The 72,089-nt window shown below is 35.9% G+C and overlaps 4 protein-coding genes across 5 annotated transcripts in view; all 4 read right to left on the bottom strand.

Annotated features, from left to right (window-relative positions):
• Positions 1-9,424, bottom strand: part of LOC130954183 (DExH-box ATP-dependent RNA helicase DExH14) — a 22,011-nt gene extending 12,587 nt beyond the window's left edge. The window contains exons 1-26 of the mRNA XM_057880915.1: positions 9,144-9,424; positions 8,909-8,970; positions 8,642-8,813; positions 7,989-8,430; positions 7,828-7,893; positions 7,392-7,496; positions 6,988-7,290; positions 6,512-6,628; positions 6,336-6,395; positions 5,631-5,702; positions 5,403-5,519; positions 5,162-5,323; positions 4,391-4,456; positions 4,123-4,275; positions 3,952-4,035; positions 3,181-3,255; positions 2,966-3,097; positions 2,767-2,832; positions 2,214-2,279; positions 1,988-2,110; positions 1,734-1,883; positions 1,245-1,457; positions 704-859; positions 373-597; positions 157-258; positions 1-51 (exon numbers count right to left, since the gene is read on the bottom strand). The exon at positions 1-51 is cut by the window's left edge and continues 30 nt beyond it. Of these exons, the coding sequence (XP_057736898.1) occupies positions 1-51; positions 157-258; positions 373-597; positions 704-859; positions 1,245-1,457; positions 1,734-1,883; positions 1,988-2,110; positions 2,214-2,279; positions 2,767-2,832; positions 2,966-3,097; positions 3,181-3,255; positions 3,952-4,035; positions 4,123-4,275; positions 4,391-4,456; positions 5,162-5,323; positions 5,403-5,519; positions 5,631-5,702; positions 6,336-6,395; positions 6,512-6,628; positions 6,988-7,290; positions 7,392-7,496; positions 7,828-7,893; positions 7,989-8,430; positions 8,642-8,813; positions 8,909-8,970; positions 9,144-9,250 (3,447 nt within the window). The 5' untranslated portion in view covers positions 9,251-9,424. The remainder of the gene's footprint in view (positions 52-156; positions 259-372; positions 598-703; positions 860-1,244; positions 1,458-1,733; positions 1,884-1,987; positions 2,111-2,213; positions 2,280-2,766; positions 2,833-2,965; positions 3,098-3,180; positions 3,256-3,951; positions 4,036-4,122; positions 4,276-4,390; positions 4,457-5,161; positions 5,324-5,402; positions 5,520-5,630; positions 5,703-6,335; positions 6,396-6,511; positions 6,629-6,987; positions 7,291-7,391; positions 7,497-7,827; positions 7,894-7,988; positions 8,431-8,641; positions 8,814-8,908; positions 8,971-9,143) is intronic.
• Positions 9,425-24,155: 14,731 nt separating this feature from the next.
• Positions 24,156-30,459, bottom strand: LOC130957134 (bystin-like). Of its 2 annotated transcripts, none has more exons than XM_057884019.1 (12): positions 30,169-30,459; positions 29,125-29,502; positions 28,779-28,905; positions 28,618-28,669; positions 28,151-28,478; positions 27,689-27,768; positions 26,985-27,032; positions 26,026-26,172; positions 25,717-25,789; positions 25,563-25,638; positions 25,170-25,258; positions 24,156-24,674 (listed from the first exon to the last, which is right to left on the bottom strand). In XM_057884019.1, exons 2-11 carry the CDS (start codon positions 29,449-29,451, stop codon positions 25,179-25,181), a joined length of 1,338 nt encoding a protein of 445 aa, XP_057740002.1. In that variant the 5' UTR covers positions 29,452-29,502; positions 30,169-30,459; the 3' UTR covers positions 24,156-24,674; positions 25,170-25,178. The 2 variants fall into 2 exon arrangements, with proteins under 2 accessions (XP_057740002.1, XP_057740001.1); XM_057884018.1 differs by having other exon boundaries at positions 25,159-25,258; positions 30,169-30,458.
• Positions 30,460-35,479: 5,020 nt separating this feature from the next.
• On the bottom strand, positions 35,480-35,947 carry LOC130957605 (uncharacterized). The gene has a single exon (XM_057884454.1). The coding sequence runs from the start codon at positions 35,945-35,947 to the stop codon at positions 35,480-35,482; it is 468 nt and encodes a 155-aa protein (XP_057740437.1).
• Positions 35,948-36,250: 303 nt separating this feature from the next.
• Positions 36,251-49,453, bottom strand: LOC130957604 (uncharacterized). Its single transcript, XM_057884453.1, has 7 exons — positions 49,450-49,453; positions 49,168-49,376; positions 48,850-49,096; positions 37,244-37,278; positions 36,923-37,168; positions 36,595-36,775; positions 36,251-36,522 (listed from the first exon to the last, which is right to left on the bottom strand). Exons 1-7 carry the CDS (start codon positions 49,451-49,453, stop codon positions 36,251-36,253), a joined length of 1,194 nt encoding a protein of 397 aa, XP_057740436.1.
• Between the last annotated feature and the right edge of the window lie 22,636 nt (positions 49,454-72,089).

The following is a 72,089-nucleotide window of genomic DNA, read 5'->3' as shown; positions in this document are numbered from 1 at the left end:
TGTCGCTGATAACTGAATTGATGGAAAATACCCCAGGTATTGCTTGACCAACTAAAATGGACAGGGTTACGAAAAAAATAATCGACATTTATTGAACATCTTAACCCACATCTGAAAGAAATACTCAGAACACAATCCATATTGAAAGTTACATACTTTTCCTCCAGGTGCATAACGAATTAACGCCCCAATGTCTTTTTCCTCCATCTCCAACAGGCGATCTAGGTCAGCCCCACGTTCTTCGAGCTTCCGCAATATCTAGAGAAAAAAAGAAAGAAAGAAAGAAAAGAATACCCTGCATCACACACCAGTATGAAATACAGCTAACAGATATGGTGAAGATAATAATTAATAATAATCAAGGGAAAAAACCTCTCCAGAAATGTCCTTATCAAACCGTCTAAGAGGATGTTGGTGTGGCCAAACTTGGCGATCCACAGCTTTGCAATATTCCAACATAAACAAAGACATTTCACACCAGCCCCTTCGCAGACAAATCTCAAATAAAGCCCGCATTATACGAGCTAAGCTTGCACTTATGTATGCAGCATCAGATACCAAAGAAAAAGAATCTATAGACCCTCGAGATATATACAACTGCAAAAAAAAAAAAAAAAATGGGGGTGAAAAAAAAACATATAATATTCATGCAATCACTAGGTTTATCCCAACAGGATTACGAAGGCAAAAGCTTAAGACCAACCTGAATCAAAATGGATATCTTTCCATGTTTATTGGAAGGACCACCCCTAACTTCTAATGGGCATGATGAGCGAACCAACATCTCTAGCTCATTCTGTTCTTCTTCTCGAACAACAATATTCTCAAATTCAGATGAATGTGCAACCATGTTAATCACCTAGAGTGACAATAGGTCAAAAGAACATGAGAAGACAAAATCACATAATTATTTGAAGAGAATAAAAAGAGAAAAGAAGGGGGGAATGCTATTTGGACCCGAAATGTCTAGACAGGCTTGCAAGAAAGCATCGAAAATTAAACCAAAAAAATATTTGAACTTTATCAAAACTAAGAATGCAGCAAGGCTGCCAAATTTCTCCACATATGGAAGCTGTTGGAACAGCCATGGGCAGAACACAGAAAAAACTAAAATCATAGCCCTTTCAAAAGCAAAATTAAGGGCAAAGAAAACCCTTCAAAATAGGATATAAAAAAAATGAGCAGAAATCTTTAACAGAGACTAAGACTTTGTGTGAAACTGGATCAAAATCAATAAAACTAACCTCACTGTCACTCATGTGGCGTCTCAACATTTCGTTATATGTTTCAACACTGGAATATTGTATGTAAAAATGGCTTGCAATGCGACCAAGCTCAGTACAGTAAAAATTGCCACTTTTCTCATCAAACCGCATCATTTTAGCTTTATCGAGTGCACGTGCAGCATCAATTACAAAAGATCTTTGCTTAGACGTTAAGCCAGGATCTGCCATCACCTAAAGCATAGAAGACCAAGAAACCAAATGAGTTATAGACAACATATACAGATTATCACAAAAAATAAAGAAAGAAACCCTCTGAATGTATGGAGACAATCAACAAAATATTTTCTCAGAATGGTAAGCGAGAGAGCACAAATGAAATACTTGGGAAAATGTAGAACACAATTTAACCCTCATCTACCTCTTAATGTTATATCTACCCTATCTGATCTATAATCAAACATACTGTAGAAAAGTGGTTCAATAAAAGGTAAGTTTGTGGTTAGGTACCTCATCCCATCCTATACCATATGCCAAAGGATTCATCCTCATCCGTATGAAGAGATAGGTATAGCCAAGCCATGCACAGGCTTCTTTGACATTAGTTACAGTACCCAATGCCACCTCTGCATTCAAATTATCTTTCAAGGAGCTAATGAACTGCAAATGATCAAACAAGTCACTCAACAGTCAACACGATCCCAAATATATTAATATTGTGCTGATCCTGAATATAACTTCCCCATCGTTTTCCTTATTATTACCTGGCTTTCTATAGGGAGTTGACTTGTCAGCAGTCGCAGATAATAAGCTAGTTTATCATGAGATGTAATTATGATACCTTCACCACTTTTGTCAAACTGAGGTCTGCCAGCTCGGCCAAATATCTAAAAGCAACATGTCATGAAAATATAACTTTATCTAATTATAAAGCAGAAGTCGTGAAAAAAGCACCTATATGTCCTTAAAACTGACAGGTCCATGTCCTACCTGCATAACATCAAGCATACCCAGATCTCGCCACCCACCAGCTTTTGGATCATACAATTGGGTACCCTGGAGAACATTATTCAAATCATTTACAAGACCATAATAACATCAGACCACCGATACCCTTGTAGAACATGCTAATTTGATACTGAAGCCCTTGAATATAAAGAAGGTAAAAAAAGGGGGAAAAACTAAGCTTTGGGTGCACAGTACAGTGGGTACGGTCCATATCTAACCACAAACTTGTTAGCAAAATAAAATTATTTAATATGATATATCAGCACTAAGATTTTGTCCCAAAACCTCATCCTAGGGCAAAGGCATACTAAAAATAGAAATAATGCTACCGGATATATTTATTAAAAAAAAAAAAAGACTATAGATTGAAACTGAAAACACTTTCTTGGAAATTAGTATAGTTGGAAAACAAAGATAGTATCAAGGTATTGGATCCATAGTTGGAGGGATAAAAGCGATAGGAAAGAATTTAATTATCCTTGTAATATTTATATAAACAAAACAAATAAGAGACATGGTAATCAGCACGGCAAACCTTAATGACAACTGTGTGAGCAGGAAGATTGACACCCCATGCCAATGTTGCTGTACAGACAAGTACCTAAAGCAGCATATTGCATACTTAACATTAAAATACATGCAACTTATAAAAGACTAATCAGGAGAGAGAGAGAGAGAGAGAGAGAGAGAGAGAGAGAGAGAGAGAGAGAGAGAGAGAGAGGAATAATCTATACCTTCAGGAGACCCTCAGAGAAAAGCCGCTCAGTAAGCCCTCTATCTGCACGTAACATCCCAGCATGATGAACACCCATGCCATATTCAAAAAGTTCAACAAGATTTCTGTTTCTGGATTTAATTACTTCCTTCTGAAATGCATAAGATGAAAAAACTATCAGCTTAGAAGAAACATAGAATTCACTGAAAATAGAGATATATTCATTCTTATCACCTTCATTAAGTTAAACTGTGGATGAGTATCATTTCCAAAGAGTTCCAAATCCTCACTCCTCCGAGCAAGCTCAACCTGCCAAAGATATGATGAAACCAGAAGCAAAGCATGGGACAGATAAAAATACAATAATAAGTACAAAAGTAAATAGCCATAAGCATTCACAAAGTCCAAATGGAAGTAATGAAGAGAACCACAAAAGATATGCTCATACTCAAATAATAAGAAATAACTAGTCCACTTTCTCAAGTAATATGTTTTCATAGTAGAGACAAACTATAATCCGATAGTTATCTCTATTCTCTATCATATTTAGTTGTACATTCTGAAAAACTAAAAGAAAGGTTTGTAAAAGAAGACACCATCAGAATCAGAATCTAAATCTTCTAACAAAATTGGTTGGAAAAGAAGTCTTGAAGATAACCGATAAAAGTAAAAGATAAAACACCAAACTGAGGACTACCAAAGGAACATAAAAGTAAAAGATAAAACACCAAACTGAGGACTACCAAAGGATCTCTATCTCTTTATAAGAGCCAAAACCTAGTAATGTGGTGAGAAATAAAAGATGGTTACACAAGGGTAACCTTTAACCATTTCTCAGCTCATCTCAACAACTTATATCAAACCCCAATTTATGAGTGACCAGTTCCTGACAAATAATAAATCAGCGAATTTCGTCGAATAACAACGTTCTCAACAAACACTACAATACTAGGACAGGACATCAAATATAGAAGCATAAATATATAAACTTCCAAAATGACAAACCAGCTTCTCAGCAGTCTTTGTAGTGTCTTTCCGTGAATGGACAAATACCATTGCCTGATGACCTTGCCTGATAGAATCAACAACCTTTAGCAAAGAACAGAGCCAGAACTAGGAAATTAGTATCAATGAAAGATTTATTACATTATGAAAATAACAGAAATGGAAAGATACCTTCTTATAACATATATCATTCAACAATTCATTTCGAGCTGCGAAATTTGGCTCACTAATTCCAATATACTGTTGTGCAAGAGGCACTGGACGATAACTAGAATCAAAGAAGAAAAGACCTGTATCTGCATTTACTCTAAGAAATTGAGCAACCTGCCAAGAATGAGTAGTCAAGACATGCAGGTAAGGTTGCAAATACTTTAATATGCAGAATGTAAAGGTCAATGGAGGTAATAAAAACAACTATATAACTATATATTGTTTGGACCTCCAGGTAATTGGGAAGAGTGGCAGAAAGGCCCACAATGCGTATCATTGTTTGAGTTGACTCCACCTGATATCACAAGGATAGAAGAAAGTATACAGTTAGAACATAAATTATCATCAGGACAAAACAAAAAAATAGATTTATCTTAAAAACATAGCTTCCAAATCTCTCAACATATCTGAGAAGGGAAGTTCCCTATAAAGATAATGAGCTTTACACTAAACAGATGCTAGCCTTCGAATCCTATCACATAAAACATGCTTGTCAGAAAATCTATCATTGAAAGTGTGTGCACTACGATCCAACCAAATAGTGGTAACAACTGCATAGTGCCACAAAAACTTTGCCTCTTTTCTACTACCAAACCCAACAAACCTAGTCATAAAATTTGGTCTAGAGTTGCAAGGCACATCCAACAATCATCAAAGACACCAAAATATATATATATATATATATATATATATATATATATATATATAACAGTTACAGTGGCAGCACCAAGTAATGCAAATAGCACCACACACAGATTGGCATATCATATAAATACACAGCTTCCCTCATTTTTCTGCCCTTCAGCTTGCATACATAATTACATTTTTCCCTTAACCAGCACAACAAAGGGAGGGGGAAAATCTTTGATCAAAACTCGATAAAAAAATTTAAATTAGGGCCATAAAAATCCAAGTGGATGCAGTGAGAGACGTCAACCTATTTGTTCAATGTCAGCTTAACCAAAACCAATACTTACATGTCTAATCATAAAAGATTTACCTGCCGTAGGGTCCTAGCAACTAGGGCCTCTATTACAGGACCTCTATCATCATTGAGTAGGTGCACTTCATCGATGATCAAGAGCTTTACCAGCATAGAGAGTGACATGTCACTACTCTTGCGAGTAATGACATCCCATTTCTCAGGGGTTGTCACTATCATCTGAATCAAACAACGCAGAAAACTTTAGTTTGCAAGCTAGAAAGGAAATGCTAATTTTGTAATTTTCATATAAAGAAACCTGAGTTTCTTCAAGTTCATTCTTAGAAAGCTGCATATCTCCAGTTAGCTCCCTGACAACCATATTCAAAGGAGATAGACGTTGGCTAAATGCTGATGTGACTTCCGCAGCCAAAGCCTAGAAGGACAATAATATGAACTTAGAAACCTTACAAAAGGCAGGGAATAAAAGAAAAAAAAATATTTATAAGAAAAACAGAAAAGCAGAGGAACACAAACATCAAAATACCTTCATTGGAGCCACATAAACTATCTTAAATTCATCTTTGTGCAAGTAACCATCCCTAAAATGCTGTCCGATCTGCATACAAGTCATTCATAATGGAAAATGGTTCTTAGTAAATAAGTTCTTATTTTAGATAGAAAATGAAGACTATTTTTAGTCCTAACATTCTAAAGTTGTCATTAATTTTTTGTCTTTCTATTTTTTACATTAATAAAGGTCCTAATACCTTGAATTTTGACATCTATTCCATCCTTAAACAAAATTATTAGTAGTAACTTCTATTACAATTAATCTTAATTAGCATGTTAGTTCACTGTTATATTGCTTATCTGAATGTGACCTATTTTCAAAGCCAAATTGATGTCAACTTCAAAATGTTAAAATATAAATCTTCTCAAAAAGAAAAAGCACAATCAATCATAGATGAGCACTCAATTTAAATGAAAAAAAAAAAAAAAAAGACTTTTGTATCTAACATCTACCCCAGAAAAAATTACTAGAAAGGTGTATCATAATAGAAAAATAAACCACATCTATACAAGTTTAGGACAAAGAAAGTTGGAATCTACAAATTAACAGCTAGTACATCCACATCATTCTTTGTCTCATGAAGCAATAGAGGGGGAGAAATAAATATAAAACATCAATTTCATATGAAACGAATAAATCATATTCAGGAAAAGAGCAAATAAAAATCTGCTTATTCACCTCATGTAGAATGGAAATCATGGCTATGTTAGTTTTCCCAGCTCCCGTGGGAGCACACACCTGCAAGTACATGAAAATCACTTCATTATATAAGTGACAGTTTTTCTTTAGTATTAATGAAACCCCTCTCCAATCAATATCAATTATGTCTGAAAACCAGAATAGAAATAACCCACCAGTATATTCTCATTAGTGCCATAAACAGTTTGAAATATTCTGCTCTGGATACGGTTTAGCGTTTTGTAACCACGGAACGCAGCTTGAGCAAAGTCATCTAACTCCCTTATCTCAATCTGGAAAATGCATAATTATAAAAGATAGATTTAAACATAACCCCTATTCAAAAAACCATTACTTACTATCTTAGGGGATGGCAGAGACAATAGCCATGCATTTTGCCAATATTTCAGTTAGAGACTTATAGAAGATAGATGATGTGCAAAGGATATAAAATATGCAAACTATATGTTTTAATGTTCAAAATGTGGCATGGTATCAATTTCCAGTATCCAAACCTAAAAAAGTGGCAACACGTCAATCATGTCACCCATTTCAAATATCAATTAAGCACCAATGCTCTCATCCTCTAATGCCCATATCATCATCTCACATTAAATGATGGTATCCACAGGTAATAATTTAAGAGAATTACCAACTTTTCTCCAGGTTTCATTGGCGCTGTTGGTTTAGGAGGAATGGTAACCTCTTCATACCCTTTAAAATGCTTTCTCGCAGTTCCTTCAGGAAGAGCAGTTACGGCTATTGACTGGGACTTATCCCCAGAACCAATCAAATCATCAAATAAATTCTTCCTCTCACTTGCTTGTAGTAAAGACGAGAAGTCAGATGCAGACAAGTCACCATCACCGCCATATTCTATTCCCCTTCTGTTTCGCTTTCCCTCCTTGCGCCGAAGCTTGTCAATTTGCTTTTCTGACTCTGTTTGAACGATAACCTAGAAAACAGGCAGTAGCTTATATATTGACAGCATATATGTGCGCATTTCGTAATATTAAAGTGAAAAGTATAGATCAATCATAGAGAATACAGAAATACCTGCGTCCCATAACTAGGCATACGAGACTGAGAATTTGGAGCATTTTTATCAGACTTCAATACTGACAAGCCATGATTAATTGAATCAACAATCTCCTTTCGATGCTGCAAATTGTTGGATGAATGACACATGATTAAAATAAAAATCCATTAAAATAGATATATAAATCTCAAAGTGAAATAAATATAAAATAAAAAAGTAGCTAGACTGTCATGAGGTAGTCAATCGTGAAATAAATCATAAAGTGAAGCTCAACAACCAACACAAAAGTGTAACTCAAAACAACAACAAAAAAAGGGATGTAGAATATTCAAAGCTAAACTTGGCGCATAATATAAATCAATAATTCTTTGACAATAAGCAGAGTAGGCAAAGTTCACAAAAAGTTACTATTAACTTTTTATGGAATAAGAGGGGTGGATAGGAAATCCTCACCAATAGAAGATTTTGCACAGTTTCAAATGCACTATCACCAACCAGATCTAACAGATCTCCTGCTATCTGCAAAGCACGGAAAAAGAGTAAATTTCAAAGTTGCAGCGAACTTTTTTGTTGGAATTATATACCTATTAAAGAACATTGAAAACAAGAAATACCTCTTCACCAGGCTTTTCTGAATTAAGAACCCTACAGATGGCCATTGCTAATTCATCTCGGGATATCTGAGAATTAGAATTCCTAGCTATTTTATCACATGCTTCTCTTATCCAAGTCAAGTTGAACTTTTCTGCATCAACAGACTGATCTGTTGGAATAGTAAGAGCATATTGTTCTTCATGAAATGATACAGGAAGTGTGCTCCTGAAATCCATCATATCTACATTATCAAATGATACATCAACCAAAAAACGCGTTGGTGCTTGGAAAACAAAATCAGCCCCGAATTCCAAATCCTCATTATCATCCAGATTTCTTTCCGAAGACAAGGCAGGGCGTTTATTGCTAGGCTGCAAGTTCAGAAGATTCTGTGCTAGAGACGCAACATGCCTTAACTTTGTATCGGCAATAGCATGACCAACAAGCTTTTGCAATTCTAACCTGCCAAAAAGGCAAAAACAAATGCCACGCACCAACAATTTAAAGTTCTTGCACAAATGCTCCATGTTCTCCACATTCAAAACTTAACTAATAATCAATCAAATACATAGAAGTCAGACTATTATGTGGCCTCTGCATTCTATAATATCATTCAAACCTTCAAAAGGCAATCGATACTCACTTCTTATAGGTCACTAAAACAAATACTCACTTCTTATCCGCAATAATTCTATCAAGATAATCCTCATCCTCCATCGGCCTGCCGAAATGGCGGTACACGGTCAGCGCCACTTCCTGGAACTCCTCAGAGCGCATTTCGCCATCAGTCAGCTCCACCACTGCTCCTATAAACTGCTTGTACGCCTGCCTCACTTCCCACGAAGCTGCTTCACCAATTCACCAAAACGAGAAACATGTTAACACTAACTACACAATTTTATTTTATTTTTCCTACAATTGGATTACAACCATTCATTACCTTCTTCCCATCCAACCACGATCTTCCGTGCAAGTACCGATTCATCAAGCGAGTTCGCAGAACTACATGAGAACAAAATAAACGGAAAAAAATAAAAGTAATCAAAATCACAAAAATGCACTACAGTTTTTAATTTTCTCTTTATTGTGCTTACTTTCTCGGCAACCAAACACAAAGTAGGAAAAAAATTGAAAATAAAAATAAAAAAATTATGGATGATGATGATGATGATTACTTGCGAGGATTTTGATTGTGGAGTAGGGTTTTGCGATGGAGGTAGGCTTGGTCGACATCGAAGGGGTTTCTGAGGGAGTTTGTGAAGCGAGGAATCTGAATCAACATCTTAATTGTTATTGTTATTTGCAGCGATAGCGGTTGACGAGAGCGAAGATTAAAATACTTTTATATAGTGTGAATAAAAAGATTCCTCTTGCTTGCTATGAGGAAGAACGAAGGAGGAGGAAGAAACCAGTTTGTAAGAGCTACTGTCTTGCAGCTTCGCTTTTTCCCACTCCCGCTGCTGCTTCTCGGTTTATTTTATTTTACTTTTTATGCAAGTAATACCCAAAATCATTCTCGAATATAATTTTCATAAATGAAAAGTATAGGTAAACAATAAGAATACTAAACAATATGAACAATAAATATGTTAGATATTTAATTTAATAGATATGTAAATGATTATGTTCATTATTTTTAATTAGATGGTTATTTCTTTTAATTCGATTTACTCACTAATGTATAGTTAACAATGGCTGGATGTTCAATTCACTGGATGTGTACAGATAGTTATGTTTAAAAGGTAATTTAGGACTAAATCCTCATTTTAGTCTCTGAAATTCACGTAATTACTCATTTTGGTTCCTAAAATTCAAAATTACCTATATTGGTCTTCCAGATTCTGGTCCAGGCACCAATATAGTCCCTCAATTCTTTCCGACGATGACTAGGCAAACGAAGTGCTGAGATTGCACCTTCCCTGCCACGCTGGATGATGAGTAAATGACATCGTTTATCTTTGGCGTCCAAACAAGTTAGAAATGAAGCATAGTAGAGGTAGAGAAGAAGACGAATACTTTATTTTGAGTCTCAATCGTTTCTTCCCTCTTTATATACAAAACGACGACATTTCTGACTTGTTTGGGTGATAAGGATAAACAACGTCGTTTACTCGATCATCCAACGTGGCCATTCTGAGCACTTTGTTTGCCTAGTCATCACCGAAAAGAGTCGAGAGACCACATTGGTGCCTAAACTTGAATCTGAAAGACCAGTATAGGTCATTTTAAATTTTAGGAACCAAAATGGGGATTTAGTCGTAATTTAGAGGTGGAGTATTTTTTTACTTTATTAGATCAATTATAGAGTCCATTGTTTACATTGTTTAAAAAAGTCGTCTACCTAACAAAACCGTTTCAGAAAATAGGAGTAGTGAGAAATTGTTTTAATTTTATATACAACTAGCATATTTTTTAACTAATTGATTATATTCCAAATTAGTTCTCTAGAAAAATTCTTTTTCATAAATATCAGTATAATTACAGTTTTATATGTACACTTAATTAAGTAAGACTAAGTTAGTAACAATAATTGTCAATGAGTTATAATTCAAATAGTATAATCTCTCATTTCTCAAATAAAAATCTCATATTCGAGTCTCACTTTTAACTTTAAAAAAATAGTAAAAATAATTAGGGTTAAGTACGAAAATCATCCCTAAGGATTGAGGCGAAAATCAAATTCGTCCCCGACCTTTTTTGTTATTAAAAGGGATAAGTACGATTTTGGTTCCTAACATAAGGACTGAAAAATTTTTTTGTCCCTCACCTTTTTTTCGCTCTAAAATGATTCTCAAGGTTTCAGTTTATTTTAAAATGGTCCTTTTTACCAATTTTATTTTTTTATTACCAAATTATCCTTTATTAAAAAATAATAAATATAAAATAAATAAAAAATAAAAAAAAAGAAAAGAAAGGGAGAGACAGAATCGGGGGAGGAAAGAAAGGGGGTGGGGGCGAGAGGGGGGAGGAGGGGAAGGGAAGAAGGGGGAAGGGAGAGAGCACCACCGCACCGCCGCCGCACTACCGATCCCGCCACTGCCCGCTTCTTCTTCTTCTTCCACACCGCCGTAGCCGCTCCATGCCGCTCCTTTCTTCCTCAACAAATACACAGCGCCACCAAGACAGGGGAGGGGGGAGAAAGAGAAGCGAGAGGAGGTGTTGTTTCGCGCCGCAGCAGCTCCACACCGCTGCAGCCGCTCCATGCCACTGCTCCTCCACGCCGCTCCTTTCTTCCTCAACAAAAACACAGCGCCGCCGAGACGGGGGGAGGCAGGAGAAAGAGAAGCGGGAGGGGGTGTTGTTTCGGGAAGAGGGGGAAGGGGAAAGGGGGAAGGGGGAAGGTCGCCGCCGCAGTCGCCATTCACCGCCGCAGACCCTCCTCTCTACCACCACCGCAACCCTTTTCTTCTGTTTTAAATTTTTATTCCTTTTTCTTTAATTTTTCAGATTCAAAGGATTCCATTGTTGTTGTTGTTGCTGATGTTTCTGGTTGTTTCTGTTTATTTCTTTTATTTCATTATTGTTGTTGATGCTTTGGTTACTTCTACCTCTGCCTGTTTTTGCTTCTGTCTGTGTTTGCACTTTTGCTTCTGTTTCTGATTGAGGAAGAAGAGGGGAGGGAGGTTTGTGCTCCTGCTTCTGGTTGAGGAACTGGTTTGCTTCTGTTTCTGGTTGAGGAAGAAGAGGGGAGGGAGGTTTGCGCTTCTGCTTCTGGTTGAAGAACTGGTTGAGGAACTTCTGGTTGAGGAACTGGTTGAGGAAGAAGAAGGGAGGGAGGGGTATTTTTGTTCGAAGGACCATTTTAAAACAAACTGAAACCTTGGGGACCATTTTGGAGCAAAAAAAAGGCGAGGGACGAAAAACATTTTCAGCCCCTACGTTAGGGACCAAAATCATACTTATCCCTTATTAAAATTATCCCGAACGCTCAGAAACACTTTAAAATCATCCTCCCCTCCTTAAAATAAAATTTTTGGATACTTTTGTCCTTTTAGATGTTACTATCTGTTGGAGCTTTTAATGAATAAAATTAATTTATTTGTTTATTTATTTATTTTTATAAATTATTGGTTTGGGGAGGGTTGGGATTAAATCAGAGCACTCATCCCTAACTAACGAAGCAGAGCAGGAGCTAGGGCTTGTGAAGGTGAGTGGAGTCATGGCTGCTGAGAGCTCACGGTCGTGTCGGAGTCGGTCGTCTGCGCAGCAGAGGGAGCTTATGTGTGGACATGGGGAGAGACCCGTACTTAGAATTTCAGGAACGAGAAACAACCCTGGGCGACGATTTTGGGGGTGTGTCTACTATAAGGTTAGTGTTTCAAGTTTTTGTAGGTGGGTGATGGCAATGTATTGTTTGTTCTGGGCACTGACTCTGGTGGGTTGCTGCAGATCAAAGAGGAGTGTGATTTCTTCCGATGGGCAGACCCAAAAGCAAAGAGTGAGGATCCTCATGTTGCAAGGATGAAGAGAAAAGTTGCAGCCCTAAAAGAAAAAATGATGGACATTGAGTGGAAGTTCAAGGTTGCTGCAGTGTTAGGAACGGTTGGATGGGTTGTTTTATTTTGCTTCTGGTTGCAGATTTGGTTCAATCAGAGGCAGGGGGTAGCATGTGTGATGCCGTTGAAGTATGGTTGATGAAATTAGGGGAGAATTTAGGGTTCAGTTTGGATTTGTTTGAGTGTGTTTGAGTTTTGTAAATTGAGTTGTACTGGGTCTTGAATGAACATGTGGGTTTGGTTTAGGGTTTTGATGATTAATTATGTGAGTGAAATGCTGTCCTTGTAATTTGACAATTAATTGGAAAGAAAAATTTATCTGTTAGCCTGGAAATTGTGAATGAAGAGTTGTGTTAATCAACTTTACAGCATATCAACTAAAAGGTGGAAATTCATTAAACAGAACCAGAATAACATTAGGCAGAACACAACTATGTGTAATTCATTAATAAGTATAGAAAAATAACACCAAAAGGTGAAAACTTCAGTCACCATCAATTCCATTACATGGACACAGAACAAAAATATAGTTTTTAGGCTTAGGGAAACAATAGCAAAAGCTGGATACCTAGGATATCCAGAAACTTAGAGCAACTCTGTTGCTCACCAAGAAAGATGAATCATAAATCATGTTGTGTAAGTTTCAAACAAACCAAAAATAGTGTCACAAACATTGTGTCTACTCAAGTCAACAGTACATTAATAACAACACAAAACTCAAATTTTCACAATAGTCTAAAGTTTTTCCCAAAGTCTTGGTGGAAGTTTTGCCATGAGTTTCAGCTTTCTTGGAGATACATGAAGTGGAATTCTGTGACTGAAGGAGACAGTTCTGGCTGGTTGGCTCGAATTGGATGCACCCTTCTCCTTTGGTGCTGGTGGTTGTTGTGTGGTGTTTCTGATGGGCTTTCTCTTGGGCCTTCCGTGGAGAGTACCTGCTGGTGGACTGTTGGGCCTAGTTGAGGGTGATGTGGGCTTGGACCTGGAATAGGTTGAATTGGGTTTAGATGAGGTGGTGGCTGGTTGGGGTTGAGATGATGCTTTAGACCTGGTGGACCTCCTCCTACCTCCACTTGCAGATTGTATAGCAGGCTGTGATGAAGCCTTATAACTGGTTATGGGTCTGCTAGATGAAGGCTTCCTCCCTCCTTTGGTTCTCTTGATAGCAGCTTGCCTAGGTTGTTGGGCCTGAAACACATTAAAGAATGCAGTTGATGAAAAAATAAATTGTAACCCTAACATACATGATGTACACACACTTACATCCAGGGATGGCTTCTTGCATCCTCCCCTCTTGTGTCCGGGTTCACCACAGTTTGAGCACTTCTGGATTTGTCCCCTCCTAGACAAGTGGGACTGGCTGTTGTCCAGAGCTTCATCTGGTCCTCTCTTCCTCTTCTTGACTGGTCTGTGGCTAGACTTTCGATAAAGAGGGAGCATGACATCATCAAAGTTGGTCTTCTCCCACAAATCTGGGCCATTTAGAGGATTGATCACCGAATCATAGCACTTGACATATGCAAGCTTCTTGTAGCAGTCATCAACAAATGCATCTATGTCAAGGCCCTTAAAATTGATGCAGCTTATAGCATGTGTGCAGGGAATACCACTAAGCTGCCACTTCCTACAAGAACACTCATGAGCAGAAAGATCAACAGCAAATTTATTCAATCCATTAACAACCTCATATGTTTGTGCAGTAGACCAGTAAGGCCTCCACTCACCAGCCAATCTACCTCTCCTCTCTAGCTTCATTCTAATGCGAGGTAAAATTGTACCATTAAAATTTTTAATTCTTTCTCTATTAACATTCCATCTACTCATCAAATAAACCCTGATGTCCTCCAACATTGTAACTATAAGCTTCTTCCTAGACTCTACTATTGCACTATTAAAGCTCTCACACATGTTGTTTACAAAAGTGTCACATTTAGAATGAAAATTAAACCTGGACCTGCTCCAAAACCTTGGAGGAATAGCATTCAGATGTCTGTGCGCCTCCACATTGATATGCCTGATGAGTTGTATCTCTTTCTCTCATTTCTTCTAGTGTGTAGCCTTTGCACACATCCACATTAGTTGCTTCAAGTGTAGTCCAGAAAATTTCTTCCTGAAGTTGCTGTAAAGATGGCGAACACAGAACCTATGGTCTACTCCTGGGATGACTTCATCGAAAGTAGGCAGGAGACCCTAATAGAGCAGGTAAAATTATGTGACATAACAATAATTGTTTCAATAAAGGATAAAAGCTTCAACATCCAAAAATTAAATTTATCAACAAACAAATTTTAATTGATTGGATAACCATTTACCTTCTGCTGATCTGATATGAAGGTTGATTTTCCAATTATCTTAGCTCCAAAATCATCAATTAGCAGCCGAAAAAACCATTTCCAGGTGTCTTTAGTCTCTGCCTCCACAACGGCATACGCGATTGAAAGCATTTGATCATTAGGATCCCACCTTATCGCTGTCAACAACTGCCCTCCTTGAGGTGTCTTTAGAAAACACCCATCCAACCCAACAAACTTTCTACACTGCAGAAAGCTCTTCTTGTAAGCAGTTAGACACATATATACCCTTTGAAATATGCAATAATTATTTAACCCCTGGTGCTGGTCCTCAACCTCAAAATCAGGGGACCTCTGTACCTTGAGCGTAACTGATGACCCTGGGTTAGCCCATAGCAGCTCCGAGCAGTAGTCAGCAATCCTCTTGTACTGCTTCTGGTAAGTTTCCTGAATCTTATCCAATGCAGCTTGTCTAGACCTAGCTGCCATTGATGTTGTCACTGTCAAATTCCATTTCCTCTGTGCCTTGTTGACCAGGTCCTTTATCTTCACCTTTAGGTTACCTTCCACTTTCTTCCTAAATGCTCTACTCAGCCAACCAGTATGCAGTATTCCAACCCTATGTGACTGGCCACAAGTATGCTTAAGGTTCATTGACCTAAGCTGCCAAGTCTCTTCCTCACTCATTTTTGCTACGTATAACCAAAACGGACAACCCTCTTGACAAAGAGCCCTCACTCTAACCAAGTCAAGCTTGGCATACCTCAGTCCCCTTCTTGTTTGCACTGCATAAGTTGTTACAGTGTCCTTGAATTCCTCCCTTGAAGCATATAGAGTTCTAGCTTTCTATTTGTAACTTGTCATGTTTTTCACATCTTTATGTATCGGATATCGACTAGCTTCATTGTTATCATCATCCTCGCTGTCCTCTTTCTTTGAACCACCACCCACTTTATAATCCACATCCACTTTATCACTATTGAACCCTTCCTCATCACTAAAATCACCTCCTATAACCCCTTTTCCTTTATCAACCCGATCACCATCTGTCCCACCTCTTACTTCATCAAATCCGCTCTCATCATCGTACTCCTCTTCACTATCTGTAAACATCACATCATCTGCACTGTCAACCTCACCATCAGATGGAATGAAATCCTCATCATCGCTATCATCGTCACTATTCGATTTAACCTGCTCCTCCGGATTCAATTTATCTCCCTCGTTAACCTTTTTTGCATTGTCCCTTTCTACCTCCTGACCCTGTTCACCCTGAAAAATCACCAACTGATTCTAATTATGTAACTCTTCAGCATTGCCCCTCTCCGCCTCCTGACCCTGTTCACCCTATCCTCCAACATCAAAAACCCTACTTCAGAAAATTCTTCAGCATCCTCAACCTTATGGACCACATAAAGCTCAACATAACCCCTCTTCTCCGCTATTTTACACATCTCAATGGCATCTCTGCCTCCTTTAAATAACTTCAGATCCTTCTCTAACCATTCAGAACTTGGGTCCTTATACTAGAAAGCTGAAATCTTTTCCTTTGTGTACTCAAACTGTCCCACCTCAGCATATGCCTCAAAAACAGACCAGCAATCCATATTAACATCTTCGATCACTGTCCGTTGTCCATCTATATACTCCAATGTACCATTGTCATATCCAAATCTACCACCATGACAGACAGTCATGTTAAAGGTTCCCATCACCTAAAACGCACAAACAAAAATCACACCCAACTCCCATTTGTAAACCAACAAATACCCATGACACATTATTAAGTTCAAGCTCCAAAAAACCGAAACAAATGCTGCAGACGTACCTGATTCGAGATGACTGCCACGAGAACGAGCTCCTCTCCCACTCTTTTTCACGCAATGCAAACGCAGTGACGCTACTCCTCGGGCCAGCCCTCACTCTGTTAGGGCATCATTGAAGGTGAATGATCAATTTTTCCTTGTGTAATGTTACTCAGAGAATAAAGCCCTTTCGCGGGAATAAAACACGAAGCGTGAAAGGGTTCAGGGGTAGAATTGCAATTAAAATTTTTTAATGCACTTGAGGATGATTTTAAAGTGTTTCTGAGCGTTCAGGATGATTTTAATAGCAAAAAAAGGTCGATGACGAATTTGATTTTCGCCCCTTACCTTAGGGACACTTTTCGTACTTAACCCAAATAATTATTTTTATAGTAATTACATGAATCTATTCTATTATATAAAAATTAGATGTCTACACTTAATGATGAAACTGATGTGGCATACTTCGGAGAGTGTTTCCCAATTAATTGTTTTAACTCATTCAATACATTTTATTGCATTGACTTAATTGTATCAACTAATTGATTTGATTAGATATTTAAATTTTAATATAATTAATATAATTTATTATAATTTATATTACTTAATTAATTATACTACATTAATTATAATTTATTATATTAGTGAATTAGTTTTTTCATTTATAAAGTCTAAAATAAATAAATAAATTGCTATTTATTCTAATTAAATTTATTTATATACTATATATGAATTAATGTTAATTTATAAAACATAAAACTTGTGGATTGTGATAAAAATGCAAATAGAAAAAAAATGCATATAATTATAGAAGAATTAAATCTATCCTCTTTATTTATTTTTAACCATCATTTTAGATTTTAATTTTTTTTAAAACCAGTGATAGTAAAATTTTATTGATACTAGATAAAATTATAAAAGAATCTACGAAGCGTATAAATTATTGCTCTTTCAATCAAATCATAGCGTATACAAAAATAAATTAAATTAAATAAATTGAATTTGCAATTCTATATAAATTGAATTGAATAAATTCGATTTAGGTAAATACGTAGTAAATTGAATTCATAAGGTTCGAATTATATGTAACTTTTAAATAATTATAATGATATGGGTATTTTATATAAAAATTAATACAAAAATAATTTAAATTCCGTACAATATTTTTTGTATTTATGAGCTATTAAAAATGAACGAAAAATTATTGTATGAAATTTGAATTTTTTTTGTATTGTCTGTTATATAAAATACTAATATCATTATAATTATTTATTTTGAAACTGAGTATAACTAAGATTTTACTAACAATTTTAAATAAAATATTTTTATAAAATTTTAAAATTTTTTATTATGAGCATATTTTGTAATTATTATAAATAATTTTATAAAATTTAAAAATGGCTTAAAAGATATTATGAGTAAACCATCTGACAAAAAAATTGATTACAAAACCGGTCGAATATGTGATTAATCGATGAACCGTTAAAATTGGTCAGTTTTTTTAAAGGATTTCCAGTTTATTAATAACTCCTTCAAACGACACTATTTTGACTTAAAAATTGAATCTCCAATGATTTTTTTATGTAAGTTTTATTTTCTTTTATCAAATAGATTAAAGTTTGTTAATTTGGATACTAATTTTTATTATTCACTTAATTTAATTATCCAAAAAAATTATTTTATTATTTATAAAATAAATTTAAAAATTACATGTCACAGAAAACATACAGTACTACCTTTTAAAAGTATAATATTATAATTATTATTAAAACATACCACAAAGTTGTATTTAATTTTTAATACGTAATCCAATTTTTAATATTTAAATTTTAAATGACCAAAATTATTATAAGTTGAATATTGTGTCCTTAACAATTTTTTTTGTTATGCATTGATTAAAAAAATGTGATTTATTAATCACTTCTAAATTCAAATTTAAAAATTGTTGTGCATGAGTGTGTATTTTTAATTAATTATTTAATAATATATAATATAAAAATTAGTTTGCTTAAGACAACTATATTTAAATTGGTTTGGCGCATATATATATATACTCATTTTAATTAGATTATTAATTTATGAATTAAAAGTTACTGTTAATATATTTTTACATATTTAAAAATTAAATTTTTTACTTTTTAAGTAAAAAATGATACCTTATAAATTAATCAATAAATAATCAATATTGTAAATTAATAGATATTTAAAATTTAACTTCAAAATAAGTATTAAAATTTGAAAATTTGTATTTGTAACTTATTGATGTTATGGGAGAAGTACATTGAAGATAAGTGACTTAACAACAATAATGTATCCCACTTTAGTCACACAATCCAAGGTTGCAAGGTTAAGATGAAGGATAATTTTGACAAAAAAACGAAAAAACTTGATGATAATGAGTCTGCTTTTTTTGTGCTTCTTGTAAGTGTTCTTGTGAAACTTTTTTAATTTTTATTTTTTTATGAGAAATACAGTTTAAACTATCATTATTATTGAGAATATTAGTGAAATAATTTGTACTATACATAATTTTTTTAAATATTTTAATTTAGTGATTGAAAAATTATAAATAACTATTCATCTTTATATATTTTTTTAAATTCATATTTAATAAGCTATAAATTACATAAAAACTATGCAATCTTCAAATCTTCATGTACTATTTAGGTTAATTAATTATTTAATATTATTTAAGATATATTTTGTCATAATTTAAAATAATATACTATTTAATCTAAATTAATATATAAAACTCTATACTAATTGGAAAAATATAAAATTTAATGTTTTGTGTAGATCTATTTAACTCGATTTAAATAAATTAAAATTTTAAAATTATATTTAAATTTAGAATTTTATTTATTATTTAAATTAAATTATATTTATTTTTAAGTCATGACTGGGTATGTTTTAAATAATATGATATAGATACTCATTGATTTAGTTTAATAATTTAAAAAATAATTTAATAAAACTAAATCAATACAAAAAAAATTTTAACTACGAAAGTATACTACTAAAATTATATAAAATTAAATATAAGATTAGTTAATTGAATAATTATTATTTATGTTTCATTTATTTTTCTTGACTTAACAGTGTCGAAGAACAACAATAATACAAATTTTGACGTACATAAAAATGTGCATCATATTACTACAAGTCAAAGAACAGTGTGTCGAGAAACTGGTACCTAATCTAATATTCTCAGTTTACAATCCAGTGGAGATAAAGGTGACATTTTTCTCACTGTAATTGACTCATATTTATCTAAATTTAATTTATATCAGTTTAATGACGAAAATTTTCTATATATTTCTCATTAATCATTCATAGGGAAGCAATTATCTATGTATGGTGTACACTGTGCCTCGCATGGAATTAGACAGGAAAATACTCCTCATAATTATGTAAGACCTTCTACATCAGAGATAAGATCTAAATCTTTAACTCTACGGACGGATCCCTCATTGACAAGAACTCCACTGTCTGTGCTAACAAATAGTACGTATAATTAATGATTGCCAAATAATTCATACACCAATATTTAACAAAAAGTATATTCAACAGAAATCATTTATATAATATAGATTTATTACGATTCTAGCATACTCCAGTGTACAAGGATCCGCCAATAATCTAACGAAATTCATTCTGCAAAATCAGCTTCCATCACATTGCGGTTCCCACAGATCATGCCTAACAGAAAAGTAATTTAGAAAAGATAATCATCATTATTATATTCTTTTCTTTCTTACAGTGTCTAACGTTTAATTGAATAAAATTAAACTTTTGGTAAAGAAGTTCTACTATAATTGGAGTGCAAAAAAGACAATCTTCCTCTATTGTTGCTTCGGTGGCTATTAATTTGGCACAACTTTATAAAGATGTAAATTTATTGACTGTTAAGACGCACCCACCAAGCGGTGACACATAAAGTGGCCAAAATATTGACTCTTTTATTGATGATGAAGGTAATTTCTCATTATATCAAGAATTTAGGTTTGTAGTTTGCAAGATATATGAATTATTAGTAATACATCAACATATATGTTTGCATTTTTTATAATTTTTATTTATTATAGTTTTGAATGGTTATGATGATTCAATGTTGGATGGGATATGGAAGATAATTTTATACCATTCTCAGAAACCTTAGACGGTATGTAAAAATTTTATCTGTATGTTTATTTGCATCTTTGTGTACATCATAGACTAAATTGCATCGGTATGACAACTGAGTATCTAAAGAGAGTTCAATCGGCAGATGTCTGGGATATAGGAAATCCTATTTATCAATGTCAACACTGTAAAGCATGGATGTGGTCTGGAGAAAGGCTTGCTAAATCCAAACAGTCGCCCCAACCAAAGTTTTTATTATGTTGTATGGAAGGAAAGATCAAACTTCCTCTACTTTCTATGCCTCCTGATGAGCTCATTCAGCTTTATACTGGAGGAGATCAAAGAAGTATTCATTTCCTAAAAAATATAAGGACATTTAATTCAATGTTTTGTTTTACATCAATGGCCGAAAAAATTGACCGTGGGGTAAACAATGGGACTACTCCTCCAATTTTTAAGCTTGGGGGTCAAAACTACCATAGCATTGGTAACTTACTTCCTCCTGATAGTTTGCGACCAACATTTGCCCAACTATATATCTATGACACAGAAAATGAGATTGATAATCGAATAGGCACACTTCGGTAATTTTTATGCAACCAGTCAAACTTTTTAGTTATTTCTTATCTGTGAGAGAAAATAACATAAATTTTATTGTTTTTTTTTGTGCAGTTCCAATAAAGTTATAAATGAGTGGGATAGGAAAATTGTGGCAATATTAAGAAACATGCTAGACAAATATAATAGTTTGGAAAAGAGTTTTCGGTATGCAAGAGATAGGTATCAACAGAAAAATTGCACAAACATAAAGTTTAAGTTGATTAGTAAAAGGACTACAAATGGCAGGACATATAACTTGTCATCTGCATCTGAAATGGCTGCGTTAATTGTTGGCGATGTCGAACAACTTAACAAAGATAGAGATATTATAAAAAGTATATTAACCCGTGCCATACATGTGATAAGATTATATTCAACTTTTTATAATTATAGTGTATTACTCACTAACCCATAAAATTGAACTTGTATTTTTGTTTTAAATATCAAAGTATATAATTTTTTTTTTACTTTTATAAATTTTTCTTTAGCACGAGCTCATACACTAGTTATTATTTAAAAATTAGAAGCAATTAAATATTTATATAAAATATTTTGTATTATCAATGTATTAAAATTAAATTTATTATTTTTCAAAAAACTTTTAATAAATTTTAATTATTAAATCAATTATCAAAATTTAATAACTAAAATTTATAAAAAAAAATTAAAATGTACAATTAAAAATTATTTGAAAACTTATTAGTGTATTACTCTTTTTTATTTTTTCAACTTTTGAGTAATAGGACAATTAACGGCTTAATAAACTAAGTCAAATTGTAATGGTAAATATGTGTTTTTGTCAGAATAATAATAAGAGATTCAAAAAAAATCTGTTTAGCATGACAATTTTTTAACTAAAAAAAATGAACAAATCACCATTTTTTGGGTTTTTTACATGAATAAACTAAAAAATAATTAATGTCTTTTCCCTGATACAACATTATTTACGTGTACGTCATTTCTTTTAACAGAAACTCTAGGAGACCAACAGTTAATAATTTAATTATATTTGATCAACACAAATAATAAAGTTATCTTTGATAAATAAATTTTATTAATTTATATGTACAAATTTTAAAAAATATGGATATAAATTGTAATGACTTATATATACAAACTCTAATAAATATAGTGCAAATTATATATTTTTATGTATAAATACCTACAAATATAAATACAAACTATTACTTGTCAATACCAAATAATCAAATACTGACACAAAATAATATTTATTTGTCATCTATCATTGCTGTTTTTTTAAGGGATAAGTATGATTTTAGTCCCCTAACGTAGAGGCCGAAAATTTATTTCGTCTTCCGCTTTTTTTCGTTATAAAATGGTCTCCAAGATTTTAGTTTATTTTAAAATCGTCATTTTTATCAATTTTATTTTTTTATCACTAAAATAAATATAAAATAAAAAAAGAAAGAAAGAAAGGGATACAGAGAAGAGAAGAGAGAAAGAAAGAAGGGGGAGGGTGGAGGGGGGAGAGAAGGGGGACGCCATGCCACCACACCGCCGCCCGCCGCTTCTTCTTCTTACCGCCACACCGCCACACCACCGCACCACCGCACCGCCACTCTGCCGCCCTGCCGCCTGCCGCACCGCACCCCACCACCAGCTTCTTCTTCTTCGTCTTCTTCTTCTTCTTCGCCGCCCTGCCGTCCTGCCGCACCGCACCTTTTTTCTGTGAATTGGATTTTTTGTGAAATTTTGAATATTTTTGTAAAATTTGTTGTGGAATATTGTTGTTGCTGAAATTTGAATTTGGAATATTGTTGTTGCTGAATTTGTTGATTATTGTTCAAAGTGCATGTTGTTTGAATTTTCTGATGATGATGCCCTGCCTCCCTGCACCACCACCATTTCTGAACTGGATTTTTTGTGAAATTTCTAGTTGTTGATTATTGTTTAAAGTGCACGTTGCTTGATTTTTCTGATGATGATGGTGACCATGTGGTTGATTTTGGGATGAAGGGAGAAGGAAGGTATTTTTGTCTGAAGGACGATTTTAAAATGAAATAAAATTTTGGAGACCATTTTGAAGCGAAAAAAATATCAGAGACAAAATAAATTTTCAGCCTCTACATTGGGGGACTAAAATCATACTTATCCTTTTTTTAATGGGTAAATCACAGTAGCAACGAGTTATTTAGGAATAAACAAGTAAATCACAATAACAAATAATAAGTATTGATTTATTTTAGTAAGTGCATAAATCACACCAAAGACAACAAATTTAATAGAATACCAAAAGCACCCATCATCGTTGCAATTGATAACAAAATGTGAATTGAATATGGAATTAAATCGATGTGGCTGTAAGTTATAAATCTCGCTAATGAGTTGAAGACTAAATATACGAATAAACTATCAAAATACAAACAGAAACAACAAAACTTTGTCCCATTAAATGAGATCAGCTACATAAATCAAACGACGTTATTGAACTCTTAAGCTCTGTCATGTATTATGTTTACAGACCGTTTACATGTAGGTATTGTTTGATCACCACATGATAGAAAAATAGTACTAGAAAATTTATATTGCTGACAAAAATAATTCCCAAAATATACTAACTACAAATAAACTCCTAAAAAATTTAAAAATGCAAAAAAAACAGACTAAATATTAAATATATATTCTAAAAAAATTTAGAAATAAAATTTTGATATAAACTTTGGCAAACATTGTTAGAAATGCAATTCATCTTTGCGATTTATGAAGAGAATGAGTAACAAAACACTGGTGGGTGACAAAGAAAAAATAGTAAAAGCTTGGAGAATTTGCAAACGCTTTGATAGGTGGATATCGATCCACGGCAGGCTTCTGTGATAAAAATGACAGCTTCCTCAACTTACAGAGAAAGAACATTTTCTCAGATGTTATCCATGCGTCTATTCATCACATATCAGCACGGTCAATGCCACGCAAAACTTCAATTAATTACAACTTCAGCATTTGGACAAACACTCTTACACTCATCTATAGTTGTGTTTGCCTAGAAGTAAAATATAAATAACATTTAACAATATTCAAGTTATGGACCAAAATTGGCGGTAGCAGTAACACAATGTGCAGCCACCTGCCACCCTAGGGACTAATATATCCTTCAAAATGGAAATAAAAGAAAACTGACATTAAAAAAAAATTATAGTAATTTTGCCTTTAACATGTTGAATTATATTTTGCATTTTTGCTACTCTAATGGAAAATGATACTGTTCTAAGTAGATCCAGTGAATTTCCATGTGTCAAAACCTCGAAGCAAAACTTTCAATATAATATACCATCCAACAGTACTGTAATACTATAGCTGCAAAGCCACCCACTGATTCAAGATGACTGCAAGTCCAAACTCTTGTTCTCTCCAAAAAACAAAACAGCAATGACCTGCGATGTAAAATTAGCATTTCAAGGCTTCAAAATCTAAATTAAATATCTAAATAAATAAAAGGTGAAGATTCAAGATTGTACAAAAGCTAAACCAACACATACATTCACCAAAAGTTTTGGAAGGAAAATAAATAACCTATTTAATCCAGAACTCAATGCCGATATGATATATAAAATTAAAAAAGTACACACACTAGGCAGTATTTACTATTTAGTAATGATTAAACCAACAAATTATGCTATGGAAGCTTAAATTGTAAAATGCTATTGTCATATCAAATATTTATTCAATCAACCAACAAATTATCCTCATTCACTACAGAGGATCCAAACTCCTGTTACACTATTGTCGTATAAAATATTTATTCAATCAACCAACAATTAATCAACACAACTTCACAAAAAGATGAATCAGTAACAACTAACAACAGCATTGCAACTTGAAACAAATTACTAATATAACACAATCTAAAGATTGTACCAGATCCATACAACAACAACTTAGTCCTCCTCCATTGGAACCTCTGGAATATCAAAACGATCTTCTTGGATGGGCTTGATAATCACAGACATCGGCAAAGGTACTGGGTGTGTCAAGGAAATAACATGTACGGCGGGAGGTATAAAAGGACAAACAAAATCATAATTAGGTGGTTCCATAAATATTTAGAGCTAGACATGTTTCGCTTAAAACATGATTCCTTATTTCTCAATATTGAAAATTGCTTAAAAACTGTCCATGCAATAGCCGGAGTGCAAAAGTTAATTAGCTTGTCTTGCAAAAGTTTATGCTCATCTTTTCCCACTATAAATTATTCATATAACAGAATTTTTTTTTTTTTTTTTTGCAACCTCAACATTTAGAGACTCTTAACAAAAGGATATAAATTGACATGACATCTTCCTCCTTTTCACCTCGGTTTCGGCTGTGGTTCAGCTCTCTCATAATTTCAGGTGTAATCTGTAGCAAGGGAAAGTAAATTATAACCAGAAACCAAAAACGCAGGGAAAGCAGCCCAATCAGGGTTACAGAACTCACTAATCTGTGCTTTTGCTTTTCAAGTAGAATCCTTAAGTTATCCTTGTCTTCCTTTAGCAGCTCATTTTTGTACCTGAAAGAGACATCGATGTAGAATATTAGATTAGAAGGCCTGCTGGACAGAGTAGATTATTAAGGCATAGACAACAAATTAGCGTGTGAGCACATGGGAAGCATACAAGGCAACAAATTGATGGACATCAAGACTCTAAGAACATTTAATAACACAAAAAAGTATTTTCTAAAACATTAACCAAGTGGGAGGAAACATTGATATCAAATAATCAAGGAAAATGACAAATCACTGACCTCTGCACAAATGCAAGAAGTGACTGGTGCCATATAACAGGCATTATTCTAATGTCATCAAGAAATCTCATAAAGTGAGCCACTGCTGCATCAACAACCCGATATGGCAAGGCATATTTCTTCTCCAATAAAATCTTTATGAAATAGCTGCAATGATTACCACAATTAATTGCCATGACATATTAAGGAAGAAATGCTATTTTGATCAGACGATTTATAGTGCTATATCATTTAAGACATGAACAGAGCACATAATTAAATCGGAATGCATTAAGGCTGACCCACATATTTTGAATCCAATGTTTTGGGAGAAGACCATTGGTTCACTAGGCCCTATTATGGAGAATCCAATTAATCCAACTCAATCTGTAGAGGTCCCAAAGGAGGGGTGGCTCTGTCCCTCCCAACAAGAACTTCACTCCATTTCCAATATTCGAACCTCCTACTCCTAGTTATAACCCCAAACTTTGATGTTACATGTAACATTTTCTAGTGAATTATATTATATTATTTATTAATTATTAATATTAATATCAATTCATTAATTATTAAAGACTACCTTTATTTCATTTTTTTAATATAACAATTCACAATTGATGATATTGTCGTTATGTATGCATCTTATGAACATGTATATGGGCATAGGGAGAAAGAGCAAGAGACAAAACCTTTGGAAATATATGCATATATATCTAAACAAATTATGCTCTATCTGAGATAGAACAAGGCATCTAGTATCTATTTAGTGTAAAGCACATAGTCTTCAGAGGACTTTCACTCAAACATTTTGAGACTAGAAAGATATAACCCACTTACCCACTGATGTAATTTTTTTCATGGTTTTTTTTTTTTTTATTTGGGTGGATCTATTTTCCTTTTTCTTTCTTTCTATTTGCTCTTTTATGTCCTAATAAAATCTTTTGTTATCAAAATAAATAAATGGTTACAAAAGTAAATACCTTGTGGTGCCACAGTATTCCATCCTTAGCAGCCTCAATAGCACAGCACTGTAAATAGATTGAGAGTTTTAGGTGAGTCTTGCATTCAAACAAATCAATTTATACTCATTCAAACTTCTGGCATATTCTACATGAAAATTTTTGCACCAGGTATCCAATATTAACAGTAAATTCTCAAACGTTGACTAGCAGCAAACGCAAGGCTATCCTGCCACTATAATATTGTATAACAAGATTGATTTCCTTTTGTTGTTACCGCTCAAAGCTGACATCAAACTGTTTTGCAATAATAATATTTATGTCAACCCACATCATGGTTTAAATTTGGGCAATGTCCACCATGCATCTTGCTAAGGTGCATCATGCCTTGAAGAGCACAAATACACAAACCAATTATTGAACATTATAAACTTCTCCCTAAAACTTCACCCCTCACATTCCACTACTGATTTTTGAATAATGGCCAACACCGCTAAATAGCACCACCACTCTTTTAATTAGATGCCTCTGGAAATCCAAACATCCATCAAACAATCAACAGCATCAAATATCAAAGGGAACGTAAATAATTACACTATCCTTTCTCCAATAATGCTATTCTCCTCCAACTAAAGTCCAAGAAACCAACTAAAAAAAACCACTATACAACAAATTTTAGTGAACTATAAAAACTTCACAAGGAATAATTGACAAAGTTCACATACCTAGAATGGAATGAAGGAATAGAAACCTTTTCCATGACACTTCCAATAATGACTGCTTCCCTAACCGTGCATGTGCAAGACTGTAGGAGAAAAATATTGTAAATTTTCACAAGAAAAATGAATTAACATATTGAGTTGTAGATTGCATTGGTAGTATAGTTCATGCAAGCTTGTATTATAAATCTTATTTGACTCCAATAACTAAATAACGAATTATGATCATTAACAAACGTAAATGTTTTTGTTCATTATATAAAACCTAAATGTTTTTTGTACATTATATAGAACTTAAACCCAAATTAATCCTGATATAAATTGCTCTTTTAAACTGCTTGAAATTTAGAAATAAAAAAGTCTTCAAATGTGCCAAAAGCTTTAAGAATATTACTATATGTTCAAATCAATTTTGCATTGCATATCACAAAAAGGTCAATGCAATGCAAAGTATAAATAACTGCATACCTCACACAGTGGTAACAAAATTCCCTTAAAGAATGCACCAGGTTTGTAAAATGCCTTTTTGAGAGTATGATATACACTTTCATGCAGCTTTTTATTTTTCCTTATATCTTCTCTCACTCTTGGAAGCAAGACAAGTTTGTAGAACCGTTCTGCCTTTTTCGCATTTAAATTAGAAGCAAAAATCCTAGTTACTTGATAGAAAGCATGTGGTGACCAATTCTCAGGTTCGGTCAGATACAATATCTCCTCCCATTGTGGCATGGAAGGGATGGGTTTGATTGCCTTGGGTATTTTTCCAGACGTATATGTGCTAAGTATTGTCCCCACTCTGCAAAGAGAAAATTAGACAAAATCAGTTGGGCATGATATCAAAAGCACAAAACAAGGCGCTAACAATCTCAATACAAAGGAAGTTGTCCATTTGAACTCTATATCAACATAGAAAATTGAATTGGATTCGCAATTACCCCTTGTATAAGTCAATTACAGACTGGTCCAATTTAGGTACCGATTGATTTTCTGGACAAAGAACAAAATCATAAATAATGAGAAAGAATAAAAATCAAACCTCAAAAGAAAAGGTAACAACAAAAGTCAAAAAGGAAAAGTGGATGAATTTTAATGATACCCAAAGCAACAGAACCATCCTTTTCTTTTATCCTTTCAACAATGAGATCCGCAAGTGTTTTCTGCCGACCCGGCTGCTTTGACAAGAAAGTATCTATTATTCTCTCGTCCTCCTCATTAATAGTCTCCTGAATTTCAATATTGTGAACAAGGAACAATCAAACACACTGTTAGGGCACATTCAACACAGGCTGGATACTCCTAAATTCCTAATTTAGTCCAAAATAGTTCACCAATATAAATAGGCATATAACAATTTGCACTTCAAGATGCAGGGCATTCAAAGTTCCTAATTTCTCAAAAGTGCTACACATGAGGAATTTGCATCAATGAGAGCGTCCACTCACTTCATATCCAGCAAAGTGGCTCTGCGGCTCATCAAATCCTTCAAAGTTATCGATATCGCCATCCTCATCTTCAATGACCACGGGCGGCTCTTCAATTCTATGGAAGGAACTCTTGGCATTCTGCTCCTGCTCCTCCTCCTCCTCCTCAACCTCCTTCTGCTGAATCAAAGCTTCCTTCATGATCTTTGAGGTGATGTTCGAAGCAATCAACTTGGCTTCCTTCTGGTGCTGTTTGGGAGCTTTCGTACGCTTTTTCGACTTCACAGACTCAGTGCCATCAGGGACAAACGGCTCCGGATTGTGAATCCTTTCCTTCCTCTTACCCATTGATGAAGCCTCTTCTTATCCACCAAAACTGAAAATTATTGGTTTTTCTTTCTGCAAGCAATGGAAAAGACAAAAGTGGTTATAAATCTTGACAAAGTGATTAACAATGTTGAGGCATATCAGCATATGGTCATTAGTTCAACCAGTGGATGATACAATAATTAGGAAAATACAAAATTTTACATAAAAAATGCATTAAAACTCAAACTAATTGTCACTAAGACATTTTTTCCTATGATCAATGAAAAAGCAATGTGCATGCATAAGGAAACACAAATAAATCCATAACAAACAGCAACGATATTCCTATTTGTTTAAGAGCTTCCCCCGAACAGCAACAATGGTGATAATTTTTTTCCTCTTCTAATACTGATTTATATTATTGTATCTTGCAGCTAAACTGTTGGATTGTTGAATGTTTCAGTCAAAAAGGACGCAATCTCAAAATCTTTTGGCTTCTAAGCTTAGATGAACAAACTCAAATAAATTGGATTTTGCAAAATCAGTTAAATGGAAACACAAACGGCAAAGGATAATAAACAATATTTACATAAAAATTAACAAGGTCAGAAGAATCATTGTCCTGGAAATGAATATTTTTAGTGAATAACATTAAATTTCTTGAATCAATGGTCAATAGGAGAGTTCTTAGTTTAAACAAATTTAAAAAAAAAGTTCAATAATTTTTAATTTGAAATAAATGTAATTAAATCTTACATTTAGTATTAAAAAAATCTTTTGATTTCCTGATGCACGTAGGAGGGGCTGGAGGGAAAACGGAGGAGCAGACGTTGTCGGAGGAAGAGCAGACGCGTGCTGGGTTGCTGGGGCGACGATGGTGCTAGAGGCGCAGACGGCGTGCTGGTGAGTGGCACTGGCGACGGAGCTGGAGGAGGGCGGAGACAAGGAGTGGAGTATCGAGGAGAGCGCCGTTCTCCCGCTGAAAGCCTGAGAGTGAGGAGGGAGCTGAGAATGACAATAGGGTTTAGGGTTTGTGTTCTACTGTTCTTAGAAGGGATATTCTACACACGTGCCTCACCCTAGGTCGAATTAGTCTAATTCGAACTAGCCTACTATTTGCTACACATAGTAATTTAAAACAGGTTGTTTCGAATTACACACAGTTTAGACGTTCGATTTCTTGAGAGAGAGAGAATGAGAAATTATGAAACTTCTGACCTTCGGCATTCGATTTATTGAAATTCATAACTCCAATAAAAAATCTAATATGATAAAAGTGTTCATATCTTTCTCCTCTACATGTTAGTGTCATTTTTGTTCGGAAGAAATTGAGAGTGACTTAGCTCCTATTTCCCTTGAGTTCGACCAATTGGAGTTCTAGGATGCATAGACGATTTCTGACATTTTCTTCTTTAGCAGCTCGATCAAAAAGGCTTCTCCGGAGTTTTTGTGGTTTTGATTTCGTACGAATGTAGGGTTTGGTAACTTTATAATAATTAAATGTGAATTTGATAAGTGAATGTTGATTTGGTTGATTATTGTTTGAGTTTGAATGAGTTTATGTTGAATTCTTGTTGTTTGTGATTTGTTGGTTCGGCTATGAGAAACAGCTCAGCTGTGATTGTTTTAATGGTTTTGGGACTGTTCTGATGTAGTATTTTGAGAAAATTGATGAAATTTGATGGTTAAAATATTAAATTAAAATTTGAGAAAAATCGGTAGGCGAAAAATTCAAAAAAAACGGATTAAAATACAAGTAATATTTTAAAAGAAAAGGGCTAAGGGTTTCGGTTTTATTATAAGAGAAAGATTAATATTTAAACTTTATTTTTGAAGAATAACATTGTATTTGTATATAAAAACTGAAGTACAATTTGTAATTATATAAGTTTACGGATATTTTAGGTAATAAATAAAGTACGAGGTAAAAATAGGTATTTTATAAAAGTTTAGGGTTATTTTTATAAATATGAAAACGAGTGAAGATGCCAAATATAATTTTATAAAATATTAAGGTTACAAATAAAATATTCAAAAGTTTGTGATTTAGAAGGTAATTAATAAAAGTTTAAAAATAAGATTTTATAAACTAAGTTTAAAGAATATATATATATTTATATATATATATATATTTATTTATATTTATATTATTTACCATTTAAACTAAGATTTATATTATTGTTATCATTTTATTAAAAATATTTAAGTTAGAGAAGAGCAAATAGAAGAACTCTTAAAAGCTTTAAAGGACGCAGTTGATTTAAGAATTTTATGATTCTTTTTCACAAGACATTAGGAAAAGGTGAAGGAAGAGTGTGAAGCTGAATTATGATAAAGAATTAAAAGATTGAAGAAAAGAAGAGAGAAAGAAAAGAAGTAAGAAAATATAAGAGAAATATGAGAAAGAAAAGAAAAGAAAAAGAACAAGAAGAGAAGGATATATTAAGTAAAAGGATATCTGTCACAGAAGAGCAGAGAGTAGTAACTGAAAAGATTTTAATGAATGTCTGCCACAGTAGAGCATATAGAAAAAAAAGTATTAATTAAAGAAATCTCAGTCACAGGAGAGCAGAGAACAAAGATTAAAAGAATTTGATGAACGTCTACCACAGTAGAGCAGATAGAAAAGAAGATATTAATTAAAGAGGTCTCTGTTGTAGTAGAGTAGAGAGCAAAGATTAAAAAGAAATTGAGTGCTGTTTGGGCCTTAGTGCTAAGTGTCTAGTGGGAATGGCGATGCGTAACGCTCACTAGAGACAGAAAAGAAGGTTCCCCAATGAGGACGGCGATACGTAACACTCATAGAGGAGATGTTGGTTGAGATAAGGATCGCGGTACGAAACACTTATCTCAGGCCAGTTTCGGAAATCGGGCAACAAACCGACATATGAGCTCATGGCCTGTATAGGACTAGGCATGCATCATATTTGTTTGCGCACATTTGTTTGTGAGTGTGTTTCTTGTGAATGTGAGTGTGCTAAATGGCTGTTTGAATTCTGTGTTCTATAATTGTTGAATTGGATTGTCCCTTGTTGACTATTATTGCTGACCAAGTATATATAAAATGAACTAAACTTCCAACCCCATCCTACTAAGAACTCCTCAGTTCTTACCCCCTATTTCCACCCCCCTTTTAGCTACAGGTGCGAAAGTTTAGTGCGGAGCTATAGGAGCATAGCAGAGTATATTTATATTCACGAGTTGAGTTGTTAGAATTTATTTTCCCCTCATCATTTATTGTTTTTAGTTTTTAGAGGTGTATGATTTGTAATTGAGGTTCTTTGACATAAGTCTATGTATATAAAGCTATGTGAATATATACTTTTATGGTTAAGTGATTTAAATAAACTCTCCTTTCGAGTTCTTAATTAAATTATCAGTTCGTATTCGCGAAGGCTCAATATTAAACAAAGATAGTATATAATAAAAAGGTTTAAAGGTAAGTAACGCCTGAACTTTTGGTACGACCATGATGTGCTAAAAGTTTAAATGTTACACTTTTCCTTTTAAAATAGGATTTAATGTGTTATTTTTATATTTTTGTCTTTTGGTTTGTTATAATGGTAGTCATTATTTACCGTTGTTAAGTTTGATAGAGTTGATATATTAGTGGTTTATTAGTGATTACAAATAAATAGAAAATTAAAGTATGAGTAGTAAAGATAGTGGAGGGTGAAACTTATTTAGAGTAAGATTTTTTGGTTAACATGAATAGTAATCATTGAAGTAAATTTTTTATGTTAATATTATACTATTTTTAAGAAAATATTTTTTTTATTAGGCCCAGTTTGATGTATATATGATGTTATTTTCCATCTTAACGCATAACATTATTTAGTAGAGTACAAGTTGTATTATTTGGATTAAGATATGCATTAGTGAATGATGTTGTATAAATATGTTCCGAGCTGAGAGACAATGTGATACGTTCTTTATGCAGTTCCACCGATGTATCACGAGCATGCGATGGCAGCAGGGTATGCGCCTAGACAAGAGGTACGTTTCATACTTGCAGATGGCCAATTTATACCATCTTGCGAGGCTAAGCGAGAGCTGGTTTAGGCTCGATGAGCCCCTGGTTAGTGCACTCGTGCAACGCTGGCATCCAGAGACGCACACATTTCATATGCCATTCGGGGAGTGCATGATCACACTGCAGGATATGGCGTACCAGTTAGGGCTGCCGATCAATGGACATTATGTTAGTGGTTGCCTGACAGATTTTCAGACGTACATCGACGGTGGTCGCCCAGCTTGGGCGTGGTTCGAGGAGCTGCTGGGTGTATTGCCTCCTACAAACTGCATCTAGAAGTTTGCAGTGAACTGCAGTTGGTTCCAAGAGACATTTTGGAGAGCTTTCTGATGGAGCCGATGAGCCCACTGTTAGGAGGCATGCCTGGGCCTATATCATGATGTTGTTGGAGACTCAGCTATTTGGTGATAAGTCTGGTACTCGCATTCAAATTAGGTGGCTGTCATATATAGCTAGGCTTGAGGACATGGGTGGGTACAGCTGGGGATCGGCTGCTCTCTTGTGGTTATACCATTGCATGTGCCGTATGGCAAACAGACACATGGTGAAGTTACCCGGACCGTTACAGCTGCTTCAGTCAAGGATCTTCTGGCAGTTTCCTAAATTCAGACCCGCTGTATATGATACGTTCGGTTGGCCTTTGGCCTCGAGGTACTATTATATTCAAATGCTTTATTTGTCACAATTATTAGGTTTTAGGTTCATTATATGCTATTATTTTATCCTATTCACAATTTTTCTATTCTATTATTTGGTGTTAGCTTCATTTAGTGATAACTTGGGTGTGGGTTGCAGGTGGTCAGGTCACAACCCTACAGCGAGCGAGAAGGAACCTCAAGTTGCAACTTGTAGGCTCAGGATAGATCTTTTACAAGCTGGGAATGTTTGTATTTCAACCACTCCTTATAATTAAAATCTCTCTTAGATTAGCAATGCGGTATAATCAATGATGACGTTTCGTAACTTTTTCTATTCACAGTTCATTTAGATGCCGTATAGCTCTCATGATGTAGCTCAGGTTGTGCATCGGAGATATTGGAGTCTCGGCATATGGCGTTATGGAGGTCTGTGATAGTGTTGATATATTTTACTGTCATAAAGTAGTACCAGATAGATCGAGTACTACCGCAGTTTGGTGGAGTACAGCCTTGACCACGAGCCGCACTAAACATTGACTTCTTGATGTCGAAGGATGGCAAAGGTGGTGATCGTTGGTTCCCACACAGCTTGCAGTTTTGGCACCTAAATTGGGACAACCGGGCAGATCATGTGCTTTGGTTTGATGTTGTGCCAGACTCAAGTCGTCGCATGAGTTTATGGATTGGTGGAGCCAGCATGGCAGGAGATTCCTGTCACCTGAGCTCTTTCTCAGTTGCTCGAGCATGCGATGGCGGGCGGAGAGGGCAGGGGGAGAAGTGGTGGACGATGCAGGGGCCGTGTTGGACAGGCTGGGGGAGGTGCTCGTCGAGTTAGAGTTGGATATAGGGGGAGAGGTGGACATGACGATGAGCACAGTGTTGACGAGGATGATGATGGTGGGGATCATGATGGAGATGATGATGGAGATAATGGCGGGCATGATGGCGGAGGTGACAGTGGGATAAGGAGTAGACTTGGAGGAGGTGCGCATGGTGGCGGTGCGCATGGCGGCGGTGGTAGAGGAGCCCATGGTGGAGACTGGTATGGTTCTGGTGTGGGTGATAATTTGGGCGAGGGTGGCGGGGGAGATGGAGGAGGGTCATTTAGCGATTACTTTGTCAGTATCCTCAGTGATGACCAGGCTGTTCATGAGAGTGAGACATGGGTTAGTCTAGGTCAGCTTCTGTCAGACCTGCTGACCAGTGACGGTCTTGAGGCGGACTTTAGAGGATCACACTTTCTAGAGGATATTAGTGTCATCATGCAGGAGGATAAGGTAGCACGTCAGAGATCACATGCCACCGGGACCTAGTCACACCTAGATGTGGACCTGAACGAGCCTCTGTCGAGTCCGATTCAGAAGCATTTTGCTCTGGGTGGTACTCCTCCGTCCGCCTACACTGTTGCCCCACAGGCTGGCGCAGGACCGTCTAGGCCACCCCCACATCTCTTGGGTCTGTTTGGGTCAGCCTCGTCCATGGTAGTCTGAATCATGGTGGTCTTGGGACGTCCTTCAGTCGCACGCCTTTTGGAGGGATCCGGTATGATTGTGGGTCCATCATATGGTGGCCAAAAACCCTCAGGGACTGGAGGGGTGAATCCCATCCGATACATGCTGAACACCGAGCTAAGGCGATACACTTGATGCATATAGGGCTGCCAACTGAGCCGTGAATACGCACAACATGCTAAGGCATGACAGCAAGGATAATGAAGTGCCTGAAAATATCCGCAATCACATGTCTGAGCTCTAAGTGACACTCTGTAACTACCAAGTGAGAAGGACCCAATAGGTGTGGTTTTGGAGACAGTGAACACAGACTTATCTCTATCATACAAAGTCACTATGAAACGACTTGACATCTTCAGATTAGCCTCTATAGACTTCACCAGATGTTAACTAAACTGCTGTCCAATTCCCAACTGGTCCTTTGCCTTTCTCCCCTTGCGAACAAATAGCTCGGCCAACCTCCCATACGTGGACTTTACCAATAAACAAATCGGAAGGTTCTTGACTTCCTTCAGTATGGAATTGACACACTCGGAGATATTCGTCGTCATATGTCCGAATCTCCTACCCTCCTCCTGATGCTGAGTCCACATCGCATACTCAATCCTGTTAGCCCAGTCACACATGGCAGGGTCTTCAGTTCGTAGAATATCAAACTAGTAATCAAATTCAACCTCAGTCTTAGCATACGCCGCATTCACCAGAAGCCTCTGTGCATCCTTACCCTTAAAAGTTAGGGCAAAATTTACAGCCACATGTCGAATACAGAATGCACGGTATACAACAGGTGGTAGCAAACCTCCGTCGGGAGCCTTAAGTGCCGCCTTGATACCGTTGTGTCGATCTGATATCACCAAAGTACTTAGCTGCGGAGTCACGTGTTGGCGGCGGTGGGATAGGAAAAATGACCAAGACTTAACATTCTCACCTTCCACAAGTGCATATGCAATAGGCAGTATGTTGGAGTTCCCGTCTTATGCAATCGCAACTAGCAACGTACCCCGTTTGCCGTACAGATGGGTCCCGTCGATACTGACTAACGACTTGCAATGTCGGAATGCCTCAAAACATAGTGGAAATTTCCAAAAAAGCCGATGAAAATAGGCTTGCGAGTCATCCACCTGCCTACCCACTCGCACAGGACTCGTCTTCAACATTGCAACACTACCAGATATCATCATCTGCACACTTAAGACCCATCGCGGTAACTCATTGTATGACTCATCCCAATCTCCGTAAATCTGTTCCACGACCTTCTACTTAGCCAACCAAACCCTCCTATAAGTCGGCCTAAACCCGAAATGTGCCTCTGTAGCATTTAGCAGTACCTTGATACAAACAGCGGCATCAACTTTAACCATTGGCAACATGAATGTCGAGATCACATGATAATCCAGACTCTTGTGATCGCTCGAGATCGACGTGGCCAGACAAGTATGAGGTCCATTGTACCGTTTTACCTCCCAAATATCCCTACGTTGGCGGAGACTGATCCTAATCAACCATGTGCACCTGTTGTCAAATTCCGTACACTTCCCAAGGTACTTGCGATAATCGGACTCCACCACTTTGTACTGTATCCCGCGTCAGATTCTGTATGTCTTCACGCTTAACACGACCTCCTCTTTGTCCTAAAACTGTTGACTAACCTGAAACTCTGATAAACCTCCGGTACCTTGAGTATCTGGTGCACGAAATTGCAATCACACTTTTGCAATCCCGCACAACTAACCAGCAAGTGCACTGGGTCGTCCAAGTAATACCTTGCGTGAGCAAGGGTCGATCCCACGGAGATTGTCGGCTTGAAGCAAGCTATGGTTATCTTGTAAATCTTAGTCAGGATATCAGAAATTATCAGGATTGATTGTAAAAAGCAAAAGAACATGAAATGGTTACTTGTATTGCAGTAATGGAGAATAGGTTGAGGTTTGGAGATGCTCCATCTTCTGAATCTCTGCTTTCCTACTGTCTTCTTCTTCAAACACGCAAGGCTCCTTCCATGGCAAGCTGTATGTAGGGTTTCACCGTTGTCAATGGCTACCTCCCATCCTCTCAGTGAAAGCGATTGCATATGCTCTGTCACAGCATAGCGGAATTCAGCTGTCGGTTCTCGGTCAGGCCGGAATAATATCCATCGATACTTTTGCGTCTGTCACTAACGCCCCGCCTGCTAGGAGTTTGAAGCACGTCACAGTCATTCAGTCATTGAATCCTACTCAGAATACCACAGACAAGGTTTAGACCTTCCGGATTCTCTTGAATGCCGCCATCAGTTCTAGCTTATACCACGAAGATTCCGATTAAAGAATCCAAGAGATAACTACTCAATCTAAGGTAGAACGGAGGTGGTTGTCAGGCACACGTTCATGGTTGAGAATGATGATGATTGTCACGGATCATCACATTCATCCGGATTAAGAACAAGTATTATCTTAGAATGGAAGCAAGCATGATTGAATGAGAAACAGTAGTAATTGCATTAATCCATCAAGACACAGCAGAGCTCCTCACCCCCAACCATGGGGTTTAGAGACTCATGCTGTAGAAAGTACACAAAGAAACGTGTAAAGTGTCATGAGGTACAGGAACAATGTCAAAAGGTCCTATTAATAGTAAACTAGTATCCTAAGGTTTACAGAAATGAGTAAATGACAGAAAAATCCACTTCCGGGCCCACTTGGTGTGTGCTTGGGCTGAGCAATGAAGCATTTTCGTGTAGAGACCTTTTCTGGAGTTAAACGCCAGCTTTTATGCCAGTTTGGGCGTTTAACTCCAAGTTTTATGCCAGTTCCGGCGTTTAACGCTGGAATTTCTGTAGGTGACTTTGAGCGCCGATTTGGGCCATCAAATCTTGGGCAAAGTATGGACTATCATATATTGCTGGAAAGCCCAGGATGTCTACTTTCCAACGCCGTTGAGAGCGCGCCAATTGGGCTTCTGCAGCTCCAGAAAATCCACTTCGAGTGCAGGGAGGTCAGAAGCCAACAGCATCTGCAGTCCTTTTCAGTCTCTGAATCAGATTTTTGCTCAGAACCTTCAATTTCAGTCAGAAAATACCTGAAATCACAGAAAAACACACAAACTCATAGTAAAGTCCAGAAAAGTGAATTTTAACTAAAAACTAATAAAAATATACTAAAAACTAACTAAAAGATACTAAAAACATACTAAAAACAATGCCAAAAAGCGTATAAATTATCCGCTCATCACAACACCAAACTTAAATTGTTGCTTGTCCCCAAGCAACTGAAAATCAAAATAGGATAAAAAGAAGAGAATATACTATAGACTCCAAAATATCAAAGAAACATAGTTCCAATTAGATGAGCGGGACTAGTAGCTTTTTGCCTCCGAATAGTTTTGGCATCTCACTCTATCCTTTGAAGTTCAGAATGATTGGCATCTATGAGAACTCAGAACTCAGATAGTGTTATTGATTCTCCTAGTTAAGTATAATGATTCTTGAACATAGCTAGTGTATGAGTCTTGGCTGTGGCCCAAAGCACTCTGTCTTTCAGTATTACCACCGGATACATACATGCCACAGACACATAATTGGGTGAACCTTTTTAGATTGTGACTCAGCTTTGCTAAAGTCCCCAATTAGAGGTGTCCAGGGTTCTTAAGCACACTCTTTTTGCCTTGGTTCACAACTTTATTCCTTTCTTTTTCTTTTTCTTCTCTTCTTTTTTTTTTCGAAATTTTTTTTTTCACTGCTTTTTCTTGCTTCAAGAATCAATTTGATGATTTTTCAGATCCTCAATAACAGTTCTCTTTCTCCTCATTCTTTCAAGAGCCAATAATTTTAACATTCTTAAAACAACAAATTCAAAAGACATATGCACTGTTCAATCATTCATTCAGAAAACAAAAAGTATTGTCACCACATCAAACTAATTCAACTAGTTTCAGAGATAAATTTCGAAATCCTGTACTTCTTGTTCTTTTGTGTTTAAAGCATTTTTTATTTAAGAGAGGTGATGGATTCATAGGACATTCATGGCTTTTAAGGCATAAACTTTAAATTTTATTAATTATGAATTAAGACAAAGACTCAGAAAATAAATATAAGATGAAACTCGAAATAGAAAAACAAAAAGAAAAAACGAAAAAAATAGGCTCCTAATGATAGAGGTTTTCACAGAGTTAGGACTCAACAACCTTGATTTTGAGAAGTGGATGCTTCCTTAGCTTGAGAGGAGAGCTTTTGGCGTTTCATCTCTTGGATTTCACGCCCCTGCTTCTCTTGTTCCTTCAGCAATTTGCAGAGCATGCAGTTCTGATTCTGTTGTTCTTCCCTAAGTTGCTCCATAGTTTCTTGCAACTTGGTGATAGATGCTTCTAGGCTGGCCCAGTAGCCAATTTCAGGAAATTCAGGGTGGAACTCCTGCGCCCTCTTTTTGATAGAGTTTTCTTGCATTTGTCCTTCCATTGACTTCTTGGTGATTGGATGTTCAATGGGTATGAATTCATCTACTCCCATCTTCACCCCAGCCTCTTTACAGAACAAGGAGATTAAGCTTGGGTAAGCCAGTTTGGCTTCAGTGGAATTTTTATTTGCAATTGTGTAGATCTCACAGGCAATCACATGATGAACCTCCACTTCTTTTCCAAGCATAATGCAATGAATCATCACTGCTCTCTTGATGGTGACCTCTGAACGGTTGCTAGTGGGCAATATGGAACGCCCAATAAAGTCTAGCCAACCTCTTGCAATTGGTTTGAGGTCTCCCCTCTTGAGTTGGTTTGGGACACCCTTAGAATTGGTTATCCACTTAGTTCCAGGGAGGCATATGTCCTCTAGAACTTGATCCAACCCCTTATCTACTCTCACCATCCTCCTATTGAAGGAGTCAGGATCATCTTGCAGTTGAGGCAACTTGAAGATTTCTCTTATTTTGTCCAGATGGAAGTACATAACTTTCCCTCTGACCATGGTTCTATAGGTATGGTAAGCGGTTCCAGTCATTCTCTGCTTATCTGTCAGCCACAGATTTGAGTAGAATTCCTGAACCATGTTCCTTCCAACTTTTGTCTCAGGATTGGTTAGAACTTCCCATCCTCTGTTTCGAATTTGCTCTTGGATCCCCGGATATTCATCTTCTTTCAGATCAAATTTAACTTCCGGGATCACTGACCTCAGACCCATTATTTTGTGATAATGGTCTTCATGTTCTTTAGTTAAGAACTTCTCTTGATTCCAAAGATTCTTTGGATTAGTCTCTTTCTTTCCTCTTAAATTGGTTTGTTTTCCTTTAGGAGCCATGATATTGATGAATCTTGGCTTAGTGATCACGGAAAAGCACACCAAACTTAGTAAGTTTTGCTTGTCCTCAAGCAAAAGAAAAGAGAGAAGAGAGGGGGAGGAAGAGGAAATTCGAATGGTGTGGTGTAATGAGGGTGCCAAACGGGTATTTATAAGGTGGGGAGGGGAGTTTTCGAAAAAAAAGAGAGAAATTTGAAAGGATATTTGAGAAGATATGGAAAGAAATTGAGAAAAGGGTGATTTTTTTTGAAGAAGATTTGGGATTAATTTGAAATAGATTTGAAGAATGGTTTTGATTTGTGAAGATTTGAAAGTGAATGATGAAAGGTTGAAGTGCATTTATGTAGAAGAGTATGGGTAAGAAAGGGAAAGTTTGAAAAAATCTGAGTTGAAAACAAAATTGTGGTCCCCCCACCTTTCTGGCGTTAAACGCCCAGAATGGCACTCATTCTGGCGTTTAACGCCCATTTGATGCCCCTTTTGGGCGTTTAACGCCCAGCCAGGTGCCCTGGCTGGCGTTAAACGCCAGAAATCCTTTGTCACTGGGCGTTTTTTTCAAAACGCCCAGGATGCTGCACACCTGGCGTTAAACGCCCAGAATGGTGCCCATTCTGGCATTTAACGCCCAAAATGGCACCATTACTGGCGTTAAGCGCCCAGAATGGTACCCATTCTGGCATTTAACGCCCAAAATGCCCCTTACTGGCGTTTTTTCGCCAGTAAGCTCATTTTCTCTGCTTTTTGAGCTGAATCCTTCTGTAACTCTGTGAATTCCTTCATTTTTGATACTTGCCTCTGTAAGAACAATTCATACAACCTCCTAATGACTGGGTTGCCTCCCAGCAAGCGCTTCTTTACTGTCTTTAGCTGGACCTTCACTGAGAATCACTCAAGTCTCAGTTTTGAGCATTCCTGCTCAAAATTTCCTTCAAGATAATGCTTGATTCTCTGTCCATTAACAATGAACTTTTTGTCAGAATCAATATCCTGAAGCTCAACATACCCATATGGTGAGACTCCTGTAATCACATACGGACCCCTCCACCGGGATTTGAGTTTTTCTGGAAACAATTTGAGCCTAGAGTTAAAGAGCAGAACCTTTTGTCCTGGCTCAAAGACTCTGGTTGACAACTTCTTGTCATGCCATTTCTTTGCCTTTTCCTTATAAATTTTTGCATTTTCAAAGGCATTGAGTCTGAACTCCTCTAGCTCATTTAACTGGAGCAATCTTTTTTCACCAGCTAACTGTGCATCCATGTTTAGGAATCTGGTTGCCCAGTAGGCTTTATGTTCCAGTTCCACAGGCAAATGACAGGCCTTCCCATACACCAGTTGGTATGGAGAGGTTCCTATAGGAGTCTTGAATGCTGTTCTGTATGCCCACAGAGCATCATCCAAGCTCTTTGCCCAGTCCTTTCTCCGGGCTATCACAGTCCGTTCTAGGATTCTTTTTAGCTCTCTGTTAGAGACTTCAGCTTGCCCATTTGTCTGTGGATGATACGGAGTTGCCACTTTATGGCTGATTCCATATCTAACCATAGCAGAGTATAGCTGTTTATTGCAGAAATGAGTGCCCCTATCACTGATTAGTACTCTGGGAACACCAAACCTGCTGAAGATGTTTTTCTGGAGGAATTTCAGCACAGTCTTGGTATCATTAGTGGGTGTAGCAATTGCTTCTACCCACTTAGATACGTAGTCCACTGCCACCAGAATGTAAGTGTTTGAGTATGATGGTGGGAATGGCCCCATGAAGTCAATTCCCCATACATCAAACAATTCAATCTCTAATATCCCTTGTTGAGGCATGGCATATCCGTGAGGCAGGTTACCAGCTCTTTGGCAACTGTCACAGTTACGCACAAACTCTCGGGAATCTTTATAGAGAGTAGGCCAGTAGAAGCCACATTGGAGGACTTTAGTGGCTGTTCGCTCACTTCCAAAATGCCCCCCATACTGTGATCCATGGCAGTGCCATAGGATCCTTTGTGCTTCTTCTCTGGGTACACATCTGCGGATCACTCCGTCAGCACATCTCTTAAAGAGATATGGTTCATCCCAGAGGTAGTACTTGGCATCTGAAATTAATTTCTTTCTCTGCACGTAGCTGTACTCTTTGGGAATGAACCTTACAGCTTTAAAATTTGCAATATCTGCAAACCATGGAGCTTCCTGAATGGCAAAGAGTTGCTCATCTGGGAAAGTCTCAGAAATCTCAGTAGAAGGGAGGGACGCCCCTGCTACTGGTTCTATTCGGGACAGATGATCAGCCACTTGGTTCTCTGTCCCTTTTCTGTCTCTTATTTCTATATCAAACTCTTGCAGAAGCAACACCATCTTATAAGCCTGGGTTTTGAATCCTGCTTTGTGAGTAAGTATTTAAGAGCAGCATGGTCAGTGTACACAACCACTTTGGATCCCACTAGATAGGATCTAAACTTGTCAATGGCATAGACCACTGCAAGTAACTCTTTTTCTGTGGTTGTGTAGTTCTTCTGTGCGTCATTTAGAACACGACTGGCATAGTAAATGACGTGCAGAAGCTTGTTATGCCTCTGTCCCAACACTGCACCAATGGCATGGTCACTGGCATCACACATTAGTTCAAATGGCAATGTCCAATCTGGTGCAGAGATAACTGGTGCTGTGACCAACTTAGCTTTCAGGGTCTCAAATGCCTGCAGACACTGTGTGTCAAACACAAATGGTGTGTCAGCAGCTAGCAGGTTACTTAAAGGTTTTGCAATTTTCGAAAAATCCTTTATAAACCTTCTGTAGAATCCTGCATGCCCCAGAAAGCTTCTGATTGCCTTAACATTGGCAGGTGGTGGTAATTTTTCAATTACCTCTACCTTTGCCTTATCCACCTCTATTCCCCTGCTTGAAATTTTGTGCCCAAGGACAATTCCTTCAGTCACCATAAAGTGACATTTCTCCCAGTTTAAAACCAGGTTAGTCTCTTGGCACCTTTTCAAGACAAGTGCTAGGTGATTAAGACAGGAGCTAAATGAGTCTCCATACACTGAAAAGTCATCCATGAAGACTTCCAGAAATTTCTCTACCATATCTGAGAAGATAGAGAGCATGCACCTTTGAAAGGTTGCAGGTGCATTGCACAGACCAAAAGGCATCCTCCTGTAGGCAAACACGCCAGAAGGGCAAGTGAATGCTGTCTTCTCTTGGTCCTGAGGATCTACTGCAATTTGGTTGTAGCCTGAATAGCCATCCAAAAAGCAGTAATAATCATGGCCAGCTAGTCTTTCTAGCATTTGGTCTATGAATGGTAAAGGGAAATGATCCTTTCTGGTGGCTGTGTTGAGCCTTCTGTAATCAATACACATGCGCCACCCTGTGACTGTCCTTGTAGGAACCAGTTCATTTTTTTCATTATGAACCACTGTCATGCCTCCCTTCTTGGGAACAACTTGGACAGGGCTCACCCAGGGGCTATCAGAAATAGGATAAATAATCCCAGCCTCTAGCAATTTAGTAACCTCTTTCTGCACCACCTCCTTCATGGCAGGATTTAGCCTCCTCTGTGGTTGGACCACTGGTTTGGCATTATCCTCCAATAGGATCTTGTGCATGCATCTAGCTGGGCTAATGCCCTTAAGATCACTTATGGACCACCCAAGAGCTGTCTTGTGTGTCATTAGCACTTGAATCAGTGCTTCCTCTTCCTGTGAATTTAAAGCAGAGCTTATAATCACTGGAAAAGTGTCACCCTCTCCCAGAAATGCATATTTCAGGGATGGTGGTAGTGGTTTGAGTTCAGGCTTAGGAGGCTTATCCTCTTCCTGAGGAATTTTCGAAAATTTCCTTGCCTCCTCTGGTTCTTCTTGATCAGGTTGAGCATCTTTGAAGATGTCTTCAAGCTCTGATTCTAGGCTTTCAGCCATATTGATCTCTTCTACAAGAGAGTCAATAATGTCAGAGCCCATGCAGTCATTTGGTGTGTCTGGATGCTGCATAGCTTTTACAGCATTTAACTTGAACTCATCCTCATTGACTCTGAAGGTTACTTCCCCTTTTTGTACATCAATGAGGGTTCGTCCAGTTGCTAGGAATGGTCTTCCTAGAATGAGAGTTGCACTCTTGTGCTCCTCCATTTCCAGCACCACAAAGTCAGTTGGAAAGGCAAATGGCCCAACCTTGACAATCATATCCTCTATTATGCCTGATGGATGTTTAATGGAGCCATCAGCAAGTTGGAGGCATATCCTGGTTGGTTTGACTTCTCCAGTCAACCCAAGCTTTCTGATAGTGGATGCAGGTATTAAATTGATGCTTGCTCCAAGATCACATAGGGCTGTCTTGGTGCAAGCGCCTTCTAATGTGCATGGTATCAGAAAGCTTCCAGGATCTTGAAGCTTCTCTGGTAAGCTTTTCAGAATGACTGCACTGCATTCTTCAGTGAGAAACACTTTCTCAGTTTCTCTCCAATCTTTCTTATGACTTAAGATTTCTTTCATGAACTTAGCATAAGAAGGTATTTGCTCAAGTGCCTCTGCAAACGGAATCTTTATTTCAAGAGTCCTTAAATAGTCTGCAAAGCGGGCAAATTGCTTATCCTGTTCCGCTTTGCGGAGTTTCTGAGGATAAGGCATCTTGGCTTGATATTCTTCAACCTTAGATGCTGCAGGTTTATTCCTTACAGAAGTGGTTGAAGAAGCCTTTTTAGAGGGATTACTGTCAGCACTCTCAGGTGTCTGATCCCCCCTTGGCGTCTGAACGCCAGGATTGGGTGGAAAATGGGCGTTTAACGCCAATTTTTCCCCCTTTTCTGGCGTTTGAACGCCAGAACTGGGCAAGGAATGGGCGTTTAACGCCAACTTTCCTTCCCTTTCTGGCGTTTGAACGCCAATGACATTCCTCTCCGGGCTCTTACTGTCCTCAGAGGGATTTTGAACAGTGGTTTGGTTATCCTCTGTCAATTGTTCCCTGTTTGGCTTTTTATTCTTTTGAGCAGTGATATTCAGTGTCTTCCCACTCCTTAGTTGAACTGCTTGACAATCTTCTGTTATCTGTTTAGATATTTGCTGTTTTGCTTGATTCAACTGCAGTTCTATGCTCTTGTTAGCAACTTTAGTTTCATAGAGCATCTCTTTAAATTCTTCTAACTGTTCTGTCATCAGGAGTAATTGTTGATTAAGCTCAATTAGCTGTTCTTGAGGATTAGGGTCAGTGACTACTGTCATGACTTCCTCATTTGGAACGAACTCATTGCTAGAATATAAGTATTGGTTTCTAGCAACAGTGTCTATAAGCTCTTGAGCTTCTTCAATTGTCTTCCTCATGTGTATAGATCCACCAGCTGAGTGGTCTAAAGACATCTGAGTTTTTTCTGTAAGCCCATAGTAGAAAATGTCTAACTGTACCCATTCTGAAAACATTTCAGAGGGACATTTCCTTAGCATGCCTCTATACCTCTCCCAGGCATTGTAAAGGGATTCATTATCCTCTTGTTTAAAGCCTTGGATGTCCAGCCTTAGCTGTGTCATCCTCTTTGGAGGGTAAAAGTGATTCAGGAATTTGTCTGACAACTGTTTTCATGTCTTTATGCTTGCTGTAGGTTGGTTATTTAACCACCTTTTAGCTTGATCTTTTACAGCAAATGGAAACAATAATAGTCTGTAGACATCCTGATCTACCTCTTTATCATGTACTGTGTCAGCAACTTGTAAGAACTGTGCCAGAAACTCAGTAGGTTCTTCCTGTGGAAGACCGGAATACTGGAAATTTTGCTGCACTATGATAATGAGTTGAGGATTTAGCTCAAAGCTGCTTGCTTTGATGGGAGGTGTACAGATGCTACTCCCATATGCAGCTGTAATGGGGTTAGCATATGACCCCAGAGTCCTTTTGGACTGATCAATCCCTCTTAGGTCCATAATGGACAAAAGGGAAATGATAATGATTGCAAATAGATAAATTTTGTTTTTTTTTTTTGAATTAAACGAAAAAAAATTAAAATAAAATAAAAGGAACTAAAAAAAATTCGAAAATAAAAAAGAAAACAAAATCAAAGCAAATTGAGAACTGAATCAATTAGTTAATTAAAAAGATTTTGAAAACAGCAATTAAAAAGATATGATTGTAAAATTTTTATGAAAAAGATTTGATTTTTGAAAAGAGGAAAGAGAAAAACAACAAAAAGACACCAAACTTAAAATTTTTAGAAAATCAAACACTAATTTTCGAAAATTTTAAAGGAAAACACAAAGAGGACACCAAACTTAGAATTTTTATGAATCAAAAAGGGACTAAGAACTTGCAAAAACGAAAATTAAGAAAAAAATAAAAGCATGCAATTGACACCAAACTTTAAATATGAAGCTAGACTCAACTAAAAGACTCTAAACCAACAAAAATAAAACAGTCCTAATCTAAGCAACAGGATAAACCGTCAATTGTCCAAACTCGAACAATCCCCGGCAACGGCGCCAAAAACTTGGTGCACGAAATTGCAATCACACTTTTGCAATCCCGCACAACTAACCAGCAAGTGCACTGGGTCGTCCAAGTAATACCTTGCGTGAGCAAGGGTCGATCCCACGGAGATTGTCGGCTTGAAGCAAGCTATGGTTATCTTGTAAATCTTAGTCAGGATATCAGAAATTATCAGGATTGATTGTAAAAAGCAAAAGAACATGAAATGGTTACTTGTATTGCAGTAATGGAGAATAGGTTGAGGTTTGGAGATGCTCCATCTTCTGAATCTCTGCTTTCCTACTGTCTTCTTCTTCAAACACGCAAGGCTCCTTCCATGGCAAGTTGTATGTAGGGTTTCACCGTTGTCAATGGCTACCTCCCATCCTCTCAGTGAAAGCGATTGCATATGCTCTGTCACAGCATAGCGGAATTCAGCTGTCGGTTCTCGGTCAGGCCAGAATAATATCCATCGATACTTTTGCGTCTGTCACTAACGCCCCGCCTGCTAGGAGTTTGAAGCACGTCACAGTCATTCAGTCATTGAATCCTACTCAGAATACCACAGACAAGGTTTAGACCTTCCGGATTCTCTTGAATGCCGCCATCAGTTCTAGCTTATACCACGAAGATTCCGATTAAAGAATCCAAGAGATAACTACTCAATCTAAGGTAGAACGGAGGTGGTTGTCAGGCACACGTTCATGGTTGAGAATGATGATGATTGTCACGGATCATCACATTCATCCGGATTAAGAACAAGTATTATCTTAGAATGGAAGCAAGCATGATTGAATGAGAAACAGTAGTAATTGCATTAATCCATCAAGACACAGCAGAGCTCCTCACCCCCAACCATGGGGTTTAGAGACTCATGCTGTAGAAAGTACACAAAGAAACGTGTAAAGTGTCATGAGGTACAGGAACAATGTCAAAAGGTCCTATTAATAGTAAACTAGTATCCTAAGGTTTACAGAAATGAGTAAATGACAGAAAAATCCACTTCCGGGCCCACTTGGTGTGTGCTTGGGCTGAGCAATGAAGCATTTTCGTGTAGAGACCTTTTCTGGAGTTAAACGCCAGCTTTTATGCCAGTTTGGGCGTTTAACTCCAAGTTTTATGCCAGTTCCGGTGTTTAACGCTGGAATTTCTGTAGGTGACTTTGAGCGCCGATTTGGGCCATCAAATCTTGGGCAAAGTATGGACTATCATATATTGCTGGAAAGCCCAGGATGTCTACTTTCCAACGCTATTGAGAGCGCGCCAATTGGGCTTCTGCAGCTCCAGAAAATCCACTTCGAGTGCAGGGAGGTCAGAAGCCAACAGCATCTGCAGTCCTTTTCAGTCTCTGAATCAGATTTTTGCTCAGAACCTTCAATTTCAGTCAGAAAATACCTGAAATCACAGAAAAACACACAAAATCATAGTAAAGTCCAGAAAAGTGAATTTTAACTAAAAACTAATAAAAATATACTAAAAACTAACTAAAAGATATTAAAAACATACTAAAAACAATGCCAAAAAGCGTATAAATTATCCGCTCATCAGTATCTTTGGCACCAAATCCAATAAGTTTGCCATCAATCTCCAGCTGTCTCATGGTATCCAAGTCCAAAGATGAAAAGTGCAGGGGGTACTGCTGAGTCCCTGAGCTGGACACTCCACTATCCCTAGCTGGATTACTCGCTGCTATGTCATCAACACTATCATCGACAATGATATTCGGCTCCACATCATCAGCGTCATCATCATCTGGCAATGCATCGTCTATACTATTCGGTACCCCACGCTGTAATGAATCGGCGCCCTATCAATAATACCAACTTCTCCGTCACCACTGCGATTGAGATCAATTGCGAATGACGGGGAGGCAACCACCATTTCCACAGGTGCAATCACAGGCACGGATGAAGATGCAACAACAGGTCTCGAACTAGAACAGGCTGCCGTTGCTAGAGTTTGTGTATTCCGGTTTGAACCACCTGAGCTAGAGACCCCATCTACAAGCTTTGCCAACAGCTCAGGTATCCTGACCTCGGGAAACTGCCAACGATAATGGAACAGAACCTTCAAATCCTTATCACTCCCTATGACAAACAAATTGTATTTCACATCATCTCGCAGAACTGAGATCGAAATGCAATAGAATAATTTCTTAACCCATTTCACGCCTTGCAACCCCAGTTTCTGTATTATAGTATTTAGGAAGTCAGCAAAGCTCGTTGTAGGTTTTAGAGAAATACTGAGGGGATCCTTATCGGTAAGCTTAATACCAGAACGTATTTTTTTTCTTAATTGACTCTCTATAGTGCACCAAGACTAAAAAACTCTCTTCACTAGCCATTTTGTTTCACTCTAATGGGAGAAATTAACGTTCACACCATATTTATACACGTTAAAGGATTGATAATTCGAAGCAGGCAATTTTAAATAATTTATACATAAATTGAAACAGACTCATTCGAATTACTAGGGCCCTCCTTGCATGCATAATTTGAATCACTCTGATTCGAACTACCCTAACACTACATGCATACATAATTTGAATTGATCAAATTTGAATTACATCCATCACTACTAATTCAAATTGGTCTAATTCGAATTACTGTTGGTTTTCCTAATTTGAATAGGGATCATTCAAATTACATAAGAAGGTGCTTTTGGGAGATCCAAGTAACGTTTTTGAATTTGGCAGAATTGTGTAATTTGGTTCTCTATTTGGTTTAATTATGCATTTTGCCCTAAAAATTAGGATGGATTTTGGACTAGTTTTTTTGGATATGACACCAAGTTTGGTGTTACGCCTAGTTATGGAAGTTAGGGGTGTTTTACACTATTGTGACGGCGGTTAGTTGATGGGAAGAAATCGGACGGTCCGATTTCTTGGAGGTGAGAGGGTACACAAATCGGGGGAGACATTTGGCTTGCAAAGAAATTGGACCCACCAATTTTTTTGTCCAAAGAAATTAGACCCAATGATTTCTAGTGTACAGGACAAAATTTTTGTTGTACAATGAAATCGGACCCACCGATTTCTCGCAAAAAATAGTTTTTGGCAGGCCTTGCTACTAATTGAACTGTTTGATTTAAGTTTTCAAAAAAAAATTGAACCATCAAGAAAGCGGTCGGAGGGTCCGATTTCAGTTTTATATATACCAACTTCATAACGAAGCTATCCACTTCGTCTTCTTCTTCTCACACTCTTCTCTTCAAATCTCTGAAGCTCGTCTTTGCTCTTTCTCTTTTTCTCTATTATCATGGATGATAGAGTGATGTTAAAAGTGTATTATCATGGTCAAATTTTATTGCAAACATCTAAATGAGAAAAGTTTATGTGTGAAAATTCATTAGATATTATAATTCCATTCACACTGTCATTTGAAGATTTAAAAGGTGTGAATTTGTTAGAAGATGAATTCAAATATCTAGGAGAGTATCGTGTATTCTATATAGATATCCTATATCTATATTTGGTGGGTTCGTTCAATTTCAAATGAAATACGTGATCGATGAAGCGAGCATGCAAGAAATATTTTCAGTGTATCTTGAAAGTCGGTCCCAAATATCATTCATCAAACTGTATATTGAGTTCGAGCAGTCTGTAGTGGACCGAGATATTTTATTGGAAGATTACGACAGTGATAGCGAGGAAGAGTTTGAAAGTAACTATGAGGTCATTGATCCAGGTGGAGACGAAGATCAAACTGACGATGCTATGGCGGCAGATGTGGTGGATGTGGCAAATGCACTAGCAAACCAGCAGCCGTTTGAGGAGCCGACTTTCATGTAGTCGTTGGATTTGAAGGCCATGCATGCACCAGAGTTTCCTCAATATATAAATGCAGGTATGTAGTAATTTTAAATTATGACTTATATATAGGTTTTGAGTTTGAGACAAATATTTAAGGCAATGATAAATAGGTAAAATATAGCATATAATTAGTAATTATTTATTTTTAATTATCAAGAAAACATGGATGTTGAGGAATTTAGTATTTCGCATTCTTGTGTGATTATTAATTTATTAAATAGCATTTGATGACCTAGTTGATTAATTTATTAACTTTTGCATGATTTATTCTTGATTTACGGATCATAAATAGATCTTATTAATGAGACAAGTATTTAAGAATTATTTATGGAAATATAAATTTTGTGGCGTAATTCCAGCATAGCTTCCTGTTATGGCAGATGGTGAATTCACCGTGGGAATGGAATTCAGTTCTAGGAAGGCAATAATTAAAGCGATGAAAGATTATACCATCCGTAGAGGTGTAGATTATCGGGTGCATGAGTCAGAACCAACAACATTCTATGCTAAATGTACCCAGTATGGCGCAGGTTGTGATTGGCTGATTAGAGTTAGCAAAATATCCAAGAAGTACTACAAGAAAAACACCCATTCAACCACACTTTTTTAAGCCACATTTGAAAAGCGTAGAATAGGCTACGCTTTTTCGCATGGTGCCTTTTTATAAGAGAATAAGAAACACTATTGAGGCATCACCTTAAAAGTGACTCCTTAGATATTTTAAATATCACTTATAAAGCATAGCCATATCTGAATAGCTATGGGTACACTTTTTACACCAAAGAGAGCTCTTTTAAAAAGCAACCCATTTGTTATGTTTTGGGTACACTTCAGAAGTGTCTCCTAATGTCAGGAGTGCCAAATACACGCGTTTTGGGCAAAGTCCAGACACTTGGTGAATTTTTTTGTTTTTTGTTTCACCAAACACACACTTCGTTTGCGCCCTCATCACCCTTCGCCATCAGAAAGGTTTCGCCACTCAACTCATCTCCTTCGCGCCCTACTTACCTTCGTCACTCACCAAAGTGACTCACCGTCGTCACTCACCCTCACTCACCACTCACCACTCACCACTCACCACTCACCACTCACCACTCACCACTCACCACTTCGCCAGTCATCGTCGCTTCGCCCTTCTGCATTGACCATCGCTGCGCACTCACTGTCATAGTCTCGACGCGCTCACCGTCATTGTCTCGGCGCTCAGTATCATCCTCACTGTGCTCACCGTCGTCGAGAAGGTATGTATTGATTTTCATGGTTCTGGAGGTTTAGGGTTTTTAATTTGGGTGTCGGGTTGTCACCGTCTGTGGCGCAGGTGAATTCGTACCCAACTGTTCGAGTGCTTCATGGAATCAATGGTCGTTGCCATGAAATCTGCAATCCAACAGCCCTGTTCGAGGTTTAGCAGTATTCTTTCTTTTAGTTGCATTGTAGCTACTGGTTTAAGCTATGTACCTACCTTCTTTTTTTTAGTTGCCTTATGTTCAATGTGATTTATTCCTTTTATGCTGTTTGTATTAGATCACTTCTTTTGTTTGCTCAAGTTTTTCATTTTGCTTGATGAAACGATGTGCTTTCAAGTTTGAACTCCACCTCTTTTGTTTTTTTCCCTTTTTATTGTCACTATCTAAGTGCACATTTTTAGTAGCCATTTTGCTTTGGAAGTTTAATCATTTTTTGTTTAAGATGGCAATTTTTCTTTATGTTTCTGCATGCATTTGATGGATTATCTGTGGGGGGAAAAAAGAAAAGAAAAAGAAGGTTATACAGAAATGTTTTACCTTTAGACATTAACAACTAAATACCTCCCTTTAAAAAATTATTGAGCCTAAGACTCCGTATCGCCCTATGATTAACGATGAAGGCATGAAAAGAACACTGTTAAATCAAGAATTGTACAAGAATAGCAAGCTGCTACTTGTTGTTATCCAATTTTAGAACTTTGGTAAATTAAGAATTGTATGTATTTGGACATCATATTTATCACCAATATTTTATTTTAATTTGACTTCTTTGTACAAGACAGCTATAAGAAATGCTTGATTACAAGTAAAACAAGTTGATTCCTTAGTGCCAAACAGAGTTGGAGTTTTGGTTTCAATTTTAGAGTTGTCTTCAGGGATTATTGAGTAACTTTTTAACTTTGAATTTGATATTGTATTTCTTATAGTAAGGGTCGTCTTCGGGAATTGGGAAGGGTATATTAAATTGTGACTAAAAGGAAACCTTTTTACTAGTATACTTTGTGGCAGGATTTATTGTAACTTTGTGATGAGTTTGGAAAACTCCAAATTAATATTTGTGATGAACAAACATTATTAAAATATTTAATTGCAAAATTATTAGTTCAATCTTCATTAATCATATGTTAATTGATAATTTTGTGATGCAGGTTTTTAATTGGGCCGGAAAACAAAATGTTATTGCAACTGAGCCCATATTTATTTTTGATGAAAGCTTCCTATGCTTGATCCGAAACCAAACTTACCAGGAAAGCAAATGCTTTTAGTGGGCCAAAATTCAATAGCCCAATGTGTTTTATGCATGCTATGGTCCGAAAGGAAAATGAAGTTGGGCCAAAATGAAATCTATTGCAACTAAGCCCAACATTAATAAATGTTTCCATGCTTTATCCGAATCCATGAAGCAAAGAAAAAGCCTCAATGCTTCCAACGGATTCCATTTCACTCTTTGGAAGGATTTGAAATTTAATTCACTAGCATGGGGAACATGAGAGAGAAAAGGTCAAATTGTAGCTTACATGCTACTACACAAAGCATGGAGAAGTGCACCTAATTACTTTATTCATCATAACACTCATAGCTTTGCTTTTGCTTTCTCTTTCTTCTCTCTCTCTTTTTCTTCTCTTCGGTCATTAACCAGGAAACCATGGAAGCTACATTAAGCTACTATCACCGAAAAGAAGGAGTTGCATGCATAAATACCATCAAATTAATGATGGCAAGAAAAAGAAAATCAAAAGTATGTTGTGGCTGAGATAATCACCAAATATGGTTAGATTTGGTGAGGTAGTCTCGGATCCTTCATACTCAAAAAGAAGGAAGAAGATTTGGCCAGCAAGGGAGATTCTTGAAGGATGGCTTGTCTTTGATTCTGCTCAACCACCACAGGAAGTAGCTAGAGTGGCGAAGTGATGGTTGAGGTAGAGATTGAAGCAGATGAAGTCATCATCATCATGAAGCATCAAGGGCCAGAAATCCATCTTGGAGAGGAAGCCAAGGATGGAGCGCTCGGATTGATGAAAAGTGATGATCAAGAAAGGACTAGAGGTAATTGCATGTTGGGTTGTGCATGTTTATCTCTTCTCTCTCTATGTGGCCGAACCGGTTCTGTTTCTTGAAGGAGGAAGAAGTTGGTTTGGGTGTTGGCTTCAAGTGTGGAGGCTTCCCTCTTCTTTAAAAAGAGAGAACAGCCACTATTTGGAGTAAGGAGTAAGATTTGAGAGTGCAAGGCACAGAGTTCTCAGAGCTACCTAAGCTAGCAGTTTTTCTTCTCCTTCAATATTTTCTGTTTAATTTTGTCATGTCTTGAGTCTCATGGAAAAAGGCAAACAGTGAGGTTTGTATGAAAAAGCCATAGAGCGGAAAAAGGCAGAGAGTGCAAAATTAAAAGAAAAAGCCATAGATGTCTTAGAGTTCCTTTGTTCATCTATGTTGTGTTTCATGATTCTGTGGGAATCCCCTTGTAAGTTGGGTTAGCACTTTACAGTTTATAATCAAGTTGATTATAGTGAAATTCCATCATTGTTGTGATGGAGACTGGATTTAGGCTGCACTGCACTTAGCAGCTGAACCAGGATATATCTGGGTGTAATCTTCTCTCTCTCTTCCTACTTCAATTCTGTTTTTACTGTTCAGATGAAAAATAAAAAATGTCTCGTATCAAGTGACGAGACAAAATGAAAATGTCTCGTGGCTAGGGACGAGCTAAAAACAGAAAAGTTTCCTCTAAGTCCAGCAAGTGTTAGCAAGCAAAAAGGGGGCTAAGATTCAACCCCCCTTCTCTTAGCCACTGAAACCATCACTTTGAATCTCTCAATCATTTTTATTGTTGCTTTATGATGTGGAGGCTGCTGTGAGTTATGATATTGGAGTTTTTTTCAGGTTTGATTTGCATTTATTTAATTTTCTATAGCGAATGTGATTTCTTTTCAAGTAGGTGCTTCTTTATGTGGATGAGAAGAAAATAGCAGCTTGTTTTTCCAATGATTGTTATGGTATTTAATTAAACTGATATAATCTGCGATGTAGTTGTTTGTACCTTTGACTATTGTATCAACATATAGAAAACTTCTTTCTACTGAATCTATTGCTCAAATATTCAGAAAAAAGAAGCCCAAGAAGTAAAACTCAAACTTGTTTACAATTTCATAATTACTAAGGGGCCTATTTTGATCATCCCTTATTTTGATGAACAAGTTCTCATGAAAAAGGATTGGTATAAGAAGTGAGGACCTACAAGATTCATTGTAGTTGTTGATAAAGGGTTGTAGCATGTCCCTCTCATTTCCAAGGCTTGTGATTCCAGCAGCAATCTATGGTATTTCGGTTTGTCCCATAAGTATTTTACCAATGATTTCTTTGATTTTCAGGTAAAATTTGAAACTTATGCTATAAAATATTTGAAGTGCACATTACTAGACAAAACACATTCTCATTTGCATTAATATATATCGTTCATTTCAACTTGTGCCGGTCATATTTGGGATGTTTGTGTACAAGACTGCAGTTCTAGTTCAAGTTTATAGAGACAATGAAGACTTGCAATTAGTATTTCCAAAAAATGACTTACTCAATTGAATGATATTTTATTTGAAGGAAAATGAAGAGAGCTACAACCAAAGCTATTTACTACTTAAAGTCCTTCATATTTTAGTGGTTGAAGCCGTTGTTGACATAGTTAGAGTTGGTCAATTTGTTCTAATAATTGCCAGAGGATGTAGCTTTGATATGTCCATTTTTTATTTTGTTCATTCCAATTTAAGATTCCACTCATAGTTCTCTATTAATGAACCGAGTTTGATTGAGTTGCAAAAGTAATATATGTAATGTAAGATGAATGCAGGCAATAATTAGGGGGTGTGACATGGCTTCTACATTATTTTTGGAATGTACACAATTAGCATGTTTATTTGATTCTCAATTTGGTAGTGAATTTGTTTGAAGTTATTTATTATGATGATGAATTGTTGATTTGCTGCTGATTGAGCATTAAGATCCAGTTGTATCTAATGCATTCCATGAATAGTAACCGCCAATGATTCAGATCGAGTCTCCATTTGGAACTGGGAACACCACCAATGCTACTCTACTCTCTACTCCCAGTCTTCATCACTGCCTTTATAAGTAAGTGATATGCATTCAAAATACCTGGAAACTTTAATTGATATTAAAGTTTAAGATTGATTTGAATATTGATCCATTTGCTTGATCTAAATCTCTATTGACATATTATAATCTTCTAGATGTTGCTCTTTGTTAATAGTAATAAAGTCTCTGTTGCAATGGTGGATCATGTAAATTTGATTAAAGTGTTGTCAGAATTTTGTTGAAAATTGACAAAAAGAGGTAAGAATTAGGATGTTAGAATTGAGGTTGTGACTAATTGAATAATGTTGTGTTTGATTTATTGAATGATGATGATGCAGAAAATTCTGTTTGTTAGAGTGCAGAATTTGTTAAAAGGCTAAAAGTCAAGTTTCATGATTGAATTAATTGATGACACATGCTAATGATTACTTGAGATGATGCTGGACTATTTGTTATATATGATGCAGTAAGTTGAGGATAATATATGTGAATTGTTTAACTGATTTGTGGCTGGATTACTATGTTGAGTAATGCAGAAATTGTTGATTTCATATGAGTATGCTTAAATGTGAAAAGTGACCAAAAATGGTGATTTATTAATCTTGAGCACGTGAGGCTGATTTAATCTTTCTAACAAGTCACAATAGGTAAAAGAAAGTTAGAATGCAAGGTTAGAGTGACGGAAAAGCTAGGAATCAATTTTTGACCTCCCAATGGAGGTGAAACCAAAGAGAGGTGAAATATTAGGATGTTTAGTATTTTATGTCCAAATTTCAAGACAATTCGAGTTTTATAAAGAAAGTTGTGCCTTCTGGAAGCAGCGCTGTTCACTGTTGTGACGGCACCCTTTCCTTAAAACAAAACCATATTTCGAGAGGCATAACTTTTTCTAGAGAAGTGAAAATGCTCTGGGACTTGAACTGGGTGAAATATGGGTAAGTCTAGTTCAACCACACCAAAATTTAGGAGAATTCTACCAAAGAGGGATTTTTATATGGTTACTGCCTGCTGTTTTTCTGAAGTGTACTAAATCAGTAGTCGATTTTTAAGAAATTATATAAAATTAAATAATAATATATTAAGGTTTCTTTTGCTCCATTTTTTATATGTATAATATATTAGGTATATGTATAATATGTTATATCTCTTATATTTGCATATGGTTTAATCTCTTGAAATTTTACCTAGTAACGAACAGATTGAAACTTTTAGTTGAAGCTTCTAAGAAGACTTTGTCAAAACAAAAATAATAGTGTCATGACAATGTATGATACACACTTTCCATTATTCTTTTCATATTATGATTGGCAAGCTATTAATTCATGTGTAAATTCATTTTGCTTGTTTTGTTATTTTTGAAGTTGCAATTTGACTTTTCAAGTGTAGTTGAATGAGTGATTTTGTTGTAGTGAGAAGATTAGTATGTTAATTATTTTTTTTCTTGTTGCACTTTTTTCAAATCATAATTATTTTTCTATATAATTATGCAGGATAATTCTGGAGATGTGAATGAAGATTGAGATGTTTATCATGATAGTTTATTGGCAAAGATAGAGTGTTCGAAATTGAAAGATGTTTGGTTGATGATGATGTCTTTTATTAGAAGATACATTTGTATGATATAATATTTTGATTTTTCTAGTTTATTAGTAGTAAACTATAAGTGGTCTCATGCATATTTTGATATGAGTATACTTATTTTAGTGTGAGATGTATGAATACTCAAAATTATGATAATTCCAATATTTTTGGTTCATTATATAAATATATTTTGTTTATTAAGGACAATTTTTATTATTTAAAGATTATTATATGGTATTATTATGTATTTAGAGTAAAGTATCATTTTTGTCCCCAACGTTTGGGATAAGTCCCATTTGTGTCCCTAACGTTTAAATCGTCTTATTTGTATTCCTATAACGTTTATAAAAGTGATTCAATGTTATCCTACTATCAATTATACTAACAAATCAGATTATATTTTTCAGTTATTCTCACTTGGTTGTATTCATTCTCAATTAGGTTTCACTTGAATGTGTCGATTTTAATATTATACCCACTATTTGTGTTTAGATTCAATTATGTCCCTAGAAAAGTGAATTATGTAAATGTTGTAGTAATTAGTTTCAACTTTTGATGGGCTATTTTTCGGAGTGGATCATCAATTCTATCCCAAACATTTGTATTCTAACTTCAAAAAGAGATTTTTAAAACTCAAACTAAAGCATTCATGATGTGTAATTGACGGCAGGATAACATTGAATCACTTTTACAAATGTTAAGGATATAAATAGGATGATTTAAACGTTAGGGACACAAATAGGATTTACCCCAAACGTTAGGGGACAAAAATGATACTTTACTTTATGTTTATTTTATAATAATTAACTAATACAGGATTATATATATAATTATATTCTTAAATATTAGGTTTTAGATAAAAAGATTATTAGAAATTTCTTTATATATATATATATATATATATATATATATATATATATAGAAATTTAAAAAAATGAGGGAGAAAAGGCTACACTTATATAGAGTAGCTATAGGTATACTATTTGTTACGTTTATAAAGTGATGCAGTAGACTTGAAAAGTGTAGCCTATTCTTTTGAATTCTGGTAAATATTAGTGTTAAAAAGCGTAGCCTTTGGTCCTGAATAGCATCACTTAAACAGTGCACCATATTCTCAAAGGCCAAAAGTGTAGCCTTTGATACAAAAAAGTGTAGCCTTTGAGAATAGGCAATGTTGCTATAGGTATTCCCCACAAAAGCGTCTCCGAAGCCTAAAAAGCGTAGCCTTTACCTAAGGCATTATTTTTTTTCATTTTTGGCTACACTTTTCAAATGTACTTGAATGGGTGTTCTTCTTGTAGTGAAGTACTGTTGGGAGATAAGGAGGTACAAGTCACACCTATACTAGGGCCACCATTTCTTAAGATCATTCGAAGCTGGATTCCAACACAATTGCAGAAGCAATAAAGTCATTGGTAGAAGTTGACCCATCTATATGTTCATGATGTTTACAAAATGGACCAAGTTCGTAGAGTGTACAGAGTTAGGATTAGGCCACTAGGAAATCCCACAATATGGCCTGTTTATCATGGACCTCGATTCGTAGGTAATCCGTTCCTCAGACAGGTATCCAAAGGTTGGCCGAGGATGACCCGTTTCTTAAATGAGATGGGCACTCAGATGTTGCGTGGTCCTAGACGATGTAAGCAATGCAGGGCCAAAGGCCACAGTCGTAGCAGATGTCATCAACGTAGTGGTGCAGGTCCGGCCACCCAATAGAGCTCCATCCAAATTGTATTTTCGTTTGTGATGTTATTGCATTTCGTGTGTGATGTTATTGTATGACTTTGGCATTTTTATATATTGACATAAAGTGAACGCTGACGTACAGTGAAGTAGCATAGTTAATGACATAAAGTCCACTAGCATAGTTAATGACATAAAAGGAATTAACATAGTCATCGTCATAGTTCGACAAACCGGATACAATAAACAACAAACACATTCTAAGTAAGGAAGTCCAATACACACATTATTTTCTCATTGCCCATTTTACATCTTTGTATAATTTCTTGCATTTCTTTGCAACCCTGTTAAATGCGGACGGAGTATATCGATTAGCACTCCGACGTGGGGAATCAGCTCTAAGGTTCTATCCTTTTCCTTTTTCGCTTGTGTTTGTACCTATAAAAACATTCACACATTCAATAACGAACTAATCAAATCAAACTAACAAGGAAATTACTTTACCAACTAACAAGGAAATTACTTTACCAACTAATTTGGAAATTAATTCACCAACTAACCAATATACTACTAATTACCTCCAATAGGCGCTGGACCATCATCGTTGTCATCATCAGCATCATCTGCATCCTCATGCTTGTCCTCATCCGCATCCTCATCCTCATCCTTATCCTCATCTGGATGGTCAACCAGATAATTATCAGCCTCATCATCAACTACCTGATTGCTCTCATGAATTAGACCCATTGGAATACGACGTGAGTTCCCGCTCTATATGATCCCCCTTGTGGCATCATCACTCCTACTCGATTCAATAGAAAGTCTACCTCCGTAATTGCCAAAGGAAGTGCGAGGTCGAGGTCTCGTATCCAATTATGGTAGTTGTGGTGGCGGTGGTTGATCTTGTTGATTCTCTTGCAATACGAGATCTGACAAATGCAAGTGGGCACCATATGTACCTCGATACCAATGCATGTAAATATCTAGAGGATGTTGTGAGGGCACCACGTGCTCGACAAGAACATGACTATACTGATTCGTCCAATGCATAACCCAAAATGAGTGGGTTCCAGACCAATCTTCATTCCTGGGTCCTATCAGAACTTCACCGTGTGCTTCACCTAGATCCCGCTCTTGATAAGGAACGCCCTGAGTAAAACCAAATTGTCTCCTCAGTCTATCAAATGCATGCCACTCAATGCATTCAAAAGATATAAGCAGAACTGTGACACTCCAAATAACCGAATGCTGACGGATGTCGAAAGGAATCACGTTTGGATCAATGCAACCAATTGCATATGCCTCTGAAACAAACTGAACACATTATGCAAGTAAAGGAAGATTACACACTACATAATAATACGGCTAAACAAAAAATAGATACTAATTTATTACAACATACCTGTCTTTCTTGCAGATCATCTAATGCTCTCCTAAAGTGAGCAAGACTACGAAATCTGTAAGGCCAATCAGCACGCTCCCACTTACGCCACCTGACATTAGACAATTCGTTAATTATCTTTTATCAATTAAATTTAAAATACAGCGTGTCACAATTTTTCAAAGCAGATTATAATTAAATTTACCTGTTTGTAATTGGAAATAGTCGAGGATTGCCAGGAATCGGCGCAAGAAATGGTAGACAGATCCAAGCCTAGGTAAGAAAAAGTGTCAGTGGACCATCAATCTCCCTGCAGTCGACACGAGTTGCCCTACACAACGCTCTATACAGGTGTGCCAGGCATGCCGATCCCCAACTAAATTGTATGATCCCATCAAAGTTACGGAGTAACGGCAGAAACTTCCAGTGCACCTCTGCCCCAAACTTATCTCCAAACATAATGGTCTCAAATAATAACATTATATGACACTTCACGTACCTCTGAATGTGAATATTGTCAGCCAACACTCAACGATCTTTTAGTCCTCAAAACCACATCAACTTGATGAAGCTTCCTCTACACTCTATCTTCCTAGGTGCAACACCAAACTGATCCAAGCATTCAGCCTCTAACGCATTATAACTACTGAGTGTCGATCCTGTAACTGACAGACCATTCGTCAGAAGACCAAGAATTATCACCACGTCCTCTAGCATCACAGCACACGTGATAAAATCCAGTCTCCTGTAAATGTCCCTCCAAAATTTGATTGTACGGATCCGGCAACATGTAGTGGTCACATTGCAACATCCGTGAACCCTACGAAATATAGCCATAGACCACATTAAATAAATATAACAAAGAATCTCAAGTAACTATTCAATTCTATTCTAACAATACATAATAATAAATCATAATCCTTTATTAAATATCTATGTTATACTCATAATAAAAATAATTAATTCAATAATTTTTATATATCTTCTATAGTATACTCATAATAATTATTTTATTATCATACCTAGATCTTAATAAAAATTATTACTACAGTAAATTTATTACTAAATTAATACTAATTAATTTATTTATTATCACACGTATAATCTTAATAAAAATTATTACTATATTAATAACAACTTATAATAATTAATTTAATATCGCACGTATAATCTTGATAAAAATTATTACTACAATAAATTTATTAATAACAATTAACATTAATTATTTTATTATCATACCTACACATTTTAATATAAATTATTACTACAATATATTAATAACAATAATTAATTTATTATCATACACCCATAATCTTAATAAAAATTAGGGCAATTTACGTAAATAAATAAAGTGGGAGAGTTATTTACGTAAATGTGCAAATCTGTTTGTTGTTACGATTTTGTGCAAAATGGATTTATATGTAAACCGTGGCAACTCACCACGGTTTCTAAACATGCATAAACCGTGGGAGGTCACCACGGATTAGGAGCAAATTTTTGTAGGAGGAAACCGTGGTAGGTCACCACGGTTTATGAAGAAAATTTGGCAAGCATAAACCGTGGGGAGTCACCACGGTTTATGAAGAAACTTGTTTGCACATAAAACCTTGTGGGTCACCACGGTTTATATGTGGTAAATAATGGCCAGAAAATCTTGTTAATTTTATGTCCAAGAGACACAAAGCTGTTTATTATAAAAATCATTATTTTTATAATAGAAAGAGTACAATAAAAAAAATCAGATAATACTAAGAAAATGATTTTTATAGTGCTTAAAAAATTGATGTTTATTTACTAAAAAATAAAAAATTAATATTTAATTTAAGATGATGAAATTTAATAAATTTAAAATATTTAAAATTTGTGATGTAAAATAAATTAGAAAAAAATTAGACTCTAATAATAAACACCATGAAATTTTTGGATTTTTTTCTATTATAAAATAAAAAAATATTTTTAAAAATAAATTACACTAACATTAATGTTTGGAATCTGTGTTTTTATTTTTTATTTTGAGTTTTTATGAAGTTTTCAAAATCTTAGGCGAACTTATAAAAACTACTCAAAAGTTCGTTTAAACTTAAGGTGACCTCTCTCATTATATACATCTTTATTTTTTCATTTATAAAATAAAAATTTATTACACTATAACATATTAATGAGTACAATAAAATAATTACTTGTTAATATTGGTATATTAATATTCATTAACATGCTTATTGATTAAATCTTTTATATAGATTTAATAAATTCACATATAAGTGTATATTGATACATTAGTATTTGTTAAATTTAAAATAAAAAATATTTATTATATTTTAAGAATATTAATGAGTACTCTAAAAAATATTAATAAGTAATTATTTTATTATGTTCATTAATATTTTTTATAGTATAATAAATATTTAAATATAGTGTAAAATGAAAAATAGGGATAAACATAATGAAAAACTAATTGATAATACATGTAAAAATTTTATAGTATATATAGTCAATAATACATAAAGAGAACGAAAAAATTTTATTATAAATATTCAATAGAAATAGATGATTTTTTTTCTTTATAAAATGTACTATATAGTGTGTATTTATTAGGCTGCCTTTGTTTTCAACAACAAAATAGGATAAGACACTGAAAATAGGACAGGACAAGACACTGATGAATAGAGACACAAAATTTTGTGTTCTTGTAATTCTGCTTGGTGATAAACTAGAACAAATTATGAAAATCTAATTTATTCTCATTTTTTTCATTAAAAAAATTTGAGATGAAAAATATAATTATAAAAAATTTAACAAGAATAATAAAAAAATAAAAAATAAGTTGTGTCTCTTGGACATAAAATTAACAAGGTTTTCTGGCCATTATTTACCACACATAAACCGTGGTGACCCACAAGGTTTTATGTGCAAACAAGTTTCTTCATAAACCGTGGTGACTCCCCACGGTTTATGCTTGCCAAATTTCCTTCATAAACCGTGGTGACCTACCACGGTTTCCTCCTACAAAAATTTGCTCCTAATCCGTGGTGACCTCCCACGGTTTATGCATGTTTAGAAACCGTGGTGAGTTGCCACGGTTTACATATAAATCCATTTTGCACAAAATCGTAACAACAAACAGATTTGCACATTTACGTAAATAACTCTCCCACTTTATTTATTTACGTAAATTGCCCTAAAAATTATTACTACACTAATCACTAACATTATCACTATAATTTATTACTACAAATCTCTAAAATTATCACTATTATTTTAATTAAAGTAAAATATTTAAAAATTATTACTACACTAATCTCTAATATTATCACCATAATAAACAACTAATCTCTAACATTATCACTATTATTTTAATTAAATCAAAGTATTCAAAAATTATTACTACACTAATATCTAACATTATCACTATAATAAACTACTAATCTCCAACATGATCACTATTATTTTAATTAAATCAAAATATTTAAAAATTATTACTATACTAATCCTAACATTATCACTATAATAAACTACTAATCTCTAACATTATCACTATTTTTTTAATTAAATCAAAATATTTGAAAATAAAAACTTATATAGTTAAGATGATCAAGATAATTAGTAAAGTGGAGCTCTGGACGATTGACGTTTTTTATTCTCCTTCTTCTTGGCATTGTTAAAGGCTAGTGGTCTAATTTTTTTTCCTTCAATGGTCCAATTTCATTTCATCAATCGAGAGTGAAAGTGAAGGTGGAGTTAGAGAATGAAGATTGGAATGAAAGTGAAAGGATGGGTTAGGGTATGCAGTTGGGATTGTATACAAGCAGGAGGGGCTCGGGTGCATGCATGTTTGACGCGTGGCTGGTGGACGCAAATCGGACGGTCCGATTTGTGTACCTGCCCAGCCCCTAATCGGACCGTCCGATTTTTCGATCACAGCCGTCACACCCGCATGAAATCCCCTACACTCCCATAACCCGGTTATACTCCATGTTTCTCCCAATATCAAAAATAAAAAAGTGTGGATTTAGTTTGCATTTTTTTATTTTATTTTTAGTATTTTTTATTTTTTAGATTTTGTAATGAAAAAAGTAAAAATATGAGGTAAAAATAGAATTTTATTATTTTACTGTATTTATTTTTTTCACAAAATCGAAAAATAGAAAGTATTGAAAAATAAAAACGCAAACGAAATATACTCTTAGGATTTTGATTTAGTGTCTTTGAATATTAAAAAATATTTATTTTTTCTATTTTTTAAAAAGATTTTTTATCAAACAAAAAATATTTTAAATTTAGATAGATTTTTTTTAAAAAATTTTAAATATTAAAAATGTCTTTTGCTTTCGTTTTTTTAAGTAACATATCATTGGATTTTATAAAAAACAAATTATTTGCTATTTTTAATAAAAGTACTCTTTTAAAAGATCAAGATCCTCTAAAATAGAAAATTGGTAAAGTGTTAAAATGAGAAGTTAATCACTCTTAAATTAAAATAATGGACACATATTTTATGAAAGTTGCAAATCAATAACGATTAACTCTTCATTTTACTACATTACCAACTTTTTACTTTAGAGGTTCAAATTCTTTCTTAAAATATGAATCTAAACATATTTAAAACTTAGGTTGTGTTTAGTACTGGGGACAAGGATTGAAACTGAGGGTCTAGAACACAGTATTATGTTTAGTGGTTAGAGATTGATACTAAAATTTCAGTCTATGTTTACATAAGCTTTTTTGTCCAGAGTAAATACCCTTTTCGTCCCCTGACCTTTTTAAAATTTGACTATCTGCCCCCTAACGTTTATAAAATATCAGATCAGCCCCTATCCATCTATTCCGTGAGACCAATAAGCCCTTCCGTTGGTTTCTCCGTTCAGCATCACCGAAAAAAGCTAAGGTGTAATGTGTAGCCTGTGACATGGCCTTGGGACATCCTACGTGGAATGGTATGTGTTTGTTGGGACCATTAAGCCCCTGTACAGTCAGCAAAACAACATCGTTTTGCTTGCCTCCTGTTTTGCATGTTATTGTGAAATCTCATTCTCCCTCTTTTCTGAACCCTAACACTAGCCTCAAGCATGAGCGATCCAGAGCAATCTTCAACCTCTCACACACGCCGTGTCCGGAGGAAGACTATGGTGGGTTTGAGTAGTAATGCAAGTGAGAGGAAGAAGGCCAAGTTTCAGCACCCTAAATGCAAGTGTAGAACTTATGCAATCATGCAAGAATCTGGGACATCGAAGAACCCAGACAGAATCTTTCTCGGTCTTTCCTACTATCGCGTAAGTGTACTTCTATCTTCCATTTAAGTAATCAACTTCTTTTGTGGTTTAACAAGCTGTATTTACTATAATGGCAATTGCAGACGGAGCAACGTCACTGCAACTATTTTGTTTGGCCGGATAAGCTGATTTCTAAATGTTCTGGGCATGAAGATGACAATGATGTTGAAGGAAGAATTCTGATGCTGGAGAATAGATTGGAGCAACTGGAATATAAGATTTAGCATGAATATGAAGGAAAATCAAAGAAATGTAGTAATAACTATAGTGTATTTATTATGCTGGCAATGTTAATTCTGTTAACAGCAATTGTGTATGTAGTGTTTTAGGGTAAACTATGTTGTTGTAAGTGATGTATGGACAAGGTTAAGACATAAGTTAATTTGCTCTGTAATTACAGCTTCTATATAAATGGAATGGGAATTTTTTTTGTAAGAATCCTGAGTGTGAAACCATGATAATTTTGCACAATGATGTATAAGCCAAAAGCATAATATTTATATTCATACTGCTAAGCACAAAGGCCTACATTAGTTTGTTGATGTATCAGCCAAAAACATCATCATATGTCTGAATTCACAAAACAAAAAATATGTTCCAGTAGTCTACCAAATTCCATAATTGTAGCCTTAAGTCTATTAAATATTGTAACTTGACAACCAAAAAACTTTATACCGAAATATTCATAGTCTCCATAACTATGACTACAAGTATATCATTTTTGAAGTCTTGGTGGCCTAAACCCATATGTTTGCTTGAAGTTGTAGGGTGCATTTAGGCCTGGTGTGGGGATAAACTTGAAGAGAGTTGTGGCAGTTCCTGAGATAGTTGCTCCATGAGTTATGTGTTGCTATTGAGTTGGTGGTTGTGTGGTTGGGGCTGTAGCCTACTGGAGAGGTGGCTGAAGTGTAGGGGCTGTAGCTTGCTACAGAGTGTGCTGAGCTGTTGGGGCTGTTGCCTACTGTTAAGGGTGGTGAAGTGTAGGTACTGGTGGCCTAATTATTACTTTCTTGGGCCTGAAATTTGGCCCCTGATAGAGTGTAGTTGTGTTAGTAGGAGTTGATTGCTCAGTGTTGGAATTCACACCCTAAATTTTAGAAAAACAACATAATTCAGGATCTATGCTCTTGGGCTAAAATATGGTATAGTGTGCACAACAATCTAAAAAATAAAATTACCTCTACAGGTGGTGGGGCATACTATGAAGATTGGATCTCAACTCTTGCCTCTTCTTGAACTAAAATAGTGGTGGATCTCTTTGTAACCTTTTTCTTTTGCTTTTTTGCTTTAGCCTGTGAAGTACACAAGAGAAGTAAAGTTGTTCATCCAAAAAAAAAAACTAACAAACTATAGGTAGTAAGACAGTGGGATACCACTGGGCCTAGAGGTGTGGCAATAACAGGGATGATGTACTCATCCAGCCTTAATTGCTTAACAGGAGCCAATTTACCATTGCACTTGCTTAACCTATGTTTGTGCCCTGCCATCTTTTGCATAATGTAGCTTCGAAGCTCCTCGCACATAGTTAAAATTGGTTTGGTCCTATACTCCACGATCTTGGCATTCCAAACTTCGCACATGTTGTTGGTTATATTGTCACACTTGGGACTGTGGCTAAAGTAAGCCTTGGTCCATGCACTAGGATTAAATTTCCATAGATACTCTCAAGCATCCTTATTCACCTTCTTCACAAGCTCCATTGTGACCTTGAATTCTCTCATTATTGTGCTCATTGTTCTCTCAAATTTCCTTTTTCTTTCAACATACCTTTTTGCCTTCTTCTTCCTAGTCCTAGGAGACATGTCCTTATCATCACGTCTACCAGGTGGCACATTCTTCTTCTGCTTAGGTTTTTTTGGTCTAACACAACTCTTCTTCTTAGTACTGGATTGTCTAGCACTCATCACCTCTTTCATCCTCACACTAGGCTCCTTCTTCCTTGAACTTTTCCTTTTTACATTAAGTTCCTCACTACTACTACTTCCATCATGTTCGAATCCAGGTGGGGGGGGGGAGGGTTTGTAAGGCTCGTCTTCAGTGGTCTCATATCCATCATAAGAAGAAGAAGAATCAACCTCAACAACATCTAGACCATATTCTGGTTGACTAACATCATGCTCAAAATAAATAACCAGCAAATCTGACTCCACATTCTCCATTTTTTTATCGCATATTTCATTGATCTCCTTATCTCCCTTGAGAACATGTAACCCAGACTCTAAATCAGGGGCACTGCCATCATACCAATACATCTGTTTGTAGCTTGTATACCCTAAACCTTTGAACATTTCCTCTAAATCCTTGAAATTAACATAATCTATGTATAATGGAGGAAATGTCTAAACACTTCCGTCATTGTAGTATAATACACCATCTTCATCCCGTTCAAACCAACCCCCATGGTGAAAAACGGGAACTATTTCATACGACATCTGTTAGAACATCAATGTGCAGCAATTATAACTAAAATAACTACTTTAATCAGCTTTCAATCGTTAAGACAATAATTTTTAGACCATGCATGGGATGATCACTAAGCGACAAAAATTAGTGAATATTTTTTCAAAAATAGGGTCTTAAAAAGAAACTTATTATTTTTCAACCAAGTAGTACTTAAATGCAAACAATCAACTACACATGCAATCTATTATGCAATGCAACAGTGAACAAACAAAGAAAATAGAATATTGGTGTTGAGAAGAGAATAACTAACCCGTGGAGATCGGTATTGACCTCCCCACACTTAAAGATTGCACCGTCATCGGTGCATGCTAAGATGTACAGGTGGATGGGTGGCTCCGCAGCTAATGCTCTTTTTATTCCTTTCCTTGCCGGTGGTTTGGGAGTAGCTGTCTCTTTACCTTTCTTGGTGGCCATCCTGAAAAGGGAAAAAGAAAGTAACAAGTAAAGCTAGGGGATCCAGCAAGGAAGAGAAGGGGAAAGGTGGTAATCAATGCACAGAAAAAAAGAATGACATTAACACATGGTCATGACTACATGTGAAAAGTTATCAATGGAAATATCTGTAGCTTTCCAACGCAAGTGGAACCGCATCGTTTGGACCTCTGTAGCTCAAGTTATGATCGTTTTAGTGAGAGAGGGTCAGGCTGACAGCTTTGCAGTTCCTTCAACTTCTTGTATTCCTTCCACTTTTGCATGCTTCCTTTCTATCCTCTGAGCCATTCATGCCCTGTAATCCCTGAAATCACTTAACACACATATCACGGCATCTAATGGTAACAAGAGAGGATTAATATTAGCAAATATAATACCAAAGAAGCATGTTTTCAATCATAGCACAAAATCAGGAAGGAGAGTAAAACCATGAAAATCATATGAATAAATGTATGAAAGATTGATAAAATCCACTCAATTAAGCACAAGATAAACCATAAAATAGTGGTTTATCACGGGTAGTCAAATTTTAAAAAGGATAGGGGCCGAAAAGGGTATTTACTCTTTTATCCAAAATACCCCCATTATATTTATAATATTCCAACATTATCCTTGTTTAATGATATTAGGGTAAAACATTGTCTTTTTTCTCAAATTCCATCATAATATAGGGTGGAGAGGAAGGGACATCGTCGTTGCCAGAAAGACTCGCCACTGATATTGTTGACGCTCTATGTAATCTTTCTCCTCTATGCTTATTTTTTTATTTAATCCACCATGTTCATCTCAGTGATATAATCTATTTTATGGTGAGTGAAAAATTTTACTGGTTTCATGCGTTCATATTAAGGGTGGCAGCATGCACCTTACCTGTGGATACCCATAGGGTTGCCAACCTAATGCGTTGTGGATAAGGTTGAGTGCGAAGCGGGTTTGAGCACAGGTCAGGTAAGGCACAGGTTGAGTCTCAATCCTACTCGACCAACTTACACCCTATATATGTATATGTTATAGATAGGTATTAAACTAAAGACCTCTCACTTTGTGCAAAATTTTTTTACCATTAAGTCAAGATCCTCAATTGATGATTTAACACTTTTGTTTATATAAAAACTAATTCTATTTTGGTGATACAACATTATATCACAATATTTATTTATGTTTGTGTTATTAATTTGAGTAAATGGACAAAAGTACACATAAAAAATTGTTAGAATTACAAAAGTACACACGATAAAATTGAAATTCTAATGTACACACTAAAGATGACTAACAATGAACAAAACTAACCTGCCATTAGAGGAGCTCTGTTTACATTAAATGTAGTGTATATGTGGCAAATACATTAGTGATTTGGTACTATTTATCATTTTTTAGAAAAAATGAGGTGGAATATATCTTATTTTCTAATTTTAAAATAAACTAAATAAGATTATTAAAAGGGAGAGTACCCTTATTATAAAGCAGAATCCCAAACAAACCAATAAAAAATCCTAGGCGAGCTAATATGTCGTTTTCCACAAGCGTCATCGTCGTCCTTCATTCTTCGATCAATGCAAGCTATCGTCGCAAGGAGCCTCCGTTAGTCAACGTGCTTTTGAAGGTGGTCCAAGCGACAAGGTCTGGCATGGGATTAGTGATAGTGATTCATTTACAACTCAATAATAACAAAGGTATGTACTTACTGTCATCTTCTCCATGAATACTGTGCAAGATTGATTAAATATTTTTGCTGCATTGGTGTTTTCATCATAATAATAGTGGAATTTTTTAACTCATTTTTGTTGGTTTTCAATCTGAAATGGATAGATAATTTGAGATTTATTGATTGGTTTTGATATTTATGCTTACATAAAAATGATAAATCACATTACTCTTGTGTATCATCATATGGGTACATTGGAGAAAGACTCGAATTTCAACTTGGTTTATTTTGGAGGTTTAGAAAGTGAGATTAACAAGATTAATATAGATACTTTGAATATATCTTTTATGGAGAGTTTATTCTTGAATTTAAGATACAAAAAATTTGGTGAAATGTACTAGTTAGATGAGGACTTAGGAATTAATGGTGGTGGTTTAAACATGATTAGGGGAGATAATGGTGTTATACGAATGTATAATTGGGCATTGAAGCATTATAAGAAAGTGCATGTTTATTTTGATCACCTTGTGGATAACCCAATTGAGTTTGTTGACTTGCATGTGAAAAAAGGATAGTATGAATGTTCCATCCATACCTCCAGCTCCACTTACATCACAAGAGACACTTGTTAAGAAGTTGACCAATCCGTAAGATGAGGACCCCATCCCCTAAGAGGCAACATCTCACTTGTAGAAAATCATATAGAATAGCAAAAGCACGACAAAAGCTACAGAACAAAATAGATGATTGTAACCTAGTTGTTCCTACAACCCAACCCAACCACAGTCCAAACTTCAACCAAAAGACATATCTTAACCAAATCTCAAACCACAACCCAAACACTCAAATGCCAATCACCAAACATAATCCTACCCTGATTTAAAATCCACATCCCAGACATAGCCGAAAATCAAAACAAAGGCCACAATCCAACAACAGCCCAAGCCTAAAACCAGAACCACAATCCAAAAATAACCCAATCAACAAATAAATATCGCATCCCTATCACTAACCATTTTTGAACCACAATCCAACCTCTAACCTGAAGAAGTGATAGTCTCTCAAATTCAAGCACCACAAGAAATCCAATCCCAAACCTAAACACAACAAACTCCACTAGTTGAAATACAAGAAGCCTAAACAGAACCTACACTCTCAATCTAAACACAAGAACAACTCACTAATAAAAGTAAATCTA

This window comes from Arachis stenosperma, chromosome 10 (assembly GCF_014773155.1).
Source record: "Arachis stenosperma cultivar V10309 chromosome 10, arast.V10309.gnm1.PFL2, whole genome shotgun sequence".
In the NCBI taxonomy this organism is placed as follows: Eukaryota; Viridiplantae; Streptophyta; class Magnoliopsida; order Fabales; family Fabaceae; genus Arachis; species Arachis stenosperma.
Note: the sequence above shows the minus strand (reverse complement) of the source record. Positions and strands in the feature narration are given on the sequence as shown.

Coding starts and splice junctions, on each gene's coding strand:
- LOC130957134 (XM_057884019.1), bottom strand. CDS start 29,451: ATGGGTAAGAGGAAGGAAAGGATTCACAATCCGGAGCCGTTTGTCCCT. Junction 26,173..26,984: donor GAATACTGTGGCACCACAAG/GTATTTACTTTT, acceptor TAATCATTGCAG/CTATTTCATAAAGATTTTAT. Junction 25,790..26,025: donor CTTCTTGCATTTGTGCAGAG/GTCAGTGATTTG, acceptor TGTCTCTTTCAG/GTACAAAAATGAGCTGCTAA.
- LOC130957605 (XM_057884454.1), bottom strand. CDS start 35,947: ATGTCAAGTCGTTTCATAGTGACTTTGTATGATAGAGATAAGTCTGTG.
- LOC130957604 (XM_057884453.1), bottom strand. Junction 37,169..37,243: donor GAGGTTTATCAGAGTTTCAG/GTTAGTCAACAG, acceptor CGCGGGATACAG/TACAAAGTGGTGGAGTCCGA. Junction 36,523..36,594: donor CCATCTGTACGGCAAACGGG/GTACGTTGCTAG, acceptor CACTTGTGGAAG/GTGAGAATGTTAAGTCTTGG.